The sequence below is a fragment of the Microcebus murinus genome, chromosome 9, assembly GCF_040939455.1.
Source record: "Microcebus murinus isolate Inina chromosome 9, M.murinus_Inina_mat1.0, whole genome shotgun sequence".
NCBI classification, from domain to species: domain Eukaryota; kingdom Metazoa; phylum Chordata; class Mammalia; order Primates; family Cheirogaleidae; genus Microcebus; species Microcebus murinus.
Window position 1 is genome coordinate 62,552,739 of NC_134112.1, and position 72,089 is coordinate 62,624,827.

Here is a 72,089-nt window from a genome sequence, read left to right on the forward strand (position 1 = left end):
TAGCCTGAATAATCAGCATGTCCCATGGTTTGGGAATGGGGACAAATCAAATTTAGCCAGTGGGATTAAAGTTAAGGCCTTTGAATTGTTACAGTGGAGTTCCCTCTGCTGCTGTGTCTGCACTTGAATTTGACAGGGCAGATGTCTGGAGCTGCCCCTGCCCCCCCCCCCCCCCACCACACGAAGCCTGAGCATGGGGCCAGCCTGGAGGCGAGTAGAGTGGAGAGACACCTGGGGCCTAGGGACATCATATATTGCCCTTGATAAAATCATGTCAGTATTAGCCCTGGACTTTTAGTTATAAAAGTTTGACACATTTGCTTTTAAGCTTAAACAAGTATAAATTGAATTTTCAATTACTCGCACCCAAGTGAATCCTAAAAGTAACACTACCTGCTGCCCCAGTTACTATGGCGTATAACCAGTGACCCCAAAACGTCACGGTTTAAAACAAGAAAACATTTATTTTGCTCACAAATCAGCAATCTGGGCAGGGATCAGAGCGGGTAGCTCATTTCTGCTCCATTCAGTGTCAGCCGTGGTGCTTGAAGGGGAGGGCTGGAGTCATATGGAGGTTTGCTCACTCACATGGCTGGTGCCTGGGCCGGGGAGGATCAGGCAGCCGGGACTGGAAAAGCAGGGGCTCCTTAGGTCGGTCTCCCTCACTCTCTTTTTCTCTCTGTCTTTCCATAGTCTCTCCATGTGATCTTTCCAGCGTGGCAGCTTCAGAATAGCTGGACTTTTACATGTCAGCTGAGGGTTCCTAAGGCACTTGTCCCAAGGGACAGAGAGTGAGGGAGAAGCTGTACTGCCTTTTGCATCTTGGCCTCGAAGTCGTGCAGAGTCATGTGCATCACAGTCCCAGGCCCACCAGATTAGTGAAGAGCAAATGTAGACCCCACCTCTTAACGGACGAGTGCCAACATCATACTACGAGAACATTTGGATTGGGATATATTGGCATGGCCATTTTTGAAAATACAATCTGCCACACATTATGGGGTTTTTGTAAAGATTAAATGAGAAATTTCATCAAAAGATTACACTAAAAAAATATAATATAGAGCTGAAGACCTGAATGGGCTGAGGGACCCCAAGGAGATTGTATGAACTGGAAATAATTCTCTGGCCAAACCAGAAAAATGCTAGTGAGGAGAGATCAAAGAGTGAGTGGGGAAAAAAATTACCCAAATTTTATCATGTTGAGCCTTAAGGATAAAAACAAACCAACCAACAAAAAACCCCAGAAGCTTGATAAAGGAAATGTAAAAATAATATTTATGTTATAAATCTGTTGTTTCCTCATATGCTAGTATTTCTGATTAAAGTTGTTTATTTACTTATTTTTGCAGTTATGCATGAATAATAAGAGAGCCTGGAAATGGGGCCACCCTCTTCTCTTGGTTCAAAATTTCTATGACTGAAGTTTTACTCTGTTAATCCCTGAATGGAGCAGAGTGCCAACATTACTGTTTCTAAAATGTGTCTTTAATTTTTTTTTGAGAAATCAGTACAAGGATTTTAGAAGGTAATGCCATAAAATTAAAGTTACAAAGTGACAGCCAATGTCATATACTCATATAAAATGTGAATTGGATTATTATTGAAAGCTAAAATAGAACAATAAAGCCAAGACTAATGCAAAATTTATTAATGAGACAATTGCAGTTAAAATAAGTTGTAGTAATAAAAAGAAAACCTTTTAGATTCAAAGTCTAAAACAATGCAAAGGAACTAGCTGTTCAACTGTGTAAAAGTCATTTTGCCCCCTCTGTCCTTCAATTTTCTCACGGACAAAATGAGGGAGTTGGATTAGAGGTTCTTAACTTTTGCAGGGAGGGTATCAGACTTCTTCCATAAGCAGATGAAAGCTTTGGACCCTTTTGCCTGAGTAAATGTATAGACATGAAACATTTTCCATATGACACTGAGGGCTCAAGATTGAGAACCTATATGGTCTCTGAGTTCAGATTTAAAACTCCTGGACTCATCACTGTCTCTGTCTTCTTATTCTAAAGTCTGTGATCCAGGATTAATTTTCGCACAAATTTCATACCTTCTTAGCTTTGGAAGGGATCTAAGCCATCCCTTGAATTCACAGGCAATGGTCAGACCCAGGGCCCTCTTCACAAGTGTGTTTCCTGTGCAGTTGCATAAGGCCCATGCTCAGAAGGCCTTACACTTGGTTTACTGCTCTGCTCTCTGTCTTGATATTCTTAATTTTGGGGCAAGAGGTCCCACATTTTTACTTTGCCCTGGGCCCCCTAAATGATGCATCTTATTCTGCTCTGGCCAACTTCTGAGCTTCATCCTTCCCTTCTCATATTCCTGAGAAGTAGTTATTCAGGTCTGTGTGGACTCTTCAAGGCAGCACAAGTCAATCCTAGGCAGACCACATGCTTAGAAAATGTGTTCTTATGCTGTGCTGGAATCTGCCTCTTTATTGCTGTACCTTTTGATCATAGTCTTCTGAGTCTTACGTGATATGACATCTTTCTACATAAGATGCTTTGCATATTTGAAGACAGCCACCATCCCCGCCCCCATACTCAGAAGAAACCTGATAAATTAATGACTTGAGTATTTTCATCTTTGATTGATTGATGGAAATAGAAAGGCTGTAGTAAGCGCACATGAGATGAAAGATCGTCTGAAAGGGCCAAATATGAAAAGCAAACAAAATGATTAGGAGTGATACCCTAGGATGAACTATCAGGGAAAAATTAACGAGGAACAGCAGGCTTTGTCTCTCTGAAATGGAAACGAGCCTTAGGTTTTATGCATCATAAAAAGTCCCCAAAGAATGAACTATGCTTATGTAAGTTGCTCTCATTTTGAGATTAGTACTGTTGAGGAACAGATCTTTTTTTGTGCAAGAAAAGACTGAGTTTTTGGTTATTTCTAAGGCTTTCATTTTTAAAGAAGTATCCGAAACAAGAAAACTGCATGGATAAATAGGCTTTAGAATCACCATGCCAAAACGTGTGTATTTATTACTTGCCCAGAGTGTGACCTTCTTAGGGAAGGACTTTTGTTTTATTCTCCTGTACGCCCTGGTCTATAGTACAGTGGCTAGCAAAGGAGTCAATCCATGTTTGGCTCTGTACTGTATGTTTCTGTGTGTGGAGGGAGATGGTGGCCCTCCTGCAGGAACAGGCGTGCAAGGGTGTTTCCCCACGCTCAGCTGAAGGTGGAGGGACCAATCGCAGCTGCCACACAGCTGATGGCTACCTTCTCTGGGCATCAGTGCTGACAAGGTAAGAGGCCGGGCAGTGCGGGAAGTGGAGAAGCTGAGAGATCATGGGATGGCATGAAGGGTAGCTTTTCCCTTTTTAGATGGTCCTCATTACAAAGAGAAAGGGAAAACTTATTGGCAATATGCCCACTGAAAGTGTTTCCAGGAATATCAATTTGGACTAGCATTTTACTTTATTTTGTTATTTTTTTTGAGACAGAATCTGACTCCATTGCCTAGGCTAGAGTGTAGTGGCATCATCAAAACTCACTGCAACCTCAAACTCCTGGGCTCAAGTAATCCTCCCACCTCGGCCTCCCGAGTAGCTGGGACTACAGGTGCATGCCACTGCACCTGGCTAATTTTTTCTATTATTAGTATAGACAGGGTCTCATTCTTGATTAGGCTGGTCTTCAACTTCTGAGTGCCAGTGATCCTCCTGCCTCAGCCTCCCAGACTGTAAGGATTACAGATGTGAGCCATCGCGACCAACAGGATTAGTACTTTAAATTTCATCATCCTCATATCCAGGTATGTTTATACTTTCTAAATAACCCTTTTTCTATTTTAAAATTTATACATAAAATCTGGCCAGTAACTTGTTCAACAGTCATTCTTTTTTCCAACTACTCTATTAACAATAGTATAATTTTAAACTGTTTTAATTAATTTTTATTAGGCGTCATATGGATCAAAATGTAAAAAACCTAAACAAGCATACAGTAAAAAGTCTCTCACCACTGTAGCCATAGGCAACCAGCATTATTAGTTTTTTGTCTATCCTTTCTTAATCTTTTGGGTAAGCATGAACAATGAAATCTCAATTCAATTCCGTTTTACTAAGAATGGGCTGCTATAATACTAAGGTCAGTATTTGAGGGAGCGACTTAGCCTTGCCTTCCCTCTTCTGGTTTTCTTATTTGATCTCCTATCTTCAGACTTGTAAAATTAGCTCTGAGCCGCCAGTGATCCATTCCCATCACACTTTCTATCCCTCTGTCCCCAAAGAGCAGAGTTAGCCACAGTAAAGCAAATATTACTGCACTGGGGCAGGACCTCAGCAAGTTATTTTCCATCCCTGTGTCTTAAGTGTTATTAATCTTCAAAGTCACTCTGGCAAAAAGTTTTTCTGGCTTGATATCAAGAGATGAAAATCTCAGCTTGTCCCTTGCTCAAGTTAGTGGGAACTGTCTCTTTACTCTTTCCTTCTGTTCTCTGTAATCTGAAAGAATGTAGGTTTTGGTTTTTTTTTTAAAAGTCCACTACCAAAGAATGATTCAGGGCTCCCAAACCTTCTCATAAAGAGAATTTTCTGTTTTTCATTCCTCCCATACCTTGTTCTCACTGGGGTTAGAGGAGCCTGCTAGCGGGTTTGAGGGCAGTTTGGATTTGGAGAAGTTCTAACACAGGGTTGCTGACTGTATTCCATTATTTTGTGTGCCCAGAATTTACTCATTTCCTTTTCTGTGAGTTCCCTTTCTCCTTATAGGAATTATCCTTTCTTCCTGTATATCCACAAGTTTAATTTGAGAGCTGCCATGTTAGTTCAAATACAGTTTAGACTTTGGCCATAATTTATTGGTATAGGATGGACACCAGATCCAATCTAGGTCAACAGATTTCCTTCCTAGGGAATGTGGACTTTGGTCTAAGACTCAAGTCAGTCTCTTTCCAGATGGTTGAACCTACTAGTATGTAAAATTCAGGAGCTTTGGGCTGTGTGTGGTTACAAGGGTGGAAAAAATAGAGGCAGATGGCCAGAGAGGGAGAAAAGATCTGAGATGAGCCTGAGAGCTGTTGACAGTGTTCCAGTCCCTGGCTCTAGCTGTTGATGCCTTTGCCTTCCATGACACCCACAATCTTCTTTTGGTGTCAGCTAATTCAGGTTGGCTTTCTGTTCCTTGCAAACGAGAGCGGAACACATACCGAGGGGCATGGCAACCATAGCCCTGCACCCTACCAGGCAAGGCTTTGAAACCCAGCATGACCCCCGACCACTTGTATCCCCTCTTCCAATTCAAAGTTGGTACTGTTTTTAAAACTTACATCATGTTGTTTCTAACTGAGATATTTCTCTGAAAATTTTCTTTCATTAGTGTTGAATTACAGTAGACTACCATCGATACTTTGCTAGTGGCAAAAAAAGAAAATCTTCAAGATTTTCAGCTTGTATTTGCTTTCTCTAAGCAGATCCCCTTTCTCTTATTCAAACAAGCTCTCAGCAGTATTTGGAGAGAAACTACTGAGTCTTTGGAATCTCTGTGTGTGTGAAAACCTAAACCCAGAAAGGAGATTATGCTAAGTGCCTCTGAGGTAAATACATCAAAGTTAAACGGGAATGCCCCCACCTCCAAGGATCCAGAAACAGAGGGAACTTTATTTACTGAGCAGAGCACCTGGGAGGCAGCGAGATCCCAGGACAAAATGTGGAAATGGTGAAACGGTGTGTCTGGGCACATAGGCTGCTGTAGAAGGGCTGCTGTCTCCAGGGAGACAAGGAAGCAGTGGAATGATGCTGGCGCCCCATGTGTCAGGGAGGTTGGACAGGGGAAGGCTGGACATAAAGGGGTATGAGGACAGCCCTGTCCTCTTGCTCAAGTCTCAGCCCTGACCGTTGCTCAAGGACCATAATGTAGATGTCCCAGTGAACACACAGGCAGACAGAGAACTGGGGGACAAGAGGCCACTACCTCCACCACCCTAACCAGTGCCTTAGCTCACCAGGGCCTCCTGGAACCATGACAAACCTTGGGAAAAGGAGACTGAATGTGACTGAGAGTGAGTTTCCACTACCCTAGCAGAATGTAAGCCAGATAGAGAGATTAAGTAAAAATGACCAAAAACATGCCTCCCCGCCCCCGCCCAAAAAAACTCCTATATTTTGTGCTCACTTGAGTTTCTAGACTAAGATTTATACATGAATACTTGTTATTACATTGCTTTACTTTATAGTTAGGGCAAACAAATGTGTTCCCAAACATAACTATATTCAGTTAAAATCTGTAATGATAATCTAGGAAACTGTTGTTTGCTCTGTTCATAATAACTAATAACCATTGAGCACTTCCATCATGCCAAGCACTGTGCTAAGGACTTTATATTCTTTTTTGTTTTTGTTTTTTGAGACAGAGTCTTGCTCTGTTGCCGGGGCTAGAGTGCTGTGGCGTCAACCTAGCTCACAGCAACCTCAAATTCCTAGGCTCAAGTGATCCTCCTGCCTCGGCCTCCTGAGGAACTGGGACACAGGCATACGCCACCATGTTTGGCTAATTTATTTCTATATATTTTTAGTTGTCCAGCTCATTTCTTCCTATTTTTAGTGGAGACAGGGTCTCGCTCTTGCTCAGGCTGGTTTCGAACCCCTGAGCTCAAACAATCCGCCTGCCTTGGCCTCCCAGAGTGCCAGGATTACAGGCGTGAGCCATCACACCCAGCTTGGACTTTATATTCTTTATCATATTCAATATTTATAATAACAAAAAAGGTTAGAAATTCTTATTATTGGTATTTTATAGATGAGAATTGTGAGTCATTGAGAGGATAACAAAATTTGCCCATAACTGACATTATAAAGGATCCCATTCTATTTGTGTTGCTCACTTCTTTCAAGGGACTATTTATATGGGGTATCTATGCCAGAATAAGATTTCTCTTGGGACTCTAAAGTAACTACATGGTATACAAAGCCAGGATATCATTAAGTATCTTTTATAAATTGTTCATTAGCATGGAAAGACCTTAATAGAGGGCCAATTCGAACCAGGAACTGTGCCAGGAACTTGGATTAACAATGACATCTTCTCCTTTAAATAAATCTGGCCATGGTGGTTTTTTTGTTTTGTTTTGTTTTGTTTTGTTTTGTTTTGTTTGTTTGTTTTTTGAGACAAAGTCTCACTTTGTTGCCCAGGCTAGAGTGCCATGGCATCAGCCTAGCCCACAGCAACCTCAAATTCCTGAGCTCAAATAATCCTTCTGCCTCAGCCTCCTGAGTAGCTGGGACTACAGGCATGTGCCACCATGCCCGGCTAATTTTTCTATATATTTTTAGCTGTCCAATTAATTTCTTTCTATTTTTAGTAGAGACGGGGTCTCGCTCTTGCTCAGACTAGTCTCGAACTCCTGAGCTCAAACAATCTGCTCGCCCGGCCTCCCAGAGTGCTTACAGGATTGAGCCACTGCACCCAGCCTCATGGTGGGGTTTTTAAGAGGTTTGTTGTCAAGAGATAATCTAGATTTAATTTCTCAAGCACAATAGCCATTAAGTCAGAAAACCACAGCTTTTAGAACTTGAAAGGAGTGCCAAAAATCTGTTCAGCAAGCCATTGCCTCAGTCGGTTCCCACCCACTTCTGTTGGTGGTGCCATCAAGGCCCTGAGTGATCCAGGGGTGGAATGGGAACTAATTACATTGCCCTTTAATATATATTCTTCCTACAGTACCATACTGTCCCTCTTTTCCTCCAGAAAAGAATTATTTCTTTCATGGAAAACTCTTGAGAGAGTTCAGATTCCATGAAATAATAAAAGGCAAAGAATGAAGAATTATACTATTCTATATGGCTATTTGGTTCCATTACAACATAATACTAGTGTTATTAGGGTTCTCCAGAGAACCAATAGGATATGTTATCTATACCTAATCTATAAATATCTATATCTATTTATTACTATCTCACTCTCATACATTATAGAGAGACAAGTATTTCTTTCTATAATATATTTGAGAGCAAGAGAGAGAGAGATACTGATTAACTTTAAGAATTTGTCTCATGTGATTGTAAGGCTTAGTAAGTCCAAAATCCACAGGGCAGATTGTCAGGTTGAAAATTTAGGTAAGAGTTGATGTAGCAATTTTGAGCCTTAAATCCACTGGCAAGACCATGAAGGCTGAAAGAAAACTCTGGCATCGATCCTACATTGCAGTAGCTTCCTCTTTGGGAAACCTCAGCAGACTTTATTCCTAAGGCATTCAACTGATTGGAGGGTAATCTTTATTCAAAGTCTAATTGGTTTAAATGTTAACCTCATCTACAAATGCCTTTACAGAAACCTATGGAACGGTGGTTGACCAGACCAACTACAATCACTGACTTCTGAAGCTCTAAAGGCTCAGGGTCCACCAAAGACAGATTTCATGGAATTTTAATAAGTATACCACCCAAAAAGTTTCTGTGGTCAACATTTTTTGATGTAAACAATGTCAAACACATTGATTTATTATAGAAAGCCTTTATTATAAAGCTGAATATACTGGGAATCCCCCAAGAGAGGGATTTAGTTTGCAGTGATCCCTGGTTTTTATACTCAAATAATCTTTTTTTGTGTGTGTGACTCATTTCTCTGAACCAGCGTTTCTTGATGCAGACACACTGATTAAAATAAATCTCTCTGTTTTGCCACTGACAAAACCAAGGCAAAGAGAGGGGAGGGCCCCTGGGTCATAGAGAGTTTGTGGCAGTTATACATTGAAGTTTACCAATTCCAGTGTTCTTTCCAAATGCAAAATGTAAAATGCTGATAGTAAATGGTGGGAATTGGGGCCATTCCTAGGGAGGTGTTTGACATGGGGCAGGCAACTGGGATTGGTTCTGTACATCCTCAGCCTTTCTGTACAGCTGAAGTTAGGCCTGATAACGAGGAGGTGGGGGATAGGTAGTGGTGGGAGTGGCAGCCCCACTGGCTTTGTTTTGATGGTGGTGGTGTGTGTAGATTATCAGCTGGTAGAGCCATCTCCATTTCCCCCGGGTCCTATTTCTCTGAGTAACAGCCCATTTGCCAGCAGGGGGATGTGGGAGGAGGGGTTGAATAGACCCATTTGTGGGTTTGATAAAATTGGCTCCATTTGCTATACCTTGAGTGTGACAATGGTAGGAATTTCCACAGAGTTGAAATAATCATCAAAGAAAGGTTCTTAATCAATGATGGCATGTCAGCCAAAGAGGAAGCCATCAGAGTCATAATTAATAGAGGGATATCTCCAGAAGCTCTTTACCAAGAGATTTAAAGAGCCTTCTTATATTGATTCTTTTTCCTTAGCTATTGGCTTGGGCAGAGGATTCAAAAGCTATGTTGCCAAATTTGGTATATTTTCTTCGAGGAATAGACATCCCCCCCAGACGTATGACCTTTTTAGGTGCATTTTAATCTTTATAGTGAATCTTCCTGGGAACTCTTTGGTGATCCTCTATTGTATAACATCACGTAAACCTGTTCATATTTTCTTTTATGATAGAAGCATCCAATATAGGTGCCAGTACCTAATTGATTATACTGTTTGCCCCAGCATTCTCAAATAATGGTGGAGAGGACTGGGACATAAAGTAAAAACCATAAAATTATCCCATGGGGTTATTAGCATTGCAAACAGTATTTTGTCTAAAACTCAGTCTGTGGTAGTTCTTTAGAAACTAGTGTGGAGAGTCAGAAAACAATCACCTCTGTATCCCCCTTTGCTCTTTGTAATTATTATGGACCCATGACTTGCCCTCAAATCCTCTTAATTCTCTGTGACTTTTCCTCTCAGGTTTAAAAGGATCTAGGTATTTAATATTTATGGTATAAATCAGCTCTTGTGGGCGTTCTCACTCCTGCACTCTGTCTGGGTCAGTCATAATGTCTGAGAGATGCAGCACAATAGATGCCACAGACACGTGCTCTTTCTGCAAACCTGGGGGCTTAGCAGAGCCGGTGGCAGGGATTCTTGCACAGGTAATTTAGAGAGGGAGTGATCTCCGGTGATTTCTGTAAGGGAATGAAGGAGGTAGGATAGCACAGAGGAAGAAACTAAGGCAGATGTGGTTTCAGCTGAAATTTAGCTGAAATCAGTCTGGATCAGTCTGATCCCACGGGGAGCTCTGGAGTAAGAATAGCACCATGGAATTGTCAAGCATTGAGGCTGCCGGGGCTTTGTGTATCCCTTTATCAGTCAGCTAGTGGCTGCAGGTAGCCGCTGCTGGGTGGGGAGGCTACCGCAGCAATTCTCTGGAGCAGGATGAGCAGCTGGAGGATTGGTGCACTGGCCCTGTAAAGAGGATCTGGGTAGGTCACCAAGAATGTTTATTATACCTAGGCTAACTCATCCTGAATCCCCGATTCCCTTCTTCTTGTTCAGACCTTGGCTTAACTTCCCAGAAAGAACCACAGAGATATATACATATGTTGCACTTCCTGAGTCCAGAAAAAAAAAACGTCAGCAATTGGCATTTATCTCCCTCCTTCATCCTGACCTATGCAACCCAAACATGAACTCGAGTTCCTAACTTCAAATCCCCAAGCCATAACCCCTCTCATCTTCTCTCAGTTTATCACCTCTTTACTGCATTGACAAGAGTTTTAGCTTACTACACAGCTTTGGTACCAGTAGGGCAGTGTATTAGTTATTTATTGCTGTATAAGAAATCACAACAAACTGAGTGGCTTATAATAATAATAAACATTTATTGTCTTACAGTTTCAATGGGCTTGGCTAGGTTGTTTTGGCTGAGGGTTTTTTTTTTTTCTTTTGATGAGTTTTATTCAGATGCTGGCCAGGGTTGCAATCATTTGGAAGCTTAATTGGAGATGGAGTGGCTTCAAAGGTGGCTTAGTCACATGGCCGGGAAGTTGGTGCTGGCCATTGGTGGAGAGTTTCTATCTTTCCCATGTGGTCCTCTCCATAGGGCTGCTCGAGTGTCCTTCCAGCACAGCAGCGAGTGCTGCAGAGAAAGTGGTCTGGGAGAACAAGGCAAGAGCTGCAATGACCTTTAGGACTTATTCTCAGTGGGTGAACGTCGTCATCGTCATCAACTGGTCTCACAGGCCAGCTCTGACTTGATGTAAGAGGATGCTGCACAAGCTTGTGAGTAGCAAGAGAGAAGATCACTGTGGTCCGCCCTGGGGCTGGCTACTGCAGGGTAGTAGATTCCTGTTTCCTCCAATATTTTCCTGCCTTCCTCCTCTGCCTGCTCGGCGAGAATATGGTGGCTCCCTGCCTCTCTTAATTTCATCATTGTGTAATCTTGATATTCCTCAAGACTCCCACTTGAATTGAGTCACAGAGGATGTGAAACCAAAAGTGTGTGTGTTTTTCTTGTAATTCATCAATTTGAGCAGTTTCTAAGCTTTCAGAGCTGCCTACTTCTTTCTAACATTTCAGGAGTTGGTGGCTAACCCCATACTTTCCTCATCTCTAATTTTCAAGTTTATATAATGTTCTACTATGCTTACTCCCAGCCATACTCTTATCCTGGAGAGTCCTTATTTATAAAAGCATATCTGTCTTCCTGTACCTACCCTTCTGTTCTCTCCCCAGTCTGGTGTCCTTCTTAGCACTTTATCTACTCAATCACAAAGATTCCAAAATAAAACCTCTTTCCTCCAAGGTGGCAACCTTGAGGCATGGCTGTCTTTGAGCCTGGGTTGGAATTGCAAAATTAGGCAGCTGGGCAGGGGAAAGCTGGAACCAGGCACCAGAGGGGCCCAAACTCAAAATCAGGACATTGACCAAGAGCTGCCTTCTGCAAAGTCATGGGAAAAAGATTTTTGCTTTCTTTGATTTTTGCTTAGATTTCATAGAGTTTTTTTTTTTTTTTTTTTTTTTTTTTTGACTATAAAGACAGAAGTACCACACAAAGGTTACTGTCTGCTTTTCCATGTGTGGGTTTGAGACATTAATGAGAATTTGGCTAAGTCTGACCACTCTGCCATCTGTGGGCCTCATTCACTTCCTACTTCTGTGATGCTTTTCATCTTTTCTGAGAAAGAGAAACTCATTCCACTGACATAGGCAGTACCCTAATCCTACCAGCTGTCTTACAAGTGTATAAGTCACATCCCTATATGAATCACTGGAGGAAATGAAAGAAAGAGTATATATATGAAACAAAGCTCCTATCAGAAACAACTCACGTTCTTGCTTACAGGTGACTTACCATGGAGCACACTATAGGAAGGGCTTTACATTAATCACATCGCATGCTTATATGAGGTTCTGTTGTCTTACTGCTCAGAAACCTCTCATAGCTCTCATGACTTAATCAAATAAGTTCTAGTCTTTTATTCAGGCTTCCAACCACCTTACTAGTACAATATCTTTCCCCTCTTCCCTCTGCCTGTCACTTACACTTTAGCAAAATTGGATCACTACTATTGTCCTAGCCTACTCCATAATTTTCTATCTCTGTGCATTTAGAAATTGCTCCTCTTCATCTGATATGGTTTGGGTGCTCCAAATCTCAAATGTTGAAATTTGACCCCCAGTGTTGAATGTGGGGCCTGATGGGGGGTGGATCCCTCGAGAACAGCTTGGTGCCCTCCTTGTGATAATGAGTCAGTTCTCCCTTTATTGGTTGACATGAGAGCTGGTTGTTTAAAGGAGCCTGGCATCCCTCCCTCTCTGGCCCCTCGCTCACCATGTGACACACCTGCTTTCACTTTGCCTTCTGCCTCGATTGGAAGCTCCCTGACGCCCCCACCAGAAGCTGATGCTGGCGCCACACTGCTTGTACAGTCTGCAGAACCATGTTTATAAATTACCCAGCCTCAGGTATTTTCTTTAGAGCAACACAAACGGACTACCACACCATCTAAGTGTTCTCCCGTCATATGTGACCGTGGAAGTGCTTCCCTCATCTGAGGTTTGCCGTATGGGTAATTGCCACCTCACTCGTGATGCCCTGCCCGATTCCCTCTGCCCGGAGTGATTTTTCTCTCCCTGGACTCTGAAAGCACTTTAGTGGCACCCTGTTTATGGGCTTACCACAGTTTTCCAGATATTAGAGCTACTGATGTAACAACAGAGTCACGATGCTAGTTCTGCACCTGCTGTTTTCTAACACATTGATGGCTGAGAGTGGAGACAATCTGCTGTTTTAATCAGCAGTTATTAAATTTTTCTTTGGAGAAAGGAAGATCCTTGGTTTTAGAGAAAAACAAGACTTAATGGATTTTTGGATTACGCCAATGAAAGAGACCCTGGTTCCAGGTTTCTCAGTTTGGGTTCCACAAGATCTTGTGGTTCAAGGTGACATCACTAGGGGTTCTGAGAGAGGTTTTGGTTTAAAAATCTAAGCATCAATGTTTGAACTTTGTGGACTGTGAAGATTAGATGGTGACTGAGTGGACCTGTCAGCGATTCCATCAGAGGTCTTTCAGCAGCAGCACGATTGTATTCATTTGGTCATGTCCAGTCTTGGCTTTTTATGCAAAATAGGGGAAGTCACTGGTGACTGATGAGTGCTCTATTGCGAGGAGGAGAGGATGGTGGACAGATGACATAAGTTTTCCATCTCTGATTATTTCCCCCCAAATCCCCTTATGTACAGCAGGTTGACTTTCAGGACCAGATGAGCTCTGCTAGTGTAATGAGAAATTGGAAAGAAATTTAATTTTCATTCTGAAGACTTAGCTGCTCCTTGTTCCTACCTCTGCTGTTTTTATGAACGTTGGTTTTGCTGTTGTTATGAACATTGCAAAACACATTGCTAAAGCTAAAAGTGAATTCTATAGTGAGTGGTGAATTCTTGGTGATTCTCACATTTTATTATGCCCTTATGTCTCACACTTAATTAGTGTTTGTGTTTTATAAACATGTCTGATAATCCAATGTGGTAAATTTTGAAGGTGAGATATGAGATGGAAGAGAAACATTTTAGGCCTGGAGATAAACCTGGGAAGGTTAGTGATGAAGAATTTTAATCTTCTGAGTTATTTCACAGCACTGTTGGAACAAAGGACATACAAAAAGTCTACCCCTTATGATGGCAGACATTTATCAAGGGGTTTCCGTGGGTTGGTTGTCCAAATCATCTTATTCCTTTGAGAGCCAACCATGTGAGGTATTAGAAAAACTTTTTCTGTAAAGAGCCAGACAGTAAATATTTTAGGCTTTTCAGGATACATATAGTGTCTGTCACATATTCTTCTTTGCTTTGTTTGTTAGTTTGTTTACAACTCTTTAAAAATATAAAAACCCATCTTAGCTCTTAGGGCCGTACAAAAAGAGGCCTCTGGTGGGATTTGCCTCACGGGCTACACTTTTCCAACCTCTGTTATATCAGACAACTTACAAATGTGGCAATGACTCCAATAAAATTCAACGAACAAACAAAATACTTAAACATAAGTTACAGCCGTTTGAGAAGTAAAGGTGCTGATTACCTTAAACAGATATTAGAATCTCAAAACAAAAAATAAGTCTTGCTAAAAAAACAATAGGCACATTCAGTGAAAAAGACCAGAGCAAGTCATTTAGTAGCAGAACTTACTGTTTCACACAGGAAAAGTCACACAGTCGGTATGCCCCTACCAATGTGATGGTGTAAAATTATTATAAAATGCTAGGAAAAGAAGCAGTGCAACACACTCTCAAACAGGTTGACATATTGAGGACATGTCACATGATCTTGAAGAACTTTTGTGACATACACTGAAAAAAAAAACAAACCACAGCTACTATGAGTCAGTGGATTTCACCAATTAATGTCATGCTGTAGCATTTGTAAGTTTTGCAAGTAATTGTGAAATTCAAGAAAACAAAGAATTGCCCATAATGAGGAAAGGCTGAGGGCTGGGTGTGGTGGCTCACGCCTGTAATCCTAGCACTCTGGGAGGCTGAGGAGGGAGGATCGCTTGAGCTCAGGACTTTGAGACCAGCCTGAGCAAGAGCGAGACCCCTTCTCTACTAAAAATAGAAAAATTTAGCTGGGCAACTAAAAATATAGGAAAAATTAGCTGGGTATGGTGGCATGTGCCTGTAGTCCCAGCTACTTGGGAGGCTGAGGCAGGAGGGTTGCTTAAGCCCAGGAGTTTGAGGTTGCTGTGAGCTAGGCTGACGCCACAGCACTGTAGCCAGGCAACAGAGTGAGATTGTCTCAAAAAAAAAAAAAAAAAAAAGAGGAAATGCCAAGATATGATTGTTTGGCCTTCATATCTGTAAATAAAAGCTGTGTCTTGTGAGAACTATGCTGACTTCCATACTGATAATGACTTGTCCAAGGTTGGTTATATGAGGGCTTTTGTATCTTGTTAAAAGAAAAAGTTGCTCACATTGTCACAACATACTACCTTCTTGAAAGAGAAGTGCTGTTGTCAAAAAACTCTTGGAAATAAATGAAAGTTTTAGATAATGCTACAAAATGGCCAACTTTGACATAGAAAGACTAACTTGAGAATATTTTTAAAACAGTAGGAAAACATCAATAGTGACCACATAAATATCCGTCTATACATGGAAATTTGGTGGCTTAGTGAGGAAGAGTTTTCAACAGGGTGTTTGAGCTGAAAGGTGAAATTCAGAAGCATTTTCATGATAATATTGTCCAGATCTTGTTAAGTGCTTTGAGGATGAACAATGGCTGCAGAAAGTAGCCTTCTCAGCAGACATTTTTCATCATGTGAATGAACTGAACAAGTCTCTGCAAGGACCTTGGGAGAATGTTTTGACTTTATAAGTGACAAGATTCTTGAATTTAAGATAACTGAGAGGAACTTCTGATCCAGGTAGACTGAATAAGACCCTCCTGGCAAATTCCCCTGCAATAAACAATGATAAAACCTGGACATAAAGCAAAAAGCAATTATCTGAATGAAGGTGCTGGAGAGAAGACAGAAGCAGATAGATAGGGGTGAGGAAGAAATATTTGGAGGAGGGGAGCAGTATGAAATAAGTTCTCTATGTCTGTGGCTTTTATACTGGGTCTTAGCACAATCCACTGAGTGTGTACAGTGGCAATGTGGTAGGGGTTTCAGTAGAAAATCCACCATCTCTATGGTAGCGGCATCTGTAGCTAATAGAGAGACTTAGAGAATCCTCAAAGAGAAAGAGACAGACAGGGCATCCCCTAATTTTATCTACTGATTTCTCTGACTAATCCACATATGAATGAAACAGATTCAAGGAAGCTCAACTAAAGGCAAATGATCTGAACTGAGATTGGAGTTGTCATGCAAGAAACAAAGTTGTATAAGCAAAAGAAAACCAATTGTTAGAGAAACAACAAAAGAATTTATATAGATTAATGTTCATAAAATCCAGGGTAAATCCAAATTTTCCCAACAAAAAGGAACAAAGCAAAATGGGATACATCCTCAAGAGAAAAGAAAATCAATTGAGTGAGACCTTGAGATAAACAAGATGTTAGACATACCAGAAAAGGATTTTCTTAAACAGCTATTATAATGATACTCAATGAAATAAAATATGAGCTCAATGAATAAAAAAATAGAAAATTTAACAGAGAAAAACAGAAAAAATTAAGTTGAAATTCAAGGACTGAAAAATATATGAACTAAAAAAATTCACTGAATAAATTTAACAGCTGAATGGAAATGACAGAGCAAAGAGTAAGTGAACGCAAAGATAGATCAATAGTAATTATCCCATGGGAAGAACAGAGAGAAAAAAGATTGGAAAAAAAGCAACAGAGTTGCAGAGACCTATTATATAAATATTAAGTATTCCAACATATGTGTAATTGGAATCCCAGAAGAAAAAAGGAAAAAAGGAACAGAAAAAATTTGATAAACAAAATGGCCAAAAGACCTCCCAAATTTGATAAAAGGCAGAAGAAATTTACAGACACAACATACTCAACGGACATCAAATAAAATAAGCATAAACAATCCCACATGAAGGCACATCATGGTCAAACTGTTGAAAGCCAAATAATATAGAGAACAAGTCTTCAAAGTATCAAGAAAAAACAATACCCTATCCATATAGGAATAATGATTTAATTAACAGATGAGTTTTTAATCAGAAATCGTGGCGAATTGAAGAGAGTAGAAAAACATCTTTGAAGTGCTGAAGGAAAAAAAATCATGAACCCAGATTCTATATACAGAAAAAATATTCTTCAAGAATGAAAGCAAAATAAAGATATTTTCGGATGAAAGAAAATTAAAAGTATTCATCACAAGCAGGCCTTGCACTACAGGAAATGCTAAAAGAAGTTCCTTGGGCTAAAGGTAAATAATACTAGATGATACTGGTATCTCCATAAAAGAATGAATAACATAAAAAGTTGCATATGCAAAAGAATAATTTTTATCTTTGATTTTTCCTCTTAATTTCTTTATGTGAATTATATAACTCTTTAAAGAAAAATTATAACAGTGTCTTGTGTGACTTATAACAAATGTAGGTGTAATACATACAATTATAACATGAATCACAGGGGCATATGGAATCAATGGCTTCCAGGTTTCTATAATTTACTTGAGTGGTGTTTTACAATAGTACATGTAAGTGGACTGTGAAAAGTTAAGGATGTATATTGTACTCCTAGAGCAATTACTAAAATAATAATACAAAGAAGTACAGCCAACTCTGTCAAGATGAAGTAACAGGGACTGGATATATCCTCTTGCCTGAAACAACTAAAAAATAACAAAAAAATATATGAACATCAAGACCCTGGATATCAGGTACTAAAGTACAGTGATCGCTAAGAGATGGGAAACAAATTGAGTAAGCCCTACAATTGCCCCAGCTTACTGCCTAGACAGACTTACCAGGTGTCAGTACAGGGAAGGGGAAGGCCGGCAGAACCCAGATGCTTCCCTCAGTCAGGGACTCAGAGCTGCGAGAGTGGAGAGGCCAAGGCAGTAAGGGTTTTCAGGGCAGGGTACTAGCGAGAAAAGAACTCTGAAGATCAGCAAAGGGTACTTGTGTCTTCAGCTGAGTACTGATCAGTACATGTGTCTGAGGGGATTAGCCAATGCTGGAGAAAGAACTATCCAAAGTATTAGAGGGAATAATACACAGGGCTCACACAGGGCCTGGAAGAGTTTCTATTCCTAACAGCCAGAGTGGAAAACTTCATTATTTATGGAGAATCAGGTAACAGATTCAGAAGATGTTTGACTCAGTAGTCAGAGAAAAATTCATCTTAGACTAAACACTGCTCTGGTTCTATCTAAGAAATCTTAAAAGCAAACCCTGAAAGGATTAAACTGTTGCAAAATATCCTAATGGTGTTTAGGACAAAGATCAAGATCAAGAGTATTATTAGAAATACAAATAGAACAAGTGAAAGTGACAATACCTGGCATACAGTCAACTATTATCAAGGGCATTTATTTACTATTGCTGTTTGGCAAATTACCACTATTATGGACTGAATATTTGTGTGCCTCTAAAATTCATATGTTGAAAACCTAACTCCAATATGATTGTATTAGAAGGTGAAATCTTTGGAAAGTATTTAGATCATGAGGGTGGAGCCCTCATGAATGAGATTAGTGCCCTTATAAGAGGAACCTCAGGTAGCTCTCTCACCCTCTTTTTACTATGTGAGGATACAACGATACAATGAGAAGTTGGCATCTGCAACTGAGAAGAGGGCCCTTGCCAGAACTCAAATGTGCTGGCACCCTGATCTTAGACTTCCAGCCTCCAGAACTGTGAGAAATAAATTTCTGCCACCCAGTCTATCGTACTTTGTTATAGCAGTCCAAAGTGACTAAGCCAACCATAAACTAAGTGGTTTAAAACAACGCATATTAGCACAATTCACAATTGCAAAACTATGGAAACAACTCAAGTGCCCATCAATTCATGAGTGGATTAATAAAATGTGGTTTATGTATACCATGGAATACTACTCAGCTTTAAGAAACAGTGGTGATATAGCACCTCTTGTATATTCCTGGACATAGCTGGAATCCATTCTATTAAGTGAAGTATCTCAAGAATGGAAAAACCAGCACCACATGTACTCACCAGCAAATTGGTATTAACGGATCAATACCTAAGTGGACAAATAGGAGTAACATTTATCGGATGTTGGGAGGGTGGGAGGGGGGAAGAGGGGATGGGTATTTATAACCACAATGAGTAAGATGTGCAACGTTTGGGGGATGGACATGCTTGAAGCTCTTACTCAAGGGGGGAGGGAGGCATGGGCAATATAAGTAACCTTGACACTTGTACCCCCATAATACACTAAAATAAAAATATAATAATATTAAATAAATTAAAAAAAATAAAACAACGCATATTTATCATCTCAGGCCAGATAAGGCTTACTTAGCTTGTCTGCTCAGGGTTTCAGAAGGCTGTCATAAAAGTGTCAGTTGGGGCTGTGGTCTTATCTGAGCCATAGGATCCTCTTTCAACATCATGTGGTTGTTGGCAGAATTAATTTTCTTGCAGCTGTAGAACTTGTAATTGTGTCATCTTTGAGGCCATCGGGAATACATTTCTTTGACTTTCGCTGTTTCCACCTCTTAGCCCCCTTGTTAAGAGATCACCTGATTATGTCAGACCCAACAAGACAATCTCTCTCTTGATGAATTCAATTCATATGGGCTTTTAGTTTGACCTGCAAAATTTTATTTTCTCTTTTGATATATAATGTAATAGAATTATGAAAGTGATATCCCCACATCAAGAGAAGCATAAAGTAGCATTGGTCATTGGGGTCGTATTAGAATTTTGGCAACCATAATAAACATGTAAAGAAGCAGAAAATATGACCCACATTTTTGGGTCATAATGAGAAAAATCAATGGATATAAATCAACCTAGAAACGACACAGATCCTAGAATTGATAGACAGGGACATTAAATATGGATGTTAAATAGGGATAAGAAAGACATAAAAAGATACGAATGTAGCTTTTAGGGATGCAAATTATAATGTTTGATATACAAAGTGCACTAGATGGAATTAACAGAAGATTAGAAATTTCAGAAGAAAAGACTAGTAAATTTGTAGCTAGATTTTTATAATTGACCTGAAATAAAGCACATGGAGGAAAAAAAGAATAAAAAGAGAAATGGGAAACTCAAAGCAGCCTAAAATCTGAGTAATCAGAGTCCTAAATTTGGGAGTAGGAAGAATAGAAAAAATGTCAGAGGAAATAAGTCTAAACATTTTCAAAATTTGATAACCATAAAATCATGGATCTAAGATGCTCCATTATCCTTAAGTGTACAGAACATGAAGAAAATTACAAGTCACTTCAAAATCACACTTTTAAATCCAGTGATAAAGAGAACCCTTAAAAGCATCTAGAATGAAAGACATGTATAGAGGAACAAAAATAAGAATGACATGAGGTTATTGTTGGAAATAATGTATGGGAGAAGTGGAACAATATTTTTAAAGTACTGAAAGAAAAAAAAATCTGATGAGCAAGACTTCCACACTAAGCAAAAATATCTTAAAATTTGTTTTTTTTTTTAAAACCCCCAAGATCTATTTATATGTTGCCTAGAAAAAAGCCACTTTAAGCATAAGACAAAAATAGGACATGAGTATAGGATGGGATTAAGTGTACCATTAATTAACACTAACATTAATTAAATTTAAGCTGGAGTGGCTATAAAAATTTAGATTTCCAAAGAAAAGAATAGCACTAAGGATAAAGAGGGTCATTTCATAATGATAAAGATGTTATTAATAATTTATCAAGAAGACATAACAATTACAAATGCTTATATACCCAAATATTGAGCTTCAAAATGCAAAAAGTAAAACTGATGGAACTGCAAGTGCAATAGTCAAAACTAAAGACATAGTAAATGATTTCGAAATCCCTGTCCAAAAAGATAGAACACTAATTCCCAATTGACCTAACTGACTTTATGCAACATGTCATATAACAACAACAACAGATTACACATTATTTTCAGGAGTACCCAGATTTACCAGGGTAGAACATATTCTAGACCATAAAAAGTCTTCATAAGTTTAAAATGATTAAAATCATGCTAAATACCTATCCTGACCATACTGGAATTAAATTAGAAATGAACAAAAATCTCTTAGGAAAATCATCAAATATTTGAAAACTAAATAACACACCTCTAAGTAACTCATGCCAGAGGTAATGAAAGTATGTTGTGGTATATCTAATAGAGGAACATGGAAATCATGTGACTTTCACTGGAAAAAATGTTTCACTGGGGAATAACATTGCAAGTCTTATACATATTAATATATTTCTGGTTCTCAGAAAAACCCCTAAAATAGGGGCTCAAGAAATAAGATTATTTTGAATGAATGATTGTCCTCTGAGTTAATAGAATGAGGATTTGTTGACCATTGGCCATTCATCCAAAACTTGTCTTCCCATTGTTCTACCTGTATTTCACAAGATGAATCTTCCTGTTGCAAGAAGGTTTTTTTTCAAAGGTAACCTCTGACCTGCAGGTAGACCTGGCAGAAGTGAAGAACAGGAAATTTTGTTGAACTATAATTGAGACATCTGAAGATTATTTTTGAAAATTATTCCAAAAGCAATACACATTAACATAATAAAACTACATTAAGTAAAAGGTGAAAGGTGTGGTTTCTTAAGATTATTGTGAAAGTATTGTGAGAACTCAAAGGTCATAGAACTATATCAAGTAACAGGTGAAAGACTCCCTTTTCCCTCTTTAAGTTCGTTCCCTTGAGAAATCATTGTTGCTGGTTTGGAATGTCTCCCAGGCTTTCCATGGCAGTACATGTAGACTGAATGTATTATTTTAATGGCTGGTTACTAATGGTTCATAATTTACTTAAACTATCCCTGTTGATGAGCATTTGAATAGTTTTCTTATTTTAACTGTGCACCAATGAAACATTCTTATACATAACATATTTTTATTGTTTGGTGTGTATTTCTGTAGAATAAATTTTAGAGGTGAAATTGCTGGTTCAATTAGAAACAAGGTAAGGGAAAGGTCTTTAAGCAAAAGGCAGATAGTCTCCAAATTCTGACTATTTCCCAGAGAGGGCCCTATTTTCCCTAGCAGTCACAGCAAAGAAGGGAACATAATTGATTATGTGATTCATTGTCCTGAAGGAAAGACATTGAAGGCAAAAGTTGTCTTTGAGCAGAACCAGGGGAATAAACACCAAAGAAAAGCAGAGCTTGGTCAGTTCAGGTGAGAGTCAGCCTGTTAAAAAGAGTGGACTTGACGCCTTTCTTATCTTTCTGGAACATCAGTTGCAGTTATCTGGATAGTGCCTTAGCCAAGTGCTGAAGTGCAGGGGAATTCTGCTTTCTGCCAGCCAGATAGAGTACCTGCTATTGAAAGACTTTGGCATTACACAAGCTTTTTTGCATCTGTGGAAGGTCTGGGAAGTGTAGTGGTAGGACAACAAAGATGGAAGTTAGTCAAACCACAGGGAAAGCTGGTCATGGGAGGTGTGGTACCTGACTGGCTGGTTGTAAAAATAATAGTGAGGTCTGGCCATGGCCAGATAGTGTGATATGTACTTTCTGTAAATGATGATATTTAACTCTCACCATACCTCCAGCAGGAGGTATCATGCCTATTTTATAGATGAGGAACTAGAGGAACAGAACAGTTAAGTAATTTGCCCAAGTCACACAGCTAGACTATGGGGAATCTGGGACTTGAATTCAGACCTGGTACTTAAAAGGCACCAAATAAGTTTATTCTCTATAAGATATTGAGACTTGCAAATTAGGCCAGAGCAGGGACTTTGACATTGTGAGGGGTTCAAAGCGCACTATGGTAACTTGGTAAGTGCAGGGAGTCAGAGATCCTTGCCCAGTGTTCACAGAATAACAAGAGGCATGCATGTCATAACCGTCTAGATACTTGAAGTTTAAAAAGATGCCACATAAACTCTACATCACATCACCTGTCAGGAGCTAGGAATTAGGGGTCTAGTGAAGAGATCAGGCTTACTTTTCCATTACTGAAAAGAGAGGGTTTGCCTTTTGGCAGTCTGTCCCTCTGCAGCCCTCCCCACCTCAGTGCTGGAGGGCATACATTTTGAAGGGCTCATGACCAGACCATGGCTCTCCCTGGGGATTACTGGGCAATCCCGCTGTATATAGCCCAGGAAGACCCCATTGCCTTGTGAAATTGTGCAGCCCCCATTATTCATTTCTTAAAAGTCATGGCTATGCAAATCATTCCAAGATAATTTACTAAATGCTTGCAATTCCCAAAGAGGAGATAATTCCCAAATAGGAGAAAATTGCAGCAGGAGAGAGCTCTTCTTTCATGCTACAGTAAAAGGCACATCCCCTAATTTTTTTCTATCTTGGAGATACCTGTGGTAGGATTAGAAGGGTCATTAATTTTTAATGCCACTGAAGGAAAAATCACAGTGTGTGATCATAACAGTCATTGCCGTATTGCTGCTTTGCTAATTTAGAAGAAAAGACTGTCAACATAAGTTATTTTACTTTTAATTTGATGATCTATTTGTTCATTTCACAAGGATTTATTGGGTGAGGGCCAGGCTCTTTCCTAAGTGTTACAGATATAGAAATGACAGTCAATGCCCTAAATTTCATGCAAAGATATGGCAAGGCTATGAAGTTAACTGGCAAGGTGACTTGGCAATCCACTGGAACAAGTTGTGCTTTTAGTTTTCAACTCCTGCTCTGTGGTTGCAAAAGATAAGAATTTCTTTTTGCTCAGTCATAGGAAGTTCGTACTTTCAGTGCAGGTCATGAGCCCATAGTTTAGTCATTAACTTCGTCATTTTCCTTTCTTGTTCAGTCCTAAAGAAAGAATTCCATCATATTCAAATTTCTTCTATCCATCAAACCACTGTATGATGGCAGTGACACAGTTTCCCCAAAGCCATATCTTCAATGAACACTTTATGGCTGGTGTCCACAGACAGTAATTCAGCTAGCAGCTCCTGCTTGTATGCCATAGGCTGCCACTACCTCTGATTAGTGATGGGATTTGCAGTTGTCTTCAATAACTAAGCAGATAACCAGTCTCAGATATTCGATAGCTCTTTGAGCTCATGAGACAACTAGTAAACTGCTCTTAGAAAATGGATAGGGATGGAGATTGGGCAGTTTAGATAAGCAGAATTTGTTTATAATGCTCACACAGGAACAACCACCACCCCTTTCACTTTCTGACTACCACTGACACCACAGGTACACATCCTAAACCTTCTTTGCTTCTGCATATCATTCAGACTCTAAACCTTAGGCAGGCACAGCTAACTGGTACCCCAGCCTTAGCTTCCAGGGGGCCAAGAGAACAAGCAAATGGACCCTTACCAGGACTCACACCATGGATATTTCCTCAAAATACAAGGAGGGTCAGATACAGACAAAAAATGACAAATGCCCTCTGTAGTTGAGATAGGAAATAACACCCTCCATGTGCATCTTAGAAAGCAGCTTGGATGATGGATTCTAATGATGTGACAATAGGTAGGATTGATTGAAGTCTCTTTTGAGCCCAGAGCAGAGGAGCTTGATGCTTTATTGGATGCTAGGGGTGTATGTATGAGAGAGACGGTGGAATCCAGGACCACTCTCAGGTTTCTGGCTAGGATGACTAGGTGATTTGCTCTGCTCTTGATCCTCACAAAAATATCATGTAGTGGGCAACACATGTTATCATCTCCCTTACCTTGTCCTGTAGTCAGTAGGAGTGTGGCTGGATCCTAGGTCTCCTAACACTAGGACAGGTAGTGGAGTGTTTAAGAGGCTTTGGATCCAATCTTCTTATTCTTGGGTTCAACTCCTGGCTGACCACTTCCCAGATGTATGATTTCGGATGTGTGACTTAACCACTGCATGTTTCAGTTTTCTCTTCTGTAAAGTGGAGGTAGCAAAAATACCTACCTCAAAAGGTGGTTGGCAGGTTGTCATGTTGAATGAACCTGATACTATCAAGTACTCAAAAAGTGTTACTGTTGTTAGTTATTATTGCTCCAATTAGTCCAAAGAGTTTGGGGGTCTTTTACATCCCTATGAAAAGGTTGATCTAAAAAAAACCAGAATGGTCTTTATCAGTTAGGGTCTACTGGGCACACTCTCTGTAATAGAATAATGGAAACCAGCCCAAGTACAGTTACTTACAGCTGCTCATAACAGGTGAGACAGTGTAGGGCTTAGTTGGAGACAGTGTTCCAGGGCAAGTTGATCAGAAATCAAGAGCATGATTTCTGCAGATCGACCAACACTATGTCTTCTGCATATTCTGATTTCACTTTTAGAAACTGTCAAATCACAAGTCACTGGCAGAGGAATGATACAGCATTACGAAACCTCCTCTCTGGCACGAGCAAGTTGGACAGGTTTCTTATGTAATAAGAGCTTTGCCATCTCACCCGGGGCTTGGCACCTTGCCAGTCCCTCTATACCCCCTGAGCAAAAGGCATCAAGATATTTGGGAAGCTGGGTGTGATCCAAGCTTAGGGCATGGGGCAATGTGCAGGTCAAGGCAGTGGGAGGCCAACTCTATTCTGGCTGAGAGAGACACAGGAATGTGTGGGGTTGGGTGAAGGGAGAGGCAGATGCTTAGACCCCTGGTGTTTCCAACTCCAACAGAGCATGCATGGGGGAGTCCAGGTCTAGACATATCTGGATGCAGTGGAGCCCACAGACCTCACAAATCTCCTGGAGTTTCCTGAAGAGTCCTTCATTATATATCGGGTCATAAAGGTTGGAGTTCTTCCCAGGAGCCTTTCCCAATGCCCATGGCTAAGAGCTGCATGTAGCACTTTCACCCACAATAAACAGCTTGCATAACAGGGCAGGTCTAAATTTTCTAAAGGAAGGAAGAATCCAAGGCCAAGAATGATAAAGATCAGCTTTCCAGCTGGAAAAGAAATATCCTTCTATGCAGACTAATGCAAAAACAAAAATTTACCAAAGCTTTAGGCACAAACATTCCATTTGTTTTTCATTCTGAACTGCTGGGATAACCATAGGACACTCACATTACACATGAGGTCTGGGTAGACCTAATTAGAGCGAATCAGTTCTGCAAAATATGTCATCTCTCTACTTTCCTGAGTCCTCTTAGATGAAACTGGCTTTGAAACTGGATAGATTACAACTTTAAGTGTAGGATCTACAATTTTGGGCAGTTTATGTTAGGGAAATTAATTTTTCAGGATAATGCTATTTTCGATATTGCATTGAAAAAGGGAGAAAAAAATTTAATACTTATATCAACTCCATTTACCAGAGTTTTCTTTTGCAGCTCTTGGAAAGAATCTTGTTAGACAGGTGGATCTCTACCTTAATGATGAGATTTGCTACTACTTATGTCATGTAGTGTCCTCAGCATTTTGAATACATTATCTCTAACTTTCACAACAAACCCGCAAGCTGGACATTATTGCTCCACTACAGGGATGAGGAAACCTGGGTTCGGGGAGGTTACCTTGTCTATGAAGGGAAGAGGGAAGGGTACTATGATGTCTCTCCCTGAAAAAGCAGATGATTCTAGAGTGAGGGTGTCTTCTGGTTTAGGTAATTCAGATTAGACCCAAACTTTCATTAGAAACTTGATCCAACCCTTTGTCAAGTGGCATGCATTTTTGAGGTGAAATCACACTTCCTTTAAGGGTCAAAGTTTCATGTTTTAAATTTTTTGATTTTTTTTCCTCTCTTGCTTCAGTGCAATCAATCAGAGCAGGTTGGGCATGGAAGTACCTGAAATTTGTGAGCAGGTCTTGGGTGAATGCTGTTAAGAACAGCAGTTAGTCTACTCAGGCCTTGAGCGTTGGGAGACGCTCCATGGAGAGTATGCCCCCCTTCAAGGACAGTTCCTGTAACTACACAGTTTTTTCCTTTCACCTTGTGCAAAAAGAGGCAACTCACTCACCAAGCAGCCCCCACCTCTGCCTACCCCAGTCTATCAACAGGTAAACTCTCGGAGGACAGAATCCATATTCGATTTATCTTTGCACCTCCCACGCAACCCTTGCCTGAGCCCTGCCGGCAGCTGGGCTCTCTTGATCTAACTGGTGGATACAAAGCAAGATGCCACGCACCAGAGGAGATGAGGGCACCGAATGATTCACGCTTCCCTGTTCTCAAGAAACTGATATTCTAATGGGGTGATATGAAACCATCAGAAAAAAATAAATCCAGCTAGTGTTTGAATCTGGGGACATAAGCGTTAACTTGCATGGTAAAGACCGCAAATGTGGCAAGGAGCACAGTGGGCTGGAGTCCTCAGGACGCCTCATGCAAGAGGAGAAACGTGGAGGATGGATAGGATTGGGGTGGGGAGGAGCACGGTGGATGAGGGCAGCAAACCGGAGGAGTGCAGGGCAGAGGACATTGTGGGAGGTGGGGGAAACAGCATCCCTTGCATTACCGCTGCTTTCTTTTTTTCAGCCCTCCTTAGTCACCATTCAAGTTGGGCTTCTCCACAAGTTTCTATTGTATTTCCGTGTCTTTCCACAGGAGCCCTAGTGATGTGGTGGCAAAGTGTGGGACAGGGGCACAGCCCACAGTCCTGTGATTAGTCTCAGTCTGTCAGCGGGTCTGTGCATCCGGGCTGTGACCGTCTCAAGTGCTTCTCAGTTTTCCCCCCACCTTAGGTAAGACAGGATGGCTAGAGGGGGTTGGAGTTGGGTGGGTATTCCCCTTCTCCTAGGTCAATTAGGCTGTAGCAAAGCCCTAGTCGGTTAGGTTCTGGAAAACAGCTTCTCTTGAGGGTGGGCCTTATTCAGAACAGAATGTTCTGGCATATTTCAAAATGGCCGCTTTCTCCTGAAGCACAAGGAGGTATGCTCTGACCGTCACTGTGAAAATCTAGTAGTACTTCTGGAGGTAACAGTCACAAAAATGTGGGGAACCCCCTTAAGACCAGCTCCCCCTGGAGTTGCCATCTCTCGAGCTTGTCCACACGGAGCCTCCAGCAATGCATCAGTTAGGGTTAGTGACTGGCTCCAACGGAGGTGTCTGCTCTAGTCAACGGTGATTCTCGGGATCCACCTGTCTCCCTCTCTCTAATTTTGGAAACAGTGGTTTGCCTTGTGACCTCAATTCTCTGCTAAGTCTAAAGAGTTGTTGACTTTTAGTTTGTTCAGCTTTTTCATTATTGTTTCAAGTACTGGAGTGATGATTTCTGAGCTCCTTGTATGCTGGATGGGACATGTTTTGAAATCAGCACTTTCCCACAGTATGTTCGTCAAAACATGACTTCTACAGAGTTCTACAAAATGTTAGAGTTTGATAACAGAAAGGTCCTGTCTTCAAGAAACCTTGAGTAATACATGTTTCTTTACAGCAGGTCTTTTCAGTGCCTTTATTATACTAATAGGTATTTTATTCTACTTTATAGGACAATAGATTACATTGTTTACTAAGTTGATTTGACCATGAAATTCTTTTGGGGAACAGTATTTCATAAAACTGCCTTCCTCAGAATATGGGAAGTGTTGCCTTTAAGTGTTTTTAACTACCTTCTCCTTCCCCATGGTTGCGCAACCTTTGTGGGCACAGTTGATATAATTAGTCCTTTTAGTGTTCATTCATCCCACAGATATTATAGACTTATTGAGTCTCTGCTAGGTGCAAGGCAGTGTAATAGCTCTGGTGGGAGGATACTAAGTGTTCGGGACACGGTGCCTTTTAGAGTTTAGAGTCTGGTTTGGAAAGTAAGAAAGATATGCACAGAAATAACTCTAATTCTAGAGGCTTCAAAGAGAGAAAGCCCCCCCCTCCCATTTCTACTATTTATGAAAGATGAGTCAAATTAAACCAGAGAGCCAAAACCTAAAACAATTTTTTTAAAAATGAAAGCTGTTCACTTCCTGCATTTCATTGAGGTGCCAAGTTGGCTTCAGGAGTGAAAGAGTCCTGTGGATCAGGTTTCTTGGCGGAACATCAGTCTGCACAACGCTGCCCAAAACCTGCCATCTTCTTTGCTGATGGTGTGCCCATTGTGACAACTCCTCCCTGTGGCTGCAGGGGTCCCTGTGGGAAACATCTGTAGGCAGGAAACGAAGGGCTGGGTAGACTCACTCCAAGTGTTCTCGGTAGTGCTAGGGCTTTGTGGAGGAGTGGGGCGGGCTCTGTGGCACCATCCACCTGTCAGCCTCTTGCCTGACTTTTGGACACAGCCTTTCCTGGCTAAATGACTCATCCTTCCAGAGCAGGCCTCTAGCTTCCAGTTATGGATGATACAAGAAAATAAGACAGCTGCTTTTGCTCTAGGACCAAGCACCCAGAAGGAACCACAAATTGTCCATGAGTAACCAGTGGGTCAATTATTGTGAAGAGGAGTGATCTTATATTCAGGCTGGTGGTTTAGTGCAATCTGAGACGGCTGAGAAGATGCTGCCCCAGGTCTTTCCCCTGCTTGGCTCCCTCACTTGGATGCAGCTGTGCCTGAAATCCACACTAAGGTCAACCTTTTTTTTTTTTTTTTTTTTTGGCTTAAGCAGTTTTCTGAAAGTCATCTCCTTTGCAAAGGCAAATACTTATAGGGAGGAAGATATGATTTCAATACGATAGCCTTCTCATGGCTGTTGTCAAATGACAACATCTTGGAATAAAAGGAATCAAAGACAAATAATTTCATTTTGTTCCTCAGTTTCCTTGTTTGTAAAATTACAAGAGATGAAATAAGAAAGTTCTAAGCTATGTTCCTACTTTATGATTCATTACCACTCTCAGAATTGAGGCAGTATGAGGGCTCTGGTAACTCAGGGGAAAGGGCGGAGAAGGCCTCTCAGGCATGAAGTAAGTTAATGGGTTGTAATCAGCATTTATGTTCTGCAATGGAAGAGAACAGGGAATATCAGATGACACTGTATGTATAAGGGCAAGTATTGTTCTGTGAAACTTTTGTTGATGTAAAGATGTAGGCATAGATACAGATAGATGTGTAGTTATATGATATATACAAATAGTATTTGTTGGTGTTCTCCAGAGAAGAGTTAATGTCATAGCTTGAGTTTGAAGGCAGTCGGGAGGCAGAATTCCCTTTTACTTGGGGGACGTCAATCTGTTTTCTCTGAAAGTCTTCCACTAGTGGTGGGCAAGGCCCACCCACATTATGCAGGGTATTTGCTTTACTCAAAGTCTACTGATTTAAATGTTAATCTCATCTAAAAATGCCTTTACAGCAACATACAGACTAATGTTTGACCAAATACCTCGGTACTATATAGCCCAGCCAAGTTGATGTGTAAAATTAACCATTCTACAAACAAGTGTGTGTGTGTGTGTGTGTGTGTGTGTGTGTGTGTGTGTGTGTGTTCATTGGGTAGTGTAATAAAATATCTTTCTCATAGCAGATTGTGGGCAGGAAAGTTGAAAGCTTCTGTGAGTCCACAAAACAATTCTTAATCCTGCTTCTAAGACAACACTGTCCCCATCATAAGAAAGAGTCCGTACCACCAAATGTCAAGTGTCCTTCACTATGCCTGCTCTTGGCCCTTTAAGGAAGACCTGGACACTGTTGGGCTGCTGTTCCAGCATCCTCTCAGACCTCCCTGATGCTCGTTTTGCTTTAGGCACACCAGCTGCTGTTTCTTTCTTCATTGACGCGCTTATGTGTTCCTACCCCAAGGCCTTTGCATTTGCTCTCCCTTCTGGAAGGTCCTTCCCCAGGTCTTTACAGTGGCTGGCTCCATCTCATCTTCCAGACCTCTGCTCATCTACTCCTACCTCCTCATGGAGGCCTGCCTCGACTATCCCGCTCAGGTAGCTCTGCCCACACCCACGCCCTACACAGACCCACATTCCCCAGTGACCCTGTATCCTAGTACATGATTTGATTTTCTCCATTGACTCATCATTCTACAAAATGCCTTATTTGTTTCTGTATTTTTTTATTCTTATTTGTTCTCTTAATTTTTGCCCTTTCTTCCCACACAAAGGTAAGCGCCATGTCTTTTCCACTCACCCTTGTACTCTCAATGCCTAGAATAGTGCCAAGCACATATGGGGTTCCCATAAATAACTGTGGAATAAACCACCCGTTACAGTCATACAGTGGACATTTGTCCACGATTTGGCTGTCCATCATATAAACCCCCTTCTGTTTTAGGGAATGTCCACTTTATGAGTCTTGGTGGGAGAAGGAAGCTGACGGTGGTGCTCGCTTTCCCAGCAGTGAGGAGGAACTGTGACCCGCTCAGCCAGTCAGTATGCCCCCCTGGGAATAGCACCAGTAAGCAGGCACAGCAGGTGATCCACGTGGTGGCAGGTGGTGGTGCCACCATTGCAGCAGACATTCCCAGGTTCTGGGGTAGCAACAGCAGTGATGTGGGCAGCAGCCATATGAGCTGTGGCATCTGGTGACCAAAGGCAGTGGCACAAGTACCCTCCCTGGCCTGATTCTGTGGGAGAATTTTGGCTTTGTTCTGGTTATGCCAAATTTCCCACACTCCTGCTCTCTTCTGAGTCTGGCTCTCCAGGCTCCCAGTGACTCTGAGCTTATAGATAGCCTCTTATCAAGTCCTGTCTGCTTGCCTCAGTCAGAGAGGCTTCTAGTGCTGGACATCTTCTTGTCTCTCCCACCTTTTGTCTTGCCACTCCTCTGATCTTTCCAAGTCCTTGAAGTCATCTTCATGTCCATCTTCCTGGCTAGAATTTATACTCCTCAGTGGCTCCCACCAGTCAGGGCAGTTAGCCTTGTTTTAAAAGGAATAAAGGTATAGTTTTGCTCTACCAGTAAGGGTGGGAAGGACTGAAGAACATTGTGTGGATCAGAGTCAGACACTGGAACTTCTCTGACTCATTATTGAGTTCAATTTTAAGCCTTTGAGTTGAGCAAGACTCACTGAGGAGCCGCTATTTGTGACATACCATACGGTGTATTTATGGCTCCTCATAAGTGTGACACATGCAGTTTATCCTCAAGGAACCTCGATAATGTAAAGGAAGAGAGAAATGCCACACAATCAAAAATTAAAAGGATGTGGTAGATTGTACTTTCCAAAGATGGCCAGAACAATATCTTCTCAACGCTCTTCTGCAATGTCACTGCCAAATCCCATGGAGACTTGCACTCTTTCTCCTACTCCCTTGAATCTGAGCAAGCTCTGTAGCCACTTTGGCCAATAGAATGTAAGGAATGTTGTGGCAGCTCCAGGCATGGCCCTTAATTGTCTTGACAACTTGTGCTCCCTGTCCCTTGGAAGCCAATCACCATGTAAAAAACAGGGCACAGTGAGAGCACTGCGCCCCTTGTGGAGAGGCCCTGGAGGACGAGGTACTATGTGGGGGGAGAGAGAGAGAGGCCAAGATGCCAGACTTATGAGTGAGGAAGCTGTAGTGAAGGCGGATCCCTCAGTGCTGCCTGCCCAGCCGATGCCATGTGGACCACACACTGGGCACCCAGCCGAGCCCTTCTAGAATTCCTGACCCACACAACTGTGAGCAACATAAAATGGCTGTTTGAAGCCACTGCATTTTGTGAAGGTTTGTGTTGTAGCAATAGATAACTGGACCAAAGGACAAGGACCCGTAAACACATAATGCTTCTAAGCACCTGCTGCGGCCACGTAGATTGCTTTGTGTAGGGGCAGAAAGAGTCTTGTATGAGAACACCAGAATGGGTACTTCAGTCTCCTGAGTGTGCTCAGCACCCTTTGGAAAAGCTACTCTTCAAATAAGAGGAAACTTGCATCTATTCAAGATTGAAAGTAATCCCACAGTCAGATGCCAATGATTTCTAGCATCCCCTCACTAGGGGAGGTCTGACTTGGAGAAGGTTGACGCAGGATTATCAACAAAACAGAAGGCCTACACTATTTGGAGAGGCACAGCTAATGCTCACCAGCTCTCAGCTCCCTACACCTAATGGAATCAGTTTTCAGAATCCTTCTGCTTCTTGTCCATGGAGTAACCAAGGACATTTTGCTTTAACTCTTTTATTTCCCTCCAAAACTGTATTTGTCTCAAACTTGGGAAAATCAGAGAGCAGTCAAACATCACCTTTACCAAGCCCACATGCTTTATGATGTATGTTGTACAAGAAGGTTAAAATACTACAGCATTGTATGTCAGATCCTCAAGAAAACAAAGTCATCTTCTATACTTTATACCTTACTCATCTTTCTCCCAGAAACACATTCTGTAGCCTGCACTTAGGAAAAAAAAATGTTATTTTATTTTGTCTTATCTGTGGCCTCCTTTGTGTTGGCTTTGGCAGCAGCTTCAGGTGAAATCTCTGAGTGTTTTTCTGAGTTAACCTGGAAGCAGATGACCCCACGAAGAGGCTGTGTCACACTGCTTTGTGCCATGTGTGCAGGAACTATTGGAGCTGAGTTTTCCTCAGGGAATATTTGGGAATGGTGGCTTCTGTCTGTTGCCCACCCAGGAGTCATTTCCCAGCTTACTTTCTTTGTTAACAGACTCTAATTTTAAAAATGTGTCTGGTGTCTATCTCCTTTGTGAGGAGGCCAGGCCATTTCTTAGCCCAAGGAAGTGCATCTTGATTAAGTTAATGATCCAAATTCCATCCTTTGTGTCAGTGTTTGGTTCAGGAATGGACATGAGAAGCAATTCTGGCCCATGGGACATGGTAGGAAGTCAGCTGTGAGACTTTGGGAAAAGTTCTCTCATCTTTTAAATAGGCGCCCAAAGCAGGGATACTCTCCATTCCTATCTTCTGTCATTGGTTAATATGTGAGGGTGTAAGGCCTGGAGCTGCCATCTGGGCCACCCTGAGGGGAGCTGATCCAAGAAGGCTTCCTTGTGTTATGAAGCTGCTGAGGTAACCCACCTTGGAACTGTCTCAATCTAGGACTTCTTGCTATGTGAAAGAATAAGTTTTTTTCTACTGGTTTAAGCCACTCTTAGTTGGGGTTTCTGTTGCGTGCAGCTGACAGTATCCTGGTAAAGTAATTAAGAATAAGAAATAGCAAATGATTACTTGTGTATTAGAGGGGAAAGAGCCATGTTTTGCCCTGGAGAGGAAAGGTATTGCAGCTTTTGGATAGGAAAGGCGACAGGAACACATGCTGGGTTGCCAGTTATCTTGGGGAGGTCCATATTGATAGCACAGCAAAGGCAGGCCCCTGGGAGCATATGAACTGATCTCAGTTTTGAAAAACTCAAAATAAGGGAGTCAAGGGCAAAAAGCATCTGTTAGGCAGTGTTTCTTCAAGGCTGCATGAGTCCACAAGGATAATGCAGAGTGCCTGAAAGATCTGAAGACCTGGATGAGGTTATCGCAGGATCTGTGAAGAAGACACACGTGTGAGCCAATGCAAGGGTGCAGTGCAATACGGAAAGTAACGTGTTAACTACTGCAGCACCCAGTCACGACGACCCAAAGACAATGACCCTTCATCTACGAGATTCTTGGCAACACAGCTCGGGATGAAAGAGAGAGCTGTCTGGCTCCAGCCGGCTGCCTCCAGAGACTCGTCACATGCTATAGGCTTCTTGGACACGCACCAACAACCTGGTTGTGTCTGAGGCATGCACTGCCATCAGCTCCTTTGACAACTCCCAGAATGATGAAAATCCTCCTGACACTCAGAACTGCACATATTTTAATTCATTTGTCCCAGGATGAATGTGTTGCCTGTGTGCTCTGAACCAAATCCTGATATATTAATATTTCCTGGGATGAAGGAAAGATACATTTTCTAATCTGCTAGACAATAGCAGCTTCTCAATAAGCAGCAAAGAAAGGCTAAAATGGAAGGTAAACCACTTCTCATAGCTGTTCAGAAGGCGATTTGGGTCTAGTAAAGGCCTTCAATAGACTTCCCTTAGAAGCTCCTGAGAAACGAAAAGGCAGCCCCTGACATCTGGGAGCCGCCTGGCACTCACAGCTGGGCCTGCTGTTCCACTGAACATGAACAATTCCATATGACGTCAACATCAGACAAGGCCACTCTGTGACCATGATGGGTCAAGAGAGAAACAGAACTGCATTGTAACCACACCTGGACACAGATAAACTATGAGCATTGTCCATGCCCCAAATGCCGAGCATACCCCTCTCCTGACTGAGAGGAGTGACTGCTGCTCTCTGCCACCTACAGTGCCGCCTTGTTCGAGTCTGCCTTCCCGGTCGATAAGATTCGATAAGATACTGTATTAGTGTCCTAGGGCTGCCTAACAAATGACCACGAATGGAGTGGCTCAAAACAATAAACACTTATTCTCACAGTCCTGGAGGCCAGAAGTCCGACAGAAAAGGCCGGCAGGATTCCTTCTGGAGGCTCCGAGGGAGAGTCCGTCCCATACCTGTCTCCTAGCTTCTGGCGGCCGCTGACGGTCCTTGCTGTTCCTGGGCTTTCAGACACATCACTCCAATATCTACCTCCATCTTCACAGCACTTTCTCCTCTTTTTTTTTTTTAAATTTTATTTCAGAATATTACAGGGGCACAAATGTTTTGGTTACATGAATTACATTTCTACAGGTTGAGTCAAAGTTATAAATGTGTCCATCCCCCAGATAGTGTGCATTTTACCCACTAGGTGTGAATTTACCCATCCCCTGCCCACCTGCTTGATTTCCGTTGAATTTTACTACCTCAGGTACACCTGAGTGTTGACCATTTAGTTCCAATTTAATAGTGAGTGCATGTGGTGTTTGCTTTTCCATTCTCGAGATACTTCACTTAGGAGGCTGCTCTCCAGTTCCATCCAGGTTGTTATAACCTTCCCCTCTTTGTCTCTGTGTCTTCTCTGATAAGGATACTTGTCATTGGATTTAGGGCTCACCTGATTAATCCAGGATGATCCTACATTTAATTATATTTACAAAGACCCTTTTTCCAGATGAGATCACATTTGTAGGTACTGGGGGTTAGGACTTGGACACGTCTTTCTGAGAGCCACTATTCCACTCATTAAAGATACCAACATGTAGAATTACCCAGCTTCCTGACAGCATCCAATCCAGCACAAAGCCTCATTTCCTTAAACCCTCTCCAAAATACTTAACACAAGTCCAAGTCCTGTGATAAGTCTTTTCTAATACCCTCTTCCTGAGGCGGCCCACCATGGTGCGCATTCGCCCTCACTACAATTAGTAATGAACCAGCTTCTTCAACGATAAGACTGTTCCTGGTGGTCTTTGGCTGGAGGGCCTTGGCACTCCTTAACGATCAACATTTTTGAGCACCCTAATGTGTCAGCCCACCATGTCAATGCTCATATTCAAGAATTCATTGAATCTTTGTAGTGATCCTATGACTAAATACTTTTAATCTCCATTTTACAGGTAAGAAAATTGAGTCTTAGAAATGAGGCTTATCTCTTTCACAATTCTCCAGAGAAACAGAATGAATAGTACACACACACATATATAAATATACATGTTTATCTATATATAAGGATTCATTGTGAGGAATTGGTTTATGTGATTATGGAATCTGGCCAGTCCCAATATCTGCAGGCTGAGCTGGCAAGCTGGAGACCCAGGAGAACCAGTGGTTCTGTTCTGAGTCTGAGGGCCCGAGAACTCTGAGAGCCGATGGTGTAGCTCTAGTCTGAAGGCTGGCAGGCTCGAGACTCAGGGAGGGCTGATGTTTCAGTACAAGTCTGAAAGCAGGAGAGAAGCCAATGTTCCAGCTAGAAGCCACTCAGACAGCCCTTTTGTTCTAGTCAGGCCTTCAACTGATTGGATGAGGCCCACCCACATTAGAGAGGGCAGTCTGCTTTACTTGGTCTACCAATTTAAATGTTAATCTTATCCAAAAACACTTACACAGTAACACCCAGAATAATATTTGACTAAATATGTGTGTTGCCCATGCCCTAGTCAAGTTGACTCATAAAATTAACCGTGACATTTTCCCTCCCGTGATCCCACAGCTGGTAATTGGTGGAGCCAGAATTCAAATGCTGGGCTGTTGACTCTGAAGCCCACACTCTTGACCACTCTGCCACAATGCCCCCACCACCTCCCTGTCTTACAGGAGGGTGTCATCCAGAGACAATCTAAGAGGGAGTCTGTGCTAAGTCTCGCTGAATCTAGCATTTGACCATACAGTTTGGAATGGAAGGACATATTTATTATCTCATGTTTTTGCTGTTGTTTTATGTCTGATTTTTTTTCACCTGTCTTCATTAGATCGTAAGGAATTTGGGAACAAGGACTGCGTCTTATGCCTTCATCATAGCTAATATTGTTAAATACTTATTATGGACCATGTGTTTTACATATATTTATCCATTTAATACTCACAACAATACCATAAGTTAGCTACCTTTATTATCCCCATGTTACAGATAAGGAGACTGCAGCCCAGATACTGATGAACTTGCATAGTTACAGGGCAATAAGTGGAGCTAGGTAGGGCTTGAACCCAGGCGATCTAGCCCCAGAGCCTGTGCTAATAACCACTGTGCTCTTAACCTCACTATCATAGGCTTCTAATATCCTTTTCCCCCAGTTGGCCCTCATTCTCAGCATGCATCTCAGTGGGTGGTTTCAGGGATCAAGAGCTTCTTGGGAAGCCAAATGGCTTTGAGATGGGTGGAGTCCCTTCTGCAGGATGCACCTGGCTTGTGGTTTGGCCTGGGCTGCTCTCTGGGACTTCCCTGTTCAGACTCCTGCTCCTCCACTGGCCACAGCCCATGCATGCACCTCCTGGGAAGCCAGGTTTGACAGTCCCCTGAGGCCCTCCTTCACCTGCCTGAGTCCTGGTGCCAAGGCTGGGCTCTGAAAGTGCAATGTCACCTTGTTAAGGACAGACTGGCTCCTGCTATTATGAGGAATCCAGAACTGTACAAACAGGTTCTCTGCATAAGGGAGGTCTGCAGGCTCACCCGGAGGCTGGGCTTAGTGCCTGGGTGTGGGTCACTAGGCTTGGGCACACCTAGTCCTCTCTGGGGCTGCTGAGACATAAGCTAACTGAGCATGCCAGGGAGTCAGAGCAGCGTAGCCATTCCCCCAACTCCCAGTCCACCCACTTCCATCTTACCTGAATAAACAGGTGATGTTTAAATGTCCCTAAAGCAAAGTTACTCCTTCTAGAACATCTTAAGCTATTTGTGGGTGGTCATATTCAGAATGGGAGTATAGTTTTCAGGTTGGGAAGGTGCCTCTCTGTGGTGCCCCTAAAGTACCTTGATGTTATTGAATTATCTTCATTCTCAAAGGCTAGACTGTGAGCTCTTTAAGGGCAGAACCATATTTTACTTATCTTGGTGTTTCTGGCACCTACTAGGAGTCCCTTTGGAACTGCTTTGTGAATGATAAAACCTGTAGGATTTCTCTTTGATATTTTACCACATTGTCATCATCAAAAAACCTTGCTATATGGGAGAAAAACCTGGTGAGAACAAAGGAGGCTTGTGGGTATGTCCCAGCTCCAGGATGAACCAGCTCTACAACCTTGGCAATATGAAGTTACTTCCAGACCTCAGTCTGTTTATCTGAATGAATGACAGGCTTGGATTAGAGAAACTCTAAGGTCCCTTCTAAGTTTAACATCATAGGACTCTGCATGTGAGATGCTCTGGATAGAGAGGGAGTTATAGGAATATGGTTCCTGCTTTATCTGAATTTACAAACTTACAAGTGATAACATGGACACAGACATGATGACATGGGTTCTACCTGCTCTGGAGCAACATCTATAGAGAGTGACTGAAAAGGGCAGGGGGCTTGGGGGTAATGGCTTTCCAAGCCCTTGGGACTATAATTGGGGCCCCTGCCTTATAGTAATAGCACCTGCCTTTGCACCAAGGCCCTGCTGCCAACAGGGACCTTTCTGAGAGGTCCCTGTGCCTCACTCATCGTGACTCAGGCTCCCCACTTTAGGCCATATGCTTAGGAAAAACATCCTTCTTGCAGAGACCCCTGGGGGAAAGGAAAGACATAACTCTTTGATCTTGATCCCTAACAAAGAATTTGTCTTGGGATCTTTGAAATCTTGGAAGGAAAAAAAAAAGACCCCGTACTTTCAAAGCTTTCCTTGTTTGATGTATTATAAAACAGGGGGGACAAATATTCTCCCCTGGGGTAAATATTCCTTTGTTCTGGGAGGACACAATGAATATTTGGTTGTTAAAAGGAAAAGCAAATATTCCCAAATGCAGAAATTCAGATCCTGCCTTTCCAAGGGGTTCTAGTGTCATACACAGTAACATAAAAAGCTGTTTTCATCAAGAATGGCGTTGCAGGTCTGCAAATTGTTTTGTATGGGAAAAGGTTTTTCATCTTTAAAGGAGAGTTATTCTGCAGAGTCTATGAAAATTGTTTCTCATTCTTAGAAAATATGTGGATGTTCTTTTTGGAGTGGAGGCTAGAAGCTCTTGGGGGTAAGGGTGGGGGCTTTGGAGACCTATCCTCACTCAGGCTGGTGAAGGGGTCATTGGGGGGCCAGGTAAAGGAGGTTGATTTGAAGCCTGGCTGTTTGCAATATTCTAGACAAATTAACCCCGACTTTGGAAAAGGCCCGAGTTTAATTTAATGCCTTTTAGTTCATTGTCCAAGGCAAGACCAACTCTGCCCAAATGGTGAGGACATTTCAGCTGTTAATCATGCTGGGACATGCCTACAAATGAAAGAGCAGGGAGAACTTGGGGCATATCAAGACAAGGATAGCAGGCAAGCACTCCACAGACAGGAGAAGAAAGGGAGGCCTCGCTGTCTGTCTTTCTCTGGTGGGAGGAAACGCAGAGAGTGTAGGACTCATGATGCTGGCTGGGAGCTGGGCTGGGTGGTGTCCAGCAGAGGTTGTATGCGTGTGTGGCGGGGATTTGACCCGTGAACCTCACCATTCCTAACTTCCACTGTCAGTTTTAACTCTCTCAGAATGGTCATTCCTGTGTGTTATTTACAAATCTTTATTAAAGTCTTGTTACTTGATAAAGCTTGGGTTTAGCCATGCTGTTGGAAGAATTAAGGGCCCAGGTGATCACAACGCCAGTTCACATGGCAGCTCCAGGAGGGAATGGTAGCAAAGAGAAGGGGGATGAGGAAGTGCAGAGGGTAAAGATGTGGGTAGGGTGAATGTTGCAGGCACAGCTATCATTGCAGATGACGGAGGCCGCTGTCATGAGATGACCCCTGTCCCTAAGCATGCTAGCAGAGATGAGAGCTTCAAAGAGGGAGGCCAGTACATACTATATTTATGCTGGTGGGGGACTCTGAGGCAGTAAACAAATGGGTTATATTTAGTAAAGTTTCTCCTTTGCCTAGAAGGACAAAGGGCAGAGGCTTGTAGGGCCCTATCCTTGGTGGGAAGAAGGGGGCTCTGAGAGCAGTGATAAGTACACAAGGGCAAGACGGGACAGCAAGAGTGACGACAATGAGTATGTAGAGAGAGGAAATAAGAAATACTTTTTTTTTTTTGCCAGCAAACAGCCATGTGTAGTAGAGAGAGCATCAGAGACAAGCGTCTCATCCTAACTAACCACAAATGGGTTACAGTCACTCATCTTTCTGTAGGCTTCAGTTTCCCCATAGTAAGTGATGTGTTTACACAGGACACTCTGGTGCCCACTTTGTGTCTTCTCCATATTCAAATCTGCCACTACCATACAGCAGTTTGCCATCCCTCCTCTCCAGTCTTTGCTTCCTTCTCAGATCTTTCCACAGGCTCTATTTTCAGCAACTCTTCTCATAGCATCTGATGGTCAAAATAGGCAAGAGCTCCTAGGGAGCTGTGCTCCTTACTCAAACCCAAGTTTGACCGGTTATGTAGGGAAAAAGGCACTCAGAGAGCTTCACCATGATGCGATATCTCATACAGCAGTGCGAATGGTGGATTTCCCATCTGTAGAGGCCTTTTCCAATTTCATGTATTAGAACTTTGGTTAGATGCTACAGACATATCTGTAACTACTAACCTATAAGTCCTGGGCCCTGTTCTTGTATCTTCTGTGGCCTGGCACAAGCAGGTGCTTATATGTATGTTGGAAGATGAGTTAATGGCATCTATGAATAGCTACAGGAATCACTTTCAAAGCCAATCATCAAGTCATATTATCCACAAAGGGTTTTGTGCTGCATCCAGATGTGAGGGGCAGTTTGGGAGATATCATTTAGATGCTGAAATATTGGAATTTGGAGACATTTTGGAGATTTATGATGTTCAGTAGAATTACACAAATCAAGAGCATCCTTAAAAAAATAGAAGATGTATAATCACCACATAGTACTTTAATGTTTTCCCTGCCCATAAACATCTTCTGCCATTTTTTAACATCCAGGTAAAACCTGAAACAAGTAAAAATTGTCTTGTGTTCTCAGTTGTCATCTTCAATTCTCCTTTCCTCAAAGACTGGTGGCTTTACTCTCCTTTGCTGGTCACTGTGCTTTCCTGGCACTGCCCAAGCGCTAGACTTTCCTGACGTCCCTCCTTGCTTTTCCTCCCTCAACAGATCTGAAAGGTATTCGCCATGGTCTTATTCTGCTCGTGGTTCCCTTTAAATTTCTGTGGTCCTTGTTTGAAAGAGAAGGAGGAGGGAGAAGTTGCCTACATCCCACCATGCCAATTTGGAGCCTGAAAAATGTCCTCTGGAGACCTTGGAACAGAAAAATATTCTATCCTAGCCAGAAACCTAACCATGTGCTCTGATCTAGTTTTGAGCCCAAGCTCACCTTGTCTTTGTCTTCAGTATTTCATGGGATGTACGTATCTCTTCAGGGCGGCCTGGAGAATCTGCTGAAGACAAAGGTTTGTTTCTGGAACCTAGTAACCTGCGAGTGGGCTGAGAAGGTGTTCAGATAGATTTGGGGGCTGGTGTGCTGCCTTGGCAAATGTCTGGGTCCTGGTAAACAGGGCCTGGAATTTTTTTTTACTCTGATAAAAAATGTGCACCTCACTTTCTATTACACACTTTGCATAGACGAGTTGGCATCCTGCAGCAAGATTTTCAGGTAAATGTGAGCAGGCCTGGTAGGGTGAGAGTCAGGGAGGCAGAGGAGGGTGTCTTGGTAAGGAGAGTGGACTTGAACTTGACTGCTTGACTTCAAATTCTGGCCTAGCCGCACAAAAGCTGCTGCCCATAAGCAAGTTACCCAACCTTCTTAAACTTTGGTTTTCTCATCTGTAAAATACCTACTACCTCATAGAGCTATTTTGAAGAGTTACTGTAACAAAAAATACTTAAAACATTTCTCGCATATGATGTGTAAGTGCCTGCCATTATTGTTTTATGCCGGGGGTCCCCAACCTATGGTGAGTTATATAATTATTTCATGATATATTACAATGTAATAATAATAGAAATAAAGTGTGCATTACATGTAATGTGCTTGAATCATCCCGAAACCATCTCCCCCCTCCCTGGTCTGTGGAAAACTCATTTTCCATGAAAATGGTTCCTGATGCCAAAAAGGTTGGGGACCACTGTTAGGCAATCCTTGAGTCTGTGCTTTTCCAGGATGTTCACGTGATCCTAGGACATGAGATCTAATGGTTCTCAGTGCCGTAAGGCTTATAGGCAGAAAAGGAAATTGATATTCTCTGGACACCTCAGAAATAGGTTCTTAAAATCATTTGTGCCTCATCAAGGAGTTCAGCCAGAGAAGTGTCCATGAGTGCCCAAGATGATGCCATGTGGAGCCAAGGGGACTGGTACAAGGTGGACTCTGGTTCACCCTCCAATTCGATATCCTCCATGCCCATCGAGAGTCCTGTATTTGAGTGGCTACCATTACACTTAGAGTTGAGAACCCTTCCAGGTCCAAGGGCTCTGGCCCTGGTGAAAAGGCTACAGACCTTTACTTTGTACTGCCCTGATCTTAAACAGGTGAAGCAATGCATGCAGCCTGATGGATGCATCTGTAACTTATCAAGGGCATGTTGAACAAAGTTACTAAGAATACTCAATTGTTTTAGTGTCACGTGCTCTCTCCAAAAGCCCCTGAAGTTCACAGGCTGAAAATAACTCTTCTCATATAAGTTGGACATCGGATGGAGATGAGCCACCAAGAACTTGAGCTGACATTCTGTCTAGTCTCACATTTTTAGAGATTAAAAAGCAATTTCCTTCAAATTGTGATTAGATCATCCACTTAGCATTCCTACTTCGGTATCTTGTTTTAGGAGGCTTATTCCGTTCTCCTGGCAAGGGGAAAAGCAGGCCTAGGAAGTACTGAAAGTAAAAGGCAAAATTTCAAATCCATTTCATTCCTAATGTGAAAGGCAGTGTATTATCAGATGACTTGTCTAATAAGAGTTATTAAGAATGTCTTCAGTTAAACAAACAAAGCTGTATATATCAAAATGTTTGGGAGAAGGTTAAAAGGAAAAATAAATACTAGAAAAGTCAGGCAGCAGAATGCGGGCATTTGAGTCTTCAGTGGAGCGCGCAGGGCACCTGTGTCCACGTGCCACAGCCACCCTGTGCAGAGCCAGCCCAACCTCCAGTAGCGGCAGAGAGCAGTAGAGGGGACAGATATTCACCCCTGCCAGAGTCTGAGCCAGGGAGGTATAAAAGAGCTTACACCGACTTAGAAGTGTCTGTTTTGCCCAAGAACACTCAGGGAATACAAAAGGCAAACCTTGTGCCTCTAATCTGCTTCTTCCACAACCTCCCACCTCCCACATCTCGGATTAAACAAACAATAAATGAATCACATGACTTAAAAATATGTGGATGTCTTTAAATAAACAGGCTACATTGTATGGCTTTCAATAGAGCCACATGTTCTTTTCAGCTATTTGATCCTCATACCAACACTATGGAGCGATATGGTGAGCAAAATCACATCATTTAAAAGTAGATTGATTTAGGTTCGATTTACTCCGATACTGTCTTCACTGATAAGGAAAAATCATTCATTTGACAATTTGTCTCATTTAACACATTTTTGTTGTTCACTTACTGTCTGCTCACAAAGATGAATAGTCAGATCTCATCTTTGCCCTCAACATTACAATCTCATAGTGGAGGAAGAGAAGCAGTAACATTACAGTGTGAGGAGCTCTAGAGTGAGAGGAGTACAAAGTTCTCAAAGGGAGAAGTCACTACCGTGGGGGACATCAGGGCTGGCTTAGGGAGAAGGTGAAGGAGGAGGAGGGAGCTAGACAAGCAGGGTGGGGAGTGAGAAGAGAATTTCAGACAGAGAAGGTGGTACACGTACAGGCTAGGAACCATAAGAGGAAGGCCCTTTGGGAAGACCAGTGACTAGGTGAGTGCCATAGTTGTTGGATAATTAGAGAGTTGAGTCTTGTCAAGGAATGAGACTCTGTTTTTATATTTGAAACTTGTGAAAAGCAATTGTACTTGGCTCAAGCTTTCCGTAAACAACTGTTGCAGGGAGAGTGCAATTAGGAAGAGCTGTATCAAATGCCAGAGGCTGCAATAAGGTTTTTATATTGTAGAAAACAAAGGGATGAGCTCTGAGCAGGAAAGAGCTGCCCAGCTCTTTAATATTTATATACATATATAAATTAATAATATAATAAAAATAGAAACAATCAGTGATAAATCTCTGTGATTTCCTTAAAAGTGCCTTTATTTCAGAACCTGTTTGTTCTGTGATTAACAACAGGTATAATTTATGAAATTTTACTATCTTCCTCACTAGACTTTTTTTTTACTTTCTAAAATTATCTAAAATATGTTTTTTCAAATCTTGTCCAGATATGTTTACATTTTAGATAAGTAAAGATAGGCTCTGTCATAAAACTTGTTAAACAATTCCTTTCTGTTTGTACTGAATGTCGGGAAAAATAAACATTTTTACTGCACACCTGCTACATACCAGGCAGCATTCTGGGCACTGGGGATACAGCAATGACTGAAATGTATGTAGTACCTGTTGCCAGGGAGCTCCTATTCTTATTTTGGGGGACAGATTATACACCACCAACAAGCAAACAAATAATATTCCAGGTGGAATTGGTGCCAGGAAGAAAAATAAAGCAAGTTGGGTGGGGGGTAGAGAGAAATAAAGGTGCTATTTGTGGGAAGGTTAGGAAACCCTCTCCAAAAATGGTGGCTTGGACTAGAATGGTAGTAAGTGAGATGTGTGGGGTGGCAATGGAGGGGGGGTTCTTGATGTATTTTGAGTGTAGAGTCTACAGATTTGCAGAGGACTGGAAGAGGGTTGCAACAGAGATATGACTCCTAGACTGGAGCAAGAAGATGAGGAGTGTTTTGCCAATGGTAGAACTTGACCAGAAGATAAAGATCTGGGGGTTGGGGTTCAGTGTGACATTGGGTCAGATTAGAGAACCTACAGAACCAGTGTGATGATGAGAACTGGGATGGTGGCAATGACTTGGGACTCCTGGGCTGTTTGTGGTGACTGGAGTGATCAGGGATGCAGGGCATGATGGGATTTTTCCTGGTGGTCTTCAGAGCAGGCTGTGATGGCAGAGGATGAAGGTAAAACTGGAGCACACCAAGCTCTTCCAGTGCCTTCCGGCACCAGTGCCACTCTTGGATATGCGGGACCCTGGGAAAATATATTATGCTAGGCCCCTATCTCTATAAACAATCTGATTTAAAAAGAGTTCACAAAACTCATTGGTACATGGGAGGTACAGTGACTTATTAATGGACATTTAGGATAATGGCAAGAAAGTGGAACTTAAGTATTTTAAAATTTTCGAATCAGAGCATGTGACAATTCTTCATTGTGTCTAGGAACTGTTTCTTCTTGTTCAGGTCCAGGAACCATGTTCTTCCTCTTTTTTCTTGTCAACTGTGCCCTTCCTGGCCAATTTCATACATCCCACTATGGGAAAAAGGTAGCTATACTGTTATTACTCACCATGTCATGACCCTTCAGAACCAGTTTGTATTGAATGATCTAAATCTAATGCTGGCTTTATCACGATCACGCTGCGGCATGCTGCCTGTGAATACTGGCTCCCAGTGACTCATGGTGCATCACTGATGACGACCACCAATGGACACCTTAACCAGAATGTGCAGAAAAATGAATGATAATTTACTTTTTGGTTCTATTGAATTTACTGTTTGGAATTTTGTAAAGTGAACATAGAAAAACACATCTTATGCAATTCTCTTGAACTTTTTAGACCACAATCACTGCATTCCTAGAATGTGATCTCTTTCGATATTGGCTGCACCCTGACTTCCACATGGTGGTTAGTGAGGAGCATAGAGCAGTGACCCGTGGGCAGGGGAACCAGAGAAGTTCTATCAGCCAACACAAGGACTCTCCTATCCTTCTCCCGCAGGGCTTAACACAGATCTGGGAGATCACGAGGTCATGATACCAACTGGAGGCAAGAGAGGATCTCAATTAGAAGGGCTTGTTGGCATTGCTGAACAATGGTTTCAAAAGCCTGTGGAGAAATAGGTGTAACCACCCCAAGAACTGTCCTGCCATCCATGGAGGGTAGAGCCTGAGAGGCTGTTGGGTGATCTTGGGTGCTAGTGAATGAAGGGCACAGGGCAAAGGATATCTGCTGCCTCAGGTACTATAGGCTAGAAGCTGCACTGTGATCAGAACATAAATGAGCAAGATCTGACCCATGGGCTCCCATGGGCTCCCATGGGCTCCCATAGGCTTCCATAGCTTCAGCAGTGGAAAGTCAGTAGCCCAAAGCCCTGACTTGTTCTCTATCCAATGTGAATGAAAAACACCCCAAATCAACATGTTTGTACCAGTCTGGTGGCTCAGTCTTGAAAGAAATACTCCCTGTTCAGTGGGAATGATCAGCTTACCTGTCTGTCCTCCTGAGACAGACCTGAGTCATGAATGAGACCCTGGATGCCCCCACAGGTACAAGTCCTGGAGCTACTTGGGGAATCTGGCTGACCCCAAAAAGGAGGGGTTTTAGAGGGCTGAAGAACTACTGAAGAGGAGAAACAAGAACCCGACCTACACAAGATGGTTTTCAGCTGGAGCCCAGGGGCCTCACCTGGATGGCCACCGAGGGCAGCAGATTTGTATCCCAGCCTGTGCCCCCTGTTCCTTCCCATTCATCACTGCCTCGCCCTGCCTGCCCAGGTCTAAGGGGGGCGGGTACCACTGTCTGGCTCCACAGCTCAGAACCTAGCAAATAAAAATTCATCTTACTTTAGGCCTTTGCCTCAAACGAATTAGTCACCAAATCAGACCTTTGTTTAGTCCATGGGTTATAAATATTTTGCATCCTCCCGTGCTCTGATCAGCACAGAGAAGGTATTTACAGCACAGTACTTAGCTACACAAAGTGGTTTTTAAATCCAAGTGATTTACTTCTGAGTTTCTTTTAATTACAGCCAATTCCCTTTCTAAAGGGAAACTTGTGGGCTAGGCATGGTGGCTCATGCCTGTAATCCCAGCATTTTGGGAGGTCAAGGCAGGAGGATAGCTTTAGGCCAACAGTTCGAGACTAGCCTAGGCAACATATTGAGATCCACCCCCCCATCTCTACAAAAAAAAAAAATATATATATATATATATATGAAGAAATCAGCTGGGCATGGTGGCACGCTCCTGTAGTTCCAGTTATGCAGGAGGCTGAGGCAAGAGGGCTGCCTGAACCTGGGAATTTGAGGTTATAGTGAGCTACTATTGGGACACCATATTCCAGCCTGGATGACAGAGCAAGATACTGTCTCAAAAACAAAATAAAAAGGGGAAAGTTGTACTTTTTCATTATATTTTCCTTTCCCAAAGTCAGTGCTTACTTATACTGTTCTTTTCCTTGGGTTAGAGCATAGATCTTCTAGTACAAAGGCCACAGGTCACCTAGGACACACAAAACACATTTGTGTGCTCTTATCAGTGCTGGAAGCCATGGAAAGGAGGTAGAAGTGAATGCAAACCCCACTTCGCCCCTGCCACACCCAATTCTGAAATGTCAGAGCACTCTCCATGACCATCCTCTCTCCTGGGGAGCAGCTCCATCCTAAGTTGACAATATTTTAGGCTGAAAATGCATTTAATATGCCTCACCTACAGAACATCATAGCCTATCTTACATGTGCTCAGAACACTTACATTAGCCTTACAGTTGGGCAAAATCATCTAACACAGAGTCTATTTTATAACAAGGTGTTGAATATCTCATGTAATTTATTAAATACTGTAGTGAAAGTGAGAAACTGAATGGTTGTATGTGTACTTGAAGTACGGTTTCTACTGCATGTGTATTGCTTTCACACCATTGTAAAGGCAAAAAATTAAGTCAAACCATGGTAAGCTGGGAACCCTCTGTATTTTGCTCCCCACCACAGCACTTTTACTTTGATCCAATTATTCTTACTACCTAAGTAGAGTCTAAGTATAAACTTTAGGTGAGAGAAAGCATACCTGGATAGTTTTGTGAAAAATTAATTTTCTAAATATAATTATTTCCTCTTGAAGCAATGCTAACAATATCTGTAATGTTTTCTTTTGAGTTAGTCTTGATATCAGCAGTGGCTATTCCTCAAAGAGATTTAGGCAGTCCTTGACTTTCACACAACTTTTACATGCTCTCCCTATTCTTTTTTTTAATTTTTAAATTTTATTTTATTTATTATTTTTTAATTTTATTTCAGAGTATTATGGGGTACAAACATTTTGGTCACATAAATAGCTTTTGTACCATTTGAGTCAAAGTTATAAGTGTGCCCATCCCCCAGTAGTGTGCATTATTGGTGTGAATTTACCCACCCCTTCCTCTCCTTCCTGCTTAATATCCAATGAATGTTATTTCCATGTGTGCATGTAAGTGTTATCGATTAGTTCCAATTTAATGGTGAGTACATGCGGTGTTTGTTTTTCCTTTCTTATGATACTTCACTTAGAAGAATGGTCTGCAGTTCCATCCAAGTTAATATAAGAGGTATTAGTTCACCATTTTTAGGGCTGAGTAGTACTCCATAGTACATATATACCACATTTTATTAATCCATTAATGTATTGATGGGCACTTGGATTGTTTCCACATCTTATGTACTAGATCTCCTGAACACTACTGATCAGGACATTTGTACTTTAGCTGACAACGAAATGTTAGATTATTTTATGGAGGTTCTGTCTGCCTCTCAACATTCTGTTTTTGGCAATTATTATTTGTGTGCTGTTATCCAATACTTTGAATATTATAGCATTTTGCTTTTATCATCTTCTAAAAATAAATGGAAGGTGGCAAAATGAAAGTACCAATACCAGTGATGATGCAGTTAGGTATGCTGAATGCAGGTAATCTTTACCTTTAGTCAGATGCTTAATGGACACCAAGTACTTGATTGTGAGTTTAGCTGCAGAGGAAAAGAACCTGCTAAAGCCTGCAGAGGACATTCTGAAATATTATCAAAGACAAGGTGTGTGGATGGAGGAATTGGGGTGTCTCCATAAGTATAAATTGAGAATTAGCCGTGATCCAAATGCAGTGAGGGGTACACAAGGCTGTAGAGACACAGCTTCTCACAGACCCTTTCTTATAGAAGAAGATGGCTGGCATTCAACTTTCTCTTGAGAACACTTTTAAGAAAACTGATTTGATACTGTTGAATAGAATCTCTATCAGCTTAATCCTTCCCCCAGCTTTAAAAAATAATTTCCTTGACTAAGCTGGCAATCAGGTAAGAGATTATTTTAAAACATATACTTTTATTTTCTGTGCTTAAGATTTATTGTTTTTAATGTATTGCATAATCATGCACACATTGCATATTCAAGCAAAAATTATGTCTTTAATCACAATTATATTAATAGATTTTATAAAGTTTTGAGCCCTCTGGAAGCAGAAACCCTCTATATGCCTACTATTTGACTTTTAGACCCTTGACTTTCAAATATGTTTTCAGGAATTCGTTATACTGCATACAGATGTAAGGAACTTTAATTATATATGATTTATTGGGGGATGATGTGTCTCTCTCATTAAGAACACTGCAGTGTTCTTTTGAAAAAGGATGTTTTCTCTGCTACTGTAAATGTTGAGTCTGTTTTCTGTATGTTCCGATACAGAAGTGAAGCAGAAATGCCCTTCAGTGTCAAGGTCAGTCACTTGTCACTGGCTTTCAGGCTGGTGACCGCCGCCTGGAGACATTTAAAAGGTGACAAGCAAATAACACTCCCAAGCCACGGAGAGTTATGGATATGACTAGGTGCTAGGAATGCTGTCTCTATGATTCAAGTAGAACTGACCATTTTATGTTGAAGAAACTAAGAATCCAGGGGACACTGTTAATCTTCACAGGAAAAAATGGAGAAAGACTCTACTCCTCTCCCAACAGCTTGTCTTTCCCTGGTGTCACTGGTTCGAACAAAATCAAAACTTAAAAAAAATATGCTCAGTTGATATAAGTGATCATAGACTCCTTTGCCAAAAGAGCTGTTTTTGCTTTTCTCAAATATTTTACAGTGGAGTAAATGTTTGAAAACATTGTGCTCAGTAGCTTATAGTGACCTATTTTTTAGACAGTTCTAAAAATAAGGATTTCTAAATATATGTTTTCTTAAATAGTTTTTATTTTGAAGTTATAATCCCTAGTCTATGATTAAATGTTTAGCAATACAAAGTAAAACTCTTTAGTATAAAGCTATATTTTATTTGGATTGTGAAGAAACTGAAAGCATAAATTTGAAAATATAAATATTTAATAATTTCCCCCACGTGATTTTCTGGATTTGATTGTATTTGGAGGGATTTGGTGCCTATTGGACCAGATTCCCACTCAAAGCTTAGAGTAGTCCCCTGATAGACAGTGCAATTGAAACACTACAAAGATAATGATAAAGTGCAAATTTATGTAAAGGATCAGAAATTTGAGAAGGTACGATAGAATCTGTAATATATGAAACCAATTTTAAAAATATACTCATCTAAATGCATAAGAAAGAACAGTCTAAAAGGATATACACTAAATTGTTAATAGCAGTTATACCTGGGTGACTGGAATATGGGTTTTATTTTTTGTCTTGTCAAAAATTTCTATAATAAAAATATATTTATAAGTAAAAACAAATAATATATTTGAAACATGAAAAAAAAATTGAAATGGGGAAGGCAGTGCTCTTAAGGACCTGCTATTCTTCTGGCTTTCAGGAGTTCTTGAATTGAAATAGGTATAGTAGACGTATAAAGAACAAAGGATTTTACATTTTGCATTATTCCATCAACAATGTAATAATCCCACTTACATTTCATTTGTGAAGATTTCATAAGTCACTAGATAGGTCAAGTGCCAGACCTTGAATAAGACCATTTCAAACTGGAAAGTTCAAAAATTTATGAAAATTTCAGAGCCAACATCTAGGTGGAGGGACATTTGTTCAGCCATAGATACTTGTAGATACTTATTGTAGATAAAATACACACTGAAGCCAAAGACACGATCTTAAAAGATTAATAATTTCATCAGTATATCAAAGGGATAGCTGCACTCCTATGTTCATTGCAGCACTGCTCACAATCGCAAAGATAAGGAATCAAGCTAAGTGTCCATTAAAGCAGCAGTCCCCAACCTTTTTGGCACCACGGACTGATTTCATGGAAGACAATTTTCCCACAGATAGAAGGTGGGGGCAGGCAGAGCTCAGGCAGTGCTACCTGGCCCTGTTTTCCTAACAGTCCACGGACCAGTACCAGGTCACGGCCTGGGGCTTGGGGACCGCAGCATTAAAGGACAAATAGATTTAAAAAAAAGTGGTATATATACACAATTTGTCCATAAAATACTATTTTGTCCATAAAAAATACTATTGTCCATAAAAAATACTATTTGTCCATAAAAAAGAATGAAATCATGCCATTTACAGCAACATGGATGGAACTGGAGTTCATTATGTTAAGTGAATAAGCAAGGAACAGAAAAATATTGCATGTTCTCACTTACATGTGGGAGCTAAAAAAGTTGATCTCATGGAGGTATAGAGTAGAATGGTAGATAATAGAGGCTGGAAAGAGTTGGTAGGTAAAGGAGGGGTGAGGAGAGGTTGGTTAATGATACAAACATTTAGTTAGATAGAAGGTATAAGTTCTAATATTCAGCAGTAGAGTAGAGTGACTATAGTTAACAACAGTGTTTTGTACATTTCAAAATAGCTAGACTAGAGGACTTGAAATGACCCCAGCACATAGAAATATGAGAAATACTCAAGGTGATGGATACCTGAATACCTTGACTTGATCATTATACAGTCTATGCATGTAACAAAATATCACATGTACCCCATGGATATGTACAAATATTTGTATCAATAAAAAAGACTAATGATTGGATTATTCGTTAAACAAACTGAGTAAACAGTTGGTTGTGACCTAAGACAGAATTTTTTTATAGCACTTGCCTGGTAAGCTAGAAGACATGAGTTGGTGTTTTTAGCAGTTTTTCACTCCCTATAAACACAGGCAAGTCATGCTTTAACACAGTTTCTTTCAGTTTGCTTTTCTATAAAGCAAGTTAGCTTTTCTGGTGAAGGCTCATGAAAAAGAGCTTGCCTGTGACTGAAAACACCACTTGTGTCTGGGGATCCTGGGGTTACTTTAAACTGTTATATTAGCCCACATGGGGCCTTTAAGAATTTACTAAGTTTTTAGTTGATTTCTTCTTACTTGTTTCTATGTTGGCCACCACATCCTACCTTGCTCTGCCAAAGGTGAAACAGTTCATATGTCCCCATTTCTCATTCAGTTTATTTGGTTGTCTTGTGATCTCAGCTTTTAATGGATTCTGAAAAATATATGATTTTGTAAATTGCCTGTCTTTTTCTCATCATTGTGAAAGGCAGGTTCTCGTACAGCTTTCTATATGCTAAGTGGAAACAGAACCGAAATCTTTTAAATCCCATCTTTTACAGTTGGGATCTAGAAGAAACTGGCTTTTCCAATTCTATAAAACTCTATATTTCGGAACAGTTCCTATTCCTTTGCATTTTGGCCTGCCATTTCTTTCCTGGGCAATATCTAGCAAAAGGCAGCCAAATACAAGATATTTACATTCCGTTTTCTAACATCTTCCTCCAGAACTGCTGGCATACTATGCTTACACTGTCTCCCCGAGTTACCGCAGGTGGGAGCTTTAGAAAATATTTTGCTATTGCATAACATGGATCCACAGTACTTCAGTCTCCAGTATTTCTGTCTTCACTGCTCTCCAATAAAGAAAATGCTATGAAAATGCCTCAGATTTTTGTTATGCACTATTCACAAGGGACCAACTTCTGGTCAGGACAAGTTATCTATGTTGTGGAAATCTCAGTGGCTTAACACAGAATGTTTATCTCTGACATGAGGTTTGATGCAGATTGAGTACCTCTTTTCTATTTTATAGCCATACCATTTGGGACACATGGCCTCAAAAGTTGCTGTGTCAGGCAAAATGGCAAGAGAAGGATGGAAGAAGCACATTGACTTCTAAACACCTTGGTTTAGAAGTGACTCCCATGTCACCTCTGCTCACAGCCCATTGGCCAGAATTACTTACAGAGCTCCAATTTAAATGCTAAGCGTGCTAGAAAATATAGGGGAGAAAACAGACATTTGATGAACACTCTCACGTTACTTTATACTCTGTCATTCCAATATGCAGTCAAAAAAGGAAGATTATCTTTTCTTTTGTTCTTATATTTGACACACAGTTAACAAATATATTTCAGATAGTAGCATTACCTATGAAAGCATAGGTAGGAGTCAGACTACCTGAGACTCTTCAGTGGCTTCTAAACTCCCCTCCTCTTTCTCACGAGGCTCTGATGGAACTAACACTGGAGGACGTTCCCAGCTCATTCAGCCCTCCATGCCTATAAATTACCACCAATCACTTTCAGGCCTATAAAGCACCAAAGGTGACATTAGGCTGGTACACGCCAGTGTGGTGCACTGGAGTTTATAGCTGATAGCTGTGAGTGTCCATTCTAATGGGCAGTGCCCAGGCCTTATGATTATCAATTATATTGACTATCACCCTTGGTTATAATTCAAATACAGTCTTGTGCCATATAGTGACATTTTGGTCAACAATGGACCACATCTATAACAGTTGTCCCATAAGATTATATGAAGCTGAAAAATTCGTATCACCTAGTGATGTTGTAGCTGTCATAACACAGCACAATGCATTACTCACATGTTTATGGTGATGCTGGTGTAAGAAAACCTACTGTGCAGCCAGTCATATAAAAGTCTAGCACATGCAATCATATACAATACCCAATACTTGATGATAATAAATGACTGTGCTACTGGTTTATGTATTTACTCTACTATATTGTTAATTGTTATTTTAGAGTATACTCCTTCTACTAATAAAAAACGTTAACTGTAAAACAGCCTCAGGCAGGTCCTTTAGGAGGTATTTCAGAAGAAGTCTCCATGCCCTGCTATTGCCGCTGAAGACCTTCCAGTGGGACAAGATGTGGAGGTGAAAGACAGTGGTATTGATGATCCTGCCCTTGTGTGGGCCAGGCTAATGTGTGTGTTTGTGTCTTAGGTCTTAGTTTTTTTTTTTTAAAGTAAAAAATAAAAATTTTAAATAGATAAATGCTTAAAGAAAGAAAATATGTGTGTACAGCTGTATATTGTCTTTGTGTTTAAAGCTAAATGTTATTACAAAAAAGTCAGAAAGTTAAAAAAATTAAAGTCTATAAAGTAAAAATTTACGGCAAGCTAAGGTTCGTTTATTATTGAAGAAAGAAATTTTTAAAAAATAAATTGGCAAAGCATAAGTGTACAGTGTTTATAAAGTCTACAGTAGTATATAGTAATGTCCTAGGCCTTTATATTCACTCACCACTCACTCCCTGACTCACCTACAGCAACTTCCCATCCCACAAGCTCATTCATGGGAAGTGTTCTATACAGGTGTACCATTTTTAAATCTTTTATACCATATTTTTATTGTACCTTTCCTATGTTTAGATACACAAATACCATGCTGTTATAATTGCCTACAGTATTCAGTACAGTATCATGCTGTATAGGTTTGTACTCTAGGAAAAGTAGGCTATACCATATAGCCTAGGTGTGTAGTAGACTATGCCATCTAGGTTTGTGCAAGTACACTCTTTGATGTTTGCACAATTATAAAATTGCCTGACGATGCATTTCTCAGAATGTATCCCCAGTGTTAAGTGACACACGACTATATACCAAATTACTATTAGATCCTGGGTCTCCTAGTGTGTGTGTTTCTTAAAAGAAATACCAGTGACTTCATCACAGTGCAATGTAGCAATATAACAAAATTACACATGTATCCCATGAATATATACAGATAAAAAAATAAATGAGGGAGAAAAAAGAAATACCAGTCCAAACCAAACAACCTGAAAAATAATGTCAATATTTATGCTAGGTTTCCTTGAATATGTAGCTCAGAATGCTTGCTTAGCATATTACCTGAACCTTTTTCTACATCCTGTTTAATCATCTTTTCCTCATTCAGACTTTTTTCCCACATGGCAATGGCCAAAATTTCCTCTTTCTCCCTTCCTGTCCCCACACTTTCTACGAGGTGACTTTTTTAGTTCATATCCTTTCTCTGCCTTGCTCCTCCCTCTCTGTACACTTTGCATGTGGCCCTCCCTGCTGCACAAGGTCCCTTGGAAAATGTACCCTGATCCCACTTGGACTGCTTTAACAGTACCTGGAAATCTGGTGAATGTAAATTCACTACTTGGTATTTTATCTAAGACCATACCAGCTGCTCCACCAATAATACTCAAGCTTTCACCACAAGGAAAAAATGAAAAGGTAATACTCTCAAGATGCTCAGGTTTTCAGCACAAGGAGAAGCTGAGTAGCTGGCTCACCATATTGCAGCAGGCAGGTTTGCAGAAGCAGGGTGTTTCCATCTTATTCACTGCTGATGAAACCCGCCGGAAGAGTAGAATCTGCCAACTTCATCACAAATGTGTGTGCACGAAAGATTTTCCCTGCCTCAGACATTCATGAATGGCAGGTGGCAAATAGTTCTCCCTTTAAGAAGTGTATTTACTTCCCAGGTTGTTAAAATGCAAATGCCCCCAAAAGAACATAGCTCCCTGCCACTGCCAGTTTGCCACAGTCTTTGTTCTCAAGCAATCTTAAATATAGCGGCCCTTTGGGAAGTTATGGACACTCTTGGAATTAAAAAACATCTAATTTTGGGGGAATCAAACTGATTTTGTTCATGATGCTGTCATTACAGTTTCCAAGAGAAAAATAAGCACTAATCATGATGGCAAGTGTCCTTCCCAAATAGGTGATTTGGAGCTGCAATCCTTTTGCCCCCTAAAAGATAGATTAGATAGACAGACAGAATTATCTAATAGATATAAGGGATAAATAAAAATGGAGCAGACACTGATATTGCTTAGAACCATAGTGAGTAGGCAACTGAAGTTTGATGTACCTGTGTGACAGGGAAGAATTAAGGAAAGAAACAGTAATTGAACTAATTTCTATATCTGTGTTAGATCTACATCAAAAGTCATGAGCAATTTAACAATTGCTCTATTAGAAATGCTGAGAAAAACATCTAGGAAAGGTCATTTGCCTGGGTGCCTTGATATAGGGAAGACTTGAATTAAAGCTAGGAAAGAGATAAACTGGCCTATAGGTCTAAGAATTTCAAAGGAAAGAAGTTCAGCCTGATTCTAAGGATTGAGCCTGGCAAGAATGTTGTTATTTTCAGGATCTATTATTGTTAGAGACTGCTTGCCCACAGTCACATGGCTGGAAAGTGGTAGAGCCAGGAATTGAACTGGGGTACTTCAGCCCCCAGAGCTGCCTTTCATTATACCAGATGGCCACATAGTGAACTGTGAGCTCCCAGGAGGCAAGAATTACAAGAAGGATGAGGTGGAAAGGAGGCAGAGGAGAAAGAAGAGGGAAAGAAAGTGAGAGGAAAGTAGGGAGTGTGGGAGGGAGAGAAAAAATGGAAGGGAGAAAGGAAGGGAAGGAGAGAGAGAGAGAGAGAGAGAGAGAGAGAGAGAGAGAGAATGAACATTAGAATCAATAGGGGGTAGGTGGAGAAAACTTCAAATTGTAATACAAACGGAAACAAATTACCAGTATGAACTCATGACTTTTAACATAGATTTAAGATATGTTTATAAATACATGTATTTAGAATCAATGGTACCCCATAACTGATGAGCACATCTCATGCCCAAACCTTGATATCTAAAACCATTTTACAATGAAAGGAATCAGCACTTTTTTTAAATGGTTGATTCTGGGCTAGGGTAAGTAAAGTACAAGATGAGCCTAGGACATCTTGTGGTGGTTCCAAATAATAAGAAAGTGCTAAAAAAAAAAAAAATAGTAATGGGGACATGATGCAGAAGCCAGCACGAATGGGCTTCCCCCTGCTAAATTGAGGACCATTTGAGCAAAAGAAGAAAAAGAAAATCAGAGTGACTGATTATAACCCATAGAATAAAACCATAATTATATAAATAAATAATTTCAAAAATAAATAAATGGAAGAGATGGGAAAATTCTTCTTTACAGCAGAATTCCAACTGGTAAATGTAGAAGGAATGATGGAAATTGAAAATCACCATTGACCAAATGCCACAATAATAATTGTTTCAGGTAAGAACCATAAACAGATGCTAAAATTAGTGGGTGGAAACGTGATGAGATGCCCGGGCAGGGACTGGGAAGCCAAGCAGGGCCGTTGTTTAGGTGAGAGATGGTGCAGGTGGTAGAAGTACTTAGGTTTTGAGGTAAAGCCGACAGAAGTTGCTGATACATTGGATTTGGGATCTGAGGGAAAGATAAACATCACACATGAGCCCTAGGATCTGACCTCAGCGACAGGGTAAGGGTGGCACCAACAGTGAAGATGGGACTCCCTAGTGTCACTTTGCCTGGAGGGCCTCACTTTGTCGGTGATTAGAAAAAAACAAAATAAAGCAAACAAACAAAAAAATGCTGCTGTCTTTCCACTCCTAACTGGATCTTCGCTATTTCTTTCTAATGCAGTTCCTACATCCTTTGGCCCAGATGAGATGTTAGCCCCTTGCCGTCTTCTCCAGTGAGAGCCAGTGACTGAGCTGGCCGGGCCTGGCCGGAGAGAAGGCATCTCTGAGTAGGAATGGGGGACTGTGGCCCATTCTTCTTCCTCTACCCGAGTAACTCAGTGCAGTGACTGGCTAGTATTTCATTTTTTTCCAAAACATTGCAAGCAACAAATGGTGAGGAATGAGCACATGTGAAGTGAGATTAATCCGATGATCAAATGACACTTCCCCTCAAAATTCAGGCATATTTTGTGCTATGCATAATTTTTGTGCAAAATGGTAGATTGGCACACATGTAATAAATTTCTGTATTTAGGACTGTGTTCAAACAGGCTGAGCAATTATTGAGTCAGTTCTGGCCTGAGTTCTGAGATACCTCATGTGTAATCTTAGGAGAGGCTCCCTCTTGTAGGGAAGTGGACAAGAGGTGCCTTCTATAGAACATAATCCTCTTTCTCCTTCCTTATTTTTCTTCTGGGGTTGGGAAGTATTTAAAGGAAGGGTAGTTTCAGAGAAGTAGTGATCTAGAAAGAGAAAAGGGAAGCAGAGTGGACAAATGATAATGGCATTACTACTTATTAAGCACATCCTAAGTGCCAGGGTTCATAGACAACTGGTCCCATAGTATTTTCATTCTGGGGACCCTGTCCATGCAGAACCTGCTAATTTCTTCTCTAAACTCTCCTACTTTTGGAAAGAGGTCTCCTCCTTTTCCATTGGGTCTGAGATCTGCTGAGTCTGCCAGTCCATAGTTTCTTTACCCTTGAGTCTTTCATTCAAAGTTCTGGTAAGACCATCTACACTGAGAAAACCCAGGTGTCCTGATTTTTAAGGAGAGGATGAAGAGCATTTAGGAGTAAGCCAGGGTGGTGACCCCCACAGAGTACTTGAAGAATTCCTATGATCCCGAGCACCAGGTGAGACATCATGGATGGGAAGCCATGACTGAGACCCAGAAAAGGGCTCTGGAAATCTCTCTGACAGTCTTCACTACAGACATCTCAAGAGCAAAGCTGGCAGGTTTGAGCACCAAGCTTCACTATGAGTGTCTGTATAAAGAAGACATGATGGAGGAGAAGTCTTTATCAGACACAAAGGAGATTAGAGTTCTTCTATCATGGAAGAGATGATCCAAGGAATTAAAGAAAGATATTCTGGGGGATGAGATTAAGGTAGAAGGAATTTTTCATCCCATCATCTGAAGGTAGGTAGAACTAGATGATAAAAACCCCAATGCAGGCTGGTTGACAGAGGGTCCTAGAACATCTGGGCTTGGTATCCAGTTCCTTCCTCCTTGCTATGGATTGAATTGTGTTCCCCTCAAAGATAAGTTGACCTCCCTGGTACCTGTGAATGTAATTTTGTTTGGAAATTGAGTATGTATAGATGATTATAATCAAGTTAAAACGAGGCCATACTGGATCAGGGTGAGCCCTAATCCAATGACTGGTATCCTCATAAGGAAAGGGAAATTTGGACACAGAGACACACAAGGAGAACACCATGTGATGACAGAAGCAGGTACAGCTGCAAGTCAAAGAATGCGAAGGATTCACTGACAACTACCAGAAGGAAGGAGAGAGACATGGCACAGATTCTTCCTCAGAGCCTGTAGGTGAAATCAGCCTTACTGACATACCTTGATTTTGGACTTCTACCCTCAGAACTGTGAAAAATAAATTTCTGTTGTTTTAAGTCACATAATTTGTGTTGATTTGTTATGGAAGCCCTAGGAATTCACTCCTGCTATATCCAACACAGGGTGAATGTGATAGAAAAGCCCTCCTGGAGAGTCGTGTCTACATTGAAGCAAGGGGCCTGTGGGTGAGCTGGAAGAGGTACAGATGTTTCTGTGTGACCTGTAAGGGACACAGTGAGTGATGCGGACCTCAGAGGTGGACAGCCTCAGAGGTTAGCGGGGTCTATAAGAGTCAATGTGTTTGCAAATATTTTCTCTCACTCTGTATGTTGCCTTTTCACTCTGTTAATTCTTTGCAGTGCAGAAGGTTTTTAGTTTGATGTGGTACTATTTGATTATTTTCTGTATAATATTCGTTACCTATGCTTTTGGTTTCATATCCAAGAAATCATTGCCAAGATCAATGTCATAAAGCTTTCTCCCTATGTTTTTTCTAGGATTTTTAAAGTTTCAGATCTTACAAATATATCTTTAATCCATTCCAAGTTGATTTTTGTCCATGGTATGAGATAAGGGTCCAATTTTATTCTTTTCCTTGTGGATATCCAGTTTTCCCAATATCATTTTGGGTATATATCCAAAAGAATTTAAATTAGGACCTAGAGGAGATATCTGCACTCCCATGTTCATAGCAGGATTACCCATCAATAGCCAAGATGTGAAAACAACCTAAATGTCCACGTATGGATGAACAGATAAAGAAAATGGTATATGCTAAGTGAAATAAGCCAATTGCAGAAGGACAAATACTGCATGATACTAATTCTGCAAGGTATATGAACTAGTGAAACATAGAGAAGCACAGAGTAGAATGGCGGTTGCCAGTGACTGCAGTGAGGAGGAATTGGGGAGTTGCTTTTCAACAGGATAAAGTGTCATTAAGGCAGGATGAGTAAGTTCTAGAGACCTGTTGTACAATACTATACTTGTATTGTATACTTAAATATTTGTTAGAAGGGTAGATATATACATATATATCTATATATATGAGCTGATGGGGGTGGGCCCAACTAGCAGGATGAAAGCAATCACTATTTATTGCTCATGCCACAACAGTAAACCAAAATTTGGACCAGCAGCTGAAATCTCAGCACAGGGTACAGACAGGACAGAAACTGATGTCTAAATACCAGGAAAGATGAGCTACATCTCAATGAGATCAGCAGTAGCTGCACAGAAGAACCACAAGAAGACAGGAAGTCCCTCACTCTGTTACTTTGAATGCACATGAGTGCTTTCTGTGCCCACATGCCATCTGGGGACAAGAAGGATGGAGAGAAAGCAGGTACCCTGAAAGACTGGGCAAGTATCCAATTGGGATTAAACTGGTCTGAAATAGACTCTAATGCTAGAAAAGACGGAGTTCCCTTGAACAGGCAAGCCTTAACCAAACCACACCCCAACCAGTGTCTACCAGCACTTGGCAGGGCTCCAGAGCAAGATGAGATACCTTCATTCTTTTAACTTGCATGTGTTGAATGGTTACTAGCAGTCTTCAGAATTTTAGATCAGTTTGAGAAAATATAGTTGCACTATTTTTCACATTTGAATTGTAATGCATACATTTAGACCCTGCTAGTAAACCAATCCAGAATTGTCTCACTCCCATGCCTGAGGAAGGAGCTGGCCTGCGGTGGTGATTATGGGAGACAAGTGAGAGAGTGGGATTTTGGTACATACCTATTGAACACTTGCCCTGTGCACGGCACCTTGGTAAGGGGATATAGGAGAGAATGAGAAAAGACCATGTCACTGGAAGTAACTTCCTTCCCCTGTCCCCTAAAGGCCCTGCATGAAAACCTCTTATAAATCTCAACCAGGTGCCAAGAAGAGGAAATAAACAGTCTAGAAGCTTAGGATTATGGTTCTGATGGCTTTGAAGAAGAAAAAAGACAAACTAAATCAGCTAAGGAGTCCCTCCATGCCTTCCTCTGAAGTTCCCTTGATGTTTAGGGGACTTTAGGATGGGCCACAAAGGAGAGAGGAAAGGACACAGTCAACTCAAAGACACAAAAGGATGAAGGAAACATTTTTTGCCCAATGCTTTCCTGGAAGTATGTTGATAAGCCCTAAACCATCCTTGAGTTGGCAATAATCAAGCCTCGAGTTGACAAGTCAGCCTTGCTGAAGCCAAGTAGGCTATTAGAATTGTTTGTATAGCTAACAGAAATAAAACATCAGCAAAAAGCAGCTCAAAATGAGTGAAGATTCACCCAATTCACAATCAAGCAAAAATGATATGGGACAAGAGCCAAAGAATAATCTTAAATGAGTATTTAGCTCTCTAGAATCTAACATTAACTAGATGACATTCTTTTATACAGCACCATTTTGTTCAAATTCTTGATGGAAGATTTTGCCTCTTAAAGGGAAATATGTATTTCATCATAAGGATAGAACCCAATATTTTGGCTTTCTTAGAAAGACATGTTCTCCAGCTCATGTGATAAATACAGAGTGTAACAAGTCTATTTTAGGCATGAAAAATATAAGCATTCCATATATATCAGGCAAAAGCATGAGACATGCAACCTTTTTGACTATATGGATGGGCTATATCATAGAAAGAATATGAGACAATTTTTTTTTTTTGAGACAGAGTCTCGCTTTGTTGCTCAGGCTAGAGTGAGTGCCGTGGCGTCAGCCTAGCTCACAGCAACCTCAAACTCCTGGGCTCAAGCAATCCTGCTGCCTCAGCCTCCAAAGTAGCTGGGACTACAGGCATGTGCCACCATGCCCGGCTCATTTTTTCTATGTATATTAGTTGGCCGATTAATGTCTTTCTATTTATAGTAGAGATGGGGTCTTGCTCTTGCTCAGGCTGGTTTTGAACTCCTGACCTCAAGCAATCCATCCGCCTCGGCCTCCCAGAGTGCTAGGATTACAGGCGTGAGCCACCGCGCCCAGCCTCAGATAATATTTTAAAACTTCACTTCATCAACCACAAATCCAATGGATTAAAGTAAGTGAGATGGAAGTAAGCAACAATAACGTTAAATGTTGCGGGCAAGGAAGGTTTAAGTCAGGCTTGGCCATTTCTTGGATTCCCACTTTGGCAAACATATCACATAACCCAAGGAGGACCATGATCCTCATTTCTAGAGAAAATGAAAGAAAAGGAGATTTATTCTAAAATTGTCCTTTCAAATAGAGGACTTTATAATAAGCAATAACAACAGCATTGTTAGGAAGTTTGCTAATGATGCAGAGAAAGCTGACACATTTAAATTCAGATGGACAGGACTTAGGTAAAAATAAGTTATGTTGGAGGCCCAGTCGTGTTCTAGATAGGTACAGGCTTTCACAGATTAAATAGATCTTTTTAAATGAAAAACTGGCTCTGATCCTATGTAAGAGGGATTAAATTTATTCAATATCACCCCAGAGGTCAGACTAGGATCCAAAGTTTCAATAACAAAGAACTGAACTGATGAAGCTGCCTCCCAATGTAGTCGGTGGCTTTTTAATGTAGTGAGCTCCTTGTTCCTTGAAATATTCAGGTCCTCTGTATAAAATGTAGAAGTCATCTTTTGGCCATACAAATCTGTGGCAAAGCTTTGATCATTTCTCCAAAGTAGTATCTTTCCTCTGGAGGACTCTGTGATCATTAGTGCGAGATACGTTGTCAAAGAGACATGGTCATTATTGCCAAGTAGCCAACGCTGCACAGGATCTGATCATCAGATCTGATCATCTTAAATGCGTCAGATTTTGCCTTTTCTCTTTAGACAATGTGTCAAGAGTTTCTATTACGGTGGCGGGATTGTGCCCCTTTCCCTTTTGGTTCACCGCAAAAAGCAGCTCGGCATGACACCTTTCCCTGGTTTTGAACTCTCCAGCTAATGACCAGGTTAGAGGACAATCATCTTGTTAGTGTCATGTCAAGTTGTATACCAGGATAAAAATCATTGAACTCAGACCCTCTCTTCCTTATCTCAGCTCCAAGGGTTCTCTTGGAAAAGAAATAGAAACTTAGTGGGTGGACCAATGGGAGGTAGGACCTCTGGATCAGGAGGAAACAAAGGCATCATCTGGCTTTTAGGAAAACCAGGCACAATAAAGAAGAGGGTTCTATAATCAGAGTTGGGGGTGCTTTAAAGATGTGACCCAAAGTAAGCTAAAGAATGATTTTGCAGCATATCTTTTAGTGTAAAAAAATAAACCAATGAAATAATGCTACATATTTTCTGTAGGTACAGATATTTGTAGCAAGGGCAAAAAAAAAAAAAAAAAACATCTTAGAAGGGTTTTTTTCTAAATTGATGCTAGATTGCTAACTGGTTACATTTGGTAAGAGCCTGAGATTGGAGAGATGATCAATAATATCCATGTATTGCTATATAATTAATCAGTTTAAAGAGTATACATGTACACCTGCATGTATAAACCATATACTGGTACATGCACAGACTATCTCTGAAAGAAAATTCAAGGGTTAACAGCTTTTGACTTTGGGGAGGGAAACCCAGTGGCTAGGAGGTAGGGCTAGAAGAGAGATTTACTTTGACTACAAGTGCTTTTGGACCTTGTGAATTTTGCTCCATATGCGTCTATTATACAAAACAAGTAAATATAATTCAAAATGAATCAATAGTTTGAAAAGTTAATTTTAAACATTAACAATAGTGAAGTCTGAAATGAGCTAAAATTATATTCTAAAGGTTTGACATATAATTTAGAACAATTAGTTGCAAGGCTGAGCTTCACAGAGGAGTAAAACCTGTTAAGAGGGGAGGGAGGTCCACTTTCAGGTCGCTGGAGCTAGGATAGGTCAGAGTATAATGGTGCCTTAAGGTCTGAGCCCAGGGGCAGAACTCTTGAAACTGAGTGCCAAAAAATACCTGCTATCCACACCAATCCTCAAGTGCCTTAGATTAAGAATCAAAATAGTTTAGTCTAAGATAAAACCAGATAGAGTTGAGCCAACAAAAAAAGAAAAAGTAAGAAATGGAGAGAGGTAGAGAGGAAGAAAGAGGGGGACAGAAAGAGGGGGGAGGGAGAGAGAATGAGGATGACTTTGGCTTTTCTATTAGAATAGGAAACTCATGATGATACAACATTTCTTTGCATCTGTGTTTTTAAATTTTTTTTTATTACCTATTAATCCTTAAGGGATCTATTAGCACCTAAGTCATAATAGCTGGAGGTTCATAGAGCAAGAGGCCTCTCCCTGCTCTGACAGTTGCAACAACGTGTGTGTGCTGGGGAAAAGCCAGTGGACCTGAGATAGGTAGAAATAAATAAAAAATAAAACCCTGACAGAGGGGGTGTAATAGTGACAAAAGGTAGCTACAACTGGAATTCTGCATCAAATTTGAATTCCAAAATCCTAATCAACCTCTATTAACTTTCCTAGCTAGCAGACAATTTTACCCCAAGGATGGGTGGAAACAAAAGATGAAGGCAAAGGCATTTGGCTTTTCCAAGCAGTGGTTTAATTGTCATTAAATCGCTTTTAACACCATCCTTTTAGACTTGACAGAGAAAGAAGGATACCTGTGGTTGACCATAAATTTCACTCTCCAGGGGCCCGCTTAGCTTCAGGGAAGGAAGTGGACCCTGCTGTCTACTCTAGCAGGACTTTCCAGTAGATGTGAGGGTTCTAGCCATCAGGGCTCATGGGAACAAGGGCACTCCTCACAGATCTTCAAATTGAAAGCCGTCCACTAGGTTGTGCCATTTTGGATGGCTTGCTAGACACCTTTGTCCCTTCACTGAGGCCTAATTGTGGCATTTTAACTGGATGGCTATAAGCCTACACTCTCTCACATCCTCAGCTGGGCTTGAAGGAATGCATGGGAGACTATTTCTGTCTATCCCATATGCCTAAGGGGATATGCTATCCATCTCCTCAGCACTCTCCTGCTTTCACAGATGGTCTTCATTTGGTATCAGAGAGAATTTTCTTCTGGGTATTTTCTTAGCCCCCAACCTTGTACTTAACATTTAAAGGTGTCTCCTTATCTGCCATCAACTTAGCTGGTGTCCAGAGAACTTCTTGTATTTTACTTACATGTAAGATATAATAACATACTTACATGTAAGATATAATAACATATACTATTATATGTCAGAACAATGAGTAACAATGCAAATAGCTTTCTATTTTTTAATAATTGCACATGGCATTCACATTCCTATTCAATTCATACTCACAGCACATATGAACCACGGCAATGTTGTATGGTGTCACAGAGGGGAGACTTAAATGAGAGAGGATGTTCTCCCAAACCTCTCTACCTTATGTTACTATCTGGGGTTGTCCATCACAAGTGATAGTTTTTTATGTTTTGTCAACAAACTGGGAAACATTTTCCAGTTTCTGAACTTGCTCTGACATTTCCTGTTTCACAGTCTTTTGGGTGGGGGTGGGATAGGTACAGGAAAAGAACTAACTGCTTAACAGGGAAAATCTGAACTAGTCATAGGTTTGGGGAACAGAGAAAATACGGAGGCATGCAGCTCTAGGGTGTTCCTTTTACCAGAGACACAATGATGATCTCAGCAATTGCCCTGGACTCAGAAAAATGCCCAAGTCATGCAGCTAGGTGGCATGTTATCTTGTACCCTGAAGATGGGAAATGGGTTTTGCCAACTTTTAGCCTGCAGAAACTTGTATGCTTAGAAGTATGGACTAAAGTATGGATCTAAAGGTTTTGCTTCATTTATCAAATCTGAAGTTTTTTAATAATTAAAAAAATCAGAAGGGAAAGACAGTAAGGTATGGATATGGGGAAAAAGTACACAAAGTTCTGGAGCTATTACAAACCTTTGGATAGTTTGTAATGTGGTCACCTAGAGAAACCAGATGGCCAAAGAATAGCTGAGGATTAATTTGCCTAGTAATTTCCAGGAATATCATGCAGTTTTTTATATTTTACTTGTAAGAAAGGGAAGGAGACTGCAGTCCAACTTATCAATAGTCTACTAGAAAATAACAAAATTTTCTTCAGTTGGGTGCCAAGCCCTTCGGTATTTTTACCTACTTCACATCATTTAATCCTCGCCACAATCCAGCCAGGTACTATTTATTATCTTTCCCATGGAATATCTAGGGAAAGGCATTAATCAACAAGGCTAACTGCTGTAACAAGCAACCCCCAATCTCAGTGGTTAATACAATACAATACAGGTTTATTTCTTGCACAGGCACGTGCAATGTGATGTTTCTGATTGGGTGCTTATCCCGGGGCTCTGCTGCAGTCTATGACTCAGGGATCCAGCTGCCCCATCACAAGGCACCATCTATAGGGTGGGGGACAGTGACAGGCTGGAGCAATGAGAACCGTGTGGCATGAATGTGGCCATGCCTATAATTGGTTTACAGGCATACCTGGGAGATCCTGCAGGTTTGTTCCAGGCCACTGTAGTAAAGTGAACATCACAATAAATGGAGTCATACATGTTTTTTGGTTTCCCAGGACATCTAAGAGTTATGTTTTATTGAACTCATGGAGATAGAGAGTAGAATGATTTTATGCCTCTTTACCAAAAGATCTCAGGCAGAGCATGCAAAGCACACACCCCAAGTCGCATAGCTGTTAAATGGCACAACAGGGATTTGAACTCATGTTCATCTGGCTCCAAAGCCTGTGGCCTGCACTGTACAACTTGCTTGTCTTCTCAAGCTGCGCTGCACCCAGGAGGAACTGTGTAATACACTTTTTTAGACACTCAATAGCCTGAAGCATGTTTTGCATGCCAGAACAGAACATTTACCCTTCACAAGCCTATTAGAGAAGACAAAAGACAAATCTAGTTGAACCCTAAATGCTGTGTCAGTTTTTGTAGGGGATTGGGAGAGACATATTTCAAAGAGCAGAACCTCGGTCTGTTTTGTTTTCTTCATTTTTATTTTTTTATTCTGTTTTTTTCCGGAAGTTCATCACCTCTTGTTTGCAGACACCACTTAGACATGTGGGCTGGCTAATTCTTTCCCTTTTCATCTGGGCATAGAGATAGAGTGTTTCCAGAAGGAGTGCTTAGCCCCTTGAAGTTTTATTCTTTATATAATTAAAGGTGTAATTCCAGCCCCAGGTCAGCCATACACCACACCAGCTTCCCCATACATCTGGGAGTAAAAGCTTGCCATCAAAGCAAACCCTTCTCTCTCATCTCAGTTCCAAGAGTCACTCAGAGAACATACATCCTGAGGCTAGAAAGGAATGCTTTTTTTTTTCTTTTTTTCCCCAGGGGTACACTGATTATTAATTCAAGGTCAAGTTGGAGATGCTGGATTTAATAGGTACCTTTTCTTTTTTCTAAATAACCCTTTATTTACCAGAGCTATGCAGGCAAAAAAAAAAAAAAAAAAAAAAAGGAGGGAGGAAAAAGTAAAAATTCTCACATCTCTACTAACTCATTGGCAAAAGAAAGTTGGTTAAGTCAGTGAGTTTTTCTGTAAAAGGTAAGTAATAAAAATTAGTTTTTGTGGAAGAAATCAGATGGATGAGAGTATTTCAAGGCTGATATTCATGAGAAATTATGTCGACCAGAAGAAAGTGGAAAAATATCTTTAAAGTTCTGAAAGAAAAAAAACAATGAAACACAAAAATCCCTGCACACCCAGAAATTTACATCCAGTGAAAACAGCCTCCAATTGCAGACGAAGAAATTTTCAAATAACACACACACACACACACACACACACACACACACAAGAAAATTTGTTGCAAGTAGACCTGCATTACATGAAATGCTAAAGGAAGTACTTTAGGCTGGAGGAAATTGGTGTCCAATAAAAACTCAGATCCTAAGAAAGGAATGAAGAACATCAGAAATAGTAACTATCTGGATAAATACTAAAGACTATTTGGTTTTTACTTTCTTCCTCTTAATTTCTTTATTATACAAATAACTGTTTAAAGCCAAAAAAATGCTATGGAGTCTAAAAAGTATGCAGTTATAGTACATATTATAGCTACGGCATAAAGGACTGGGCATGGGGGATAGATGGCCCTATATGACTTCAAGATTTCTAAATATATTACACAAGTGGTATAATATTAACTATCAGTGGACTTTGAAAAATTAAAGATATATATTGTAATCTCTAGAGCAGTCATTAGAAAAATATAATGAGAATTATGGCCAAAAGCCAGTAGGAAATTAAAATGAATTAAAAAATCATTTTAACAATCTAAAAATTACAGAAAAGGGAGAACAGAAGAACAGAAAATAGAGGAGATGAATGAAAAAACAAATAATAAAATGTTAGACCTAAACTCAACTATGTCAATAACTGTGTTAAATGATGATGAACTAACCACTCTAACTATAAAGTGGAAATTGTCAGAATGGATAAAAATACATGACCCAATTATATGCTGTCTGTAAGAGATGCACTTTAACTATAAAGACCCAGATAGTCTGAAGCTAAATGAATGAGAAAAGACAAACTCTGTGAACAGTAAGCATAACAAGACTGGATTGGTTATACTAATATCAGACAAAATAGACTTCTATACTGCAAGGATTACCAGATATAAAGAGGGACATTTTTAATGATAAAAATATCTATTAGGAAGAAAACACAATTATAAATATCTATTTATTAGGAAGAAAACACAATTAAACCTAATATAAGAGCTCCAAAATATATGAAACAGAAATTGACAAAATTAAAAGGAGAAATAGATAAATTTCACAATCATAGTTGGGGATTTTAACACTATCAATTACGTTGACTTAATTGATATTTATTGAATAGTACACAAAACAATGAAAAAATACACATGATTTTCAAGTTCACATGGTAAATTTACCAAAGTAGGCCATATGTTAGGTAATAAAAGAAATCTTAATACACCCATTTACAAAAATAAAAAAACAACTCTCATTTATCTTAGAATGAAAGGCAAATTACTCAACCTGATTAGTGAGATTTACAAAAACAAAAATAAAAAATCTATAGCTAAATTCATACTCAGCATTGAAAGTCTCAACATTTTCTACTTAAAGTTAGTAAGAAGGCAAGGATGTCCACTCTCACCACTTCCATTCAACATTGTATTGGAAGTCCTAGTCAGTGCAGTAAACCAAGGAAAAGAAACAAAATACACAAAGATTAGAAATTAAAACTTAAAACAGTCTGTATTTATAGATGCTATGATAATGTTTATTGAAAATCCTAGGGAATTAACTAACAAGCTCCTAGAACTAATAAGTAAATTTATCAAGATCACAGAATACAAGGTAAATATCTAGGAATCAATTTTATTTCTATATGTTAGCAACAAACAGTTAGAAAATAAAGTTTCAAAATTCCATTTACAATAACATCAAAAACTATACTTAGGAATAAAGTTATCAAAAGATGTGAAACCACGAACACTGAAATGTATAAAACATTGCAAAGAATAATCAAGAAAGACCTAAATAAATATATCATGTTCACAAATTGGAAGATTCAATATTTAAGCTAATTTCCTCTAAATTTTCTCTGGATTTTATGCAACCTGAATCAAAATATAAGCAAATTTTTGAAAATAAACTGATAAATAGATGCTAAAAAATAACATGAAAGGGCAAAAGATTTAGATTAGTCCAAACAATTTTGAGAAAGAAGAATAAAGTAGAAGGACTTATATCATCAGGTTTCAAAACTTACTAGAAAGCTATAATAACCAAGATGGTATGTTACTAGTATAAAGATAAACATATAGATCAATGGAACATAACAGAGAGGTAAGTATTTTATTATGGGAAATGCCTGCATGAAAAAAAAAAAAAGAAAGAAAGAAAGAAAGAGGACCCAGGGAAACCTGGGAGAGCCATTAGACCAAAAGGCAAGGCATGGGCAAGTACCCGAGAAATATTTATTGAATAAAATTAGGAGCTTCTTCAAGAACTTAGCAGTCAGTGGTCAAAATAATAGAGTTATATTCATACAGCTTCTTATAAATCATGACATTAAAGAATGACATTAGAGCAGAAAAAGATCTTAGGTGTAAACTAATCCTGGATCACAAATGTGAGAGCCAAACAGAACTTGGAAGGGACTTGGGCTCCACAGGGTCAATGCTAGGGACAGCCACTGGTCTGGCCTGGAGCAGGCAGCTAATTTACCTGGGTGGCCAGAGGCCAACAACTGCAAAGAGGGTGAGTGTGAGGTGTAGTTGAGGACAAAAGCCAAGTCAATAAAAGATTGATACATCAAGGCTGAGGGTTTATAAATAGGAGATGAATCAAGCAATCAGTAGCCCAGAAAATCAGAAGAAAGGAAATGCCAGATGGACTGAAAGAAACAATTCAATGCTCAGGTGGTGAATAAGGCAGGAGTTTTAAAGATCTTTTTTTTTTTTTTCCTCTTTAAAGATGGTTGTACAGCATAGGAGTAGGCCAGCTGGCCTCATGTTACTTATGAATTCTATAAAGATGAAGGATGTGCTGAATTCTACACAAATAGATACCCTTAGGATAGCTGGTGTGACAAGCAGTAGCCACAGTGACAGTTTAATAAAGACTGATCAGTAGGAGCTGCAATCAATTCTATGTTTTTAGGATAATTTGTGTGCCTCATGCCATATATTTTAAAGACTTTCAAGGGCCAACCTGAGTAATGCATTTCGTTGTGCGTGGAAAGATTAAGATGAAAGAAAAGAAGACAATATAACCTTTAAGGGCTGGCACAAAACAGGAGATTAATAATTAAGACTTAAAACCATTTTTATATTGATTTGGTGTATTGGAGATTACAGCATTAATTGTAATTCAATACAAGCGTAATTAGGAATAACAGTGCATCCATCAATATAAGAACTTAAACATGTTCTGGCAATGTTTTCTTATAATTTGAGTTTTATCTGGAATATAAAGTGCACAGAATTTTCTCCCATTTTTAATCAGATTTTTAAAAAATAAGATAATTCTGGATGAAATGTAGAGAATGGATTAAAGTAGAAAACAACCAGAGGTAGGGAGGAAATCAAGTAGGATTTTTATTGCTCCTAGACAAAATTGCGGTGGTCTAAAAAGGAGACCTTAAAAAGTGCCAGTGAAACAGAGGGCAGTGGGTGACTTGAAGATATGCACAGGGAAGGATCCTTGGGACTTGGTGGTTGCTTGGGTGGGAGGAGAAGGGAACAAGTGTTTGAGGGTTGCACACAGATAAGAGGTCTGAGCAGCCAGTGGGTGGCACCCTCCAGGGCATCTGCGTGAAAACACCAGTAGGCAGCCGACTACAAGGGTCCAGATCTTCCTTCCTATGGAAATGTTCTCATTTTATTCCCTCCTCTGAACCCTGTTCCCCAAGCTCACATCACTGGAACCTGCCCCACCTAACATGCTCCTCTACTCCTCCCTGTGCCTTGTCATCCCATTACATTGTTTCCCATCACTTCTGAAACACCCACAGTGCATGTCCATCTCCACAGTCCTCACAAAATCATCCCTCTCTGCTTTTCTCCTTTCACCTCATTTCAAGGGGCCACCTGCAAACACCCCCTTGCCCAGGGACAGCTATAATACCCACGCAGCCCTGTCTCCAGTCATTTCACCCTGGAAACATTTCTGTCTCCTTCCTTTTCCAACCTCACTATCACCTAAAACCACATCAATAACAATCCCAAACCAAAAATGCAAGTCTGGAGACATTAGTTCAATTGTATACATCAAATTTCATTCTCAGCCTAGATCATTTCACAGTTTCCACACTAATAATTGAGGGTTCTTGTTTTTACTTTTGTGCACC

General features: G+C 40.7%; 2 long non-coding RNA genes across 2 annotated transcripts; both read right to left on the reverse strand.

The window, feature by feature from the left end:
• Positions 1 to 10,647: 10,647 nt before the first annotated feature.
• Positions 10,648 to 19,007, reverse strand: LOC142872867 (uncharacterized). The gene is made up of 3 exons (XR_012920960.1): positions 18,935 to 19,007; positions 17,725 to 17,945; positions 10,648 to 10,944 (listed from the first exon to the last, which is right to left on the reverse strand). It is a non-coding gene; the product is annotated as an uncharacterized LOC142872867 (long non-coding RNA).
• A 4,368-nt stretch (positions 19,008 to 23,375) lies between these two features.
• Positions 23,376 to 25,137, reverse strand: LOC105861113 (uncharacterized). Its single transcript, XR_012920961.1, has 3 exons — positions 25,021 to 25,137; positions 24,784 to 24,925; positions 23,376 to 23,691 (listed from the first exon to the last, which is right to left on the reverse strand). It is a non-coding gene; the product is annotated as an uncharacterized LOC105861113 (long non-coding RNA).
• Positions 25,138 to 72,089: the final 46,952 nt, after the last annotated feature.